The sequence below is a fragment of the Canis lupus genome, unplaced genomic scaffold, assembly GCF_011100685.1.
Source record: "Canis lupus familiaris isolate Mischka breed German Shepherd unplaced genomic scaffold, alternate assembly UU_Cfam_GSD_1.0 chrUn_S2197H2397, whole genome shotgun sequence".
NCBI lineage: Eukaryota > Metazoa > Chordata > Mammalia > Carnivora > Canidae > Canis > Canis lupus.
The window spans coordinates 1-51555 of NW_023331079.1; the positions used below are offsets into that span (position 1 = coordinate 1).

The 51555-nt window shown below is 41.5% G+C and overlaps 1 pseudogene; it reads left to right on the plus strand.

The window, feature by feature from the left end:
- Positions 1–8045: 8045 nt before the first annotated feature.
- Positions 8046–41636, plus strand: LOC119878994 (annotated as a pseudogene).
- Positions 41637–51555: the final 9919 nt, after the last annotated feature.

The following is a 51555-nucleotide window of genomic DNA, read 5'->3' on the forward strand; positions in this document are numbered from 1 at the left end:
ACACAGTTTTCCAGAGTGGCTGCACTAGTTCACATTCCCACCAACAGTGTATGAGGGTTCCCTTTTCTCTGCATCTCTCCAACATTTGTTGTTTCCTGCCTTGTTAATTTTCCCCATTCTCACTGGTGTGAGGTGGTATCACATTGTGGTTTTGATTTGTATTTCCCTGATGGCAAGTGATGCAGAGATTTTCTCATGTGCATGTTGGCCATGTCTATGTCTTCCTCTGTGAGATTTCTGTTCATGTCTTTTGCCCATTTCATGATTGGATTGTTTGTTTCTTTGGTGTTGAGTTTAATAAGTTCTTTATAGATCTTGGAAACTAGCCCTTTATCTGATATGTCATTTGCAAATGTCTTCTCCCATTCTGTAGGTTGTCTTTTAGTTTTGTTGACTGTATCCTTTGCTGTGCAAAAGCTTCTTATCTTGATGAAGTCCCAATAGTTCATATTTGCTTTTGTTTCTTTTGCCTTCGTGGATGTATCTTGCAAGAAGTTACTATGGCCGAGTTCAAAAAGGGTGTTGCCTGTGTTCTTCTCTAGGATTTTGATGGAATCTTGTCTCACATTTAGATCTTTCATCCATTTTGAGTTTATCTTTGTGTATGGTGAAAGAGAGTGGTCTAGTTTCATTCTTCTGCATGTGGATGTCCAATTTTCCCAGCACCATTTATTGAAGAGACTGTCTTTCTTCCAATGGATAGTCTTTCCTCCTTTATCGAATATTAGTTGACCATAAAGTTCAGGGTCCACTTCTGGATTCTCTATTCTGTTCTACTGATCTATGTGTCTGTTTTTGTGCCAGTACCACACTGTCTTGATGACCACAGCTTTGTAGTACAACCTGAAATCTGGCATTGTGATGCCCCCAGATATGGTTTTCTTTTTTAAAATTCCCCTGGCTATTCGGGGTCTTTTCTGATTCCACACAAATCTTAAAATAATTTGTTCTAACTCTCTGAAGAAAGTCCATGGTATTTTGATAGGGATTGCATTAAACGTGTATATTGCCCTGGGTAACATTGACATTTTCACAATATTAATTCTGCCAATCCATGAGCATGGAATATTTTTCCATCTCTTTGTGTCTTCCTCAATTTCTTTCAGAAGTGTTCTCTAGTTTTGAGGGTATAGATCCTTTACATCTTTGGTTAGGTTTATTCCTAGGTATCTTATGCTTTTGGGTGCAATTGTAAATGGGATTGACTCCTTAATTTCTCTTTCTTCAGTCTCATTGTTAGTGTATAGAAATGCCACTGACTTCTGGGCATTGATTTTGTATCCTGCCACGCTACCGAATTGCTGTATGAGTTCTAGCAATCTTGGGGTGGAGACTTTTGGGTTTTCTATGTAGAGTATCATGTCATTGGCGAAGAGGGAGAGTTTGACTTCTTCTTTGCCAATTTGAATGCCTTTAATGTCTTTTTGTTGTCTGATTGCTGAGGCTAGGACTTCCAGTACTATGTTGAATACCAGTGGTGAGAGTGGACATCCCTGTCTTGTTCCTGATCTTAGGGGAAAGGCTCCCAGTGCTTCCCCATTGAGAATGATATTTGCTGTGGGCTTTTCATAGATGGCTTTTAAGATGTCGAGGAATGTTCCCTCTATCCCTACACTCTGAAGAGTTTTGATCAGGAATGGATGCTGTATTTTGTCAAATGCTTTCTCTGCATCCAATGAGAGGATCATATGGTTCTAAAATCATGAATGAGAAAGGAGAGATCACTACCAACACCAAGGAAATACAAACGATTTTAAAAACATATTATGAACAGCTATACGCCAATAAATTAGGCAATCTAGAAGAAATGGACGCATTCCTGGAAAGCCACAAACTACCAAAACTGGAACAGGAAGAAATAGAAAACCTGAACAGGCCAATAACCAGGGCTGAAATTGAAGCAGTCATCAAAAACCTCCCAAGACACAAGAGTCCAGGGCCAGATGGCTTCCCAGGGGAATTCTATCAAACGTTTAAAGAAGAAATCATACCTATTCTCCTAAAGCTGTTTGGAAAGATAGAAAGAGATGGAGTACTTCCAAATTCGTTCTATGAGGCCAGCATCACCTTAATTCCAAAACCAGACAAAGACCCCACCAAAAAGGAGAATTACAGACCAATATCCCTGATGAACATGGATGCAAAAATTCTCAACAAGATACTGGCCAATAGGATCCAACAGTACATTAAGAAAATTATTCACCGTGACCAAGTAGGATTTATCCCTGGGACACAAGGCTGGTTCAACACCCGTAAAACAACAAGTCAATCATGATCTCATATCAGCAAGAGAAAAACCAAGAACCATATGTTTGTTTCTTTTTTCTCATGTTGTTTGGCTATTTCTCTTGTCACATTGCCCTACTTCCTTTGGTAATTAGTTTTAGAAAGAAATCACTCACATAATGAAAATGATCTAGAAACTCAGGTTAAAAAATTTTTCTAGCCAGTGTGGATATGTGTGATTCACAGTTGCTTTAAGCCTACAGAAATTTGTTTGCACAAATCAATAACAACTTTTAATAAACAGACTTTACTGTTCACTGCTAAAAATATTCCTGTCAGAAGGGCAAGACAGTCGAAGAGTAGGGTCCCCAAGTCACCTGTCCCCACCAAATTACCTAGCTAACTTTCAAATCATCCTGAAAACTTATGAATTCGGCCTGAGATTTAAAGAGAGTTGGAACGCTACAATGAGAAGAGTTCGCATTTCTATCAAGGCGGTTCCCACCTGGGCCTCACTTGGACCTGGTGACTGTGGTTCCCACCTGGGCCTCACCCAGACCTGGTGACTCTAGTCCCCAACTGGGCCTCACCTGAGCCTAGCGACTCTGGTCCCCATCTGGGCCTCATGTGGACCTGGCTACTGTAGTCCCCACCTTGGCTTCACCGGGACCTGGTGACTGTGGTCTCCACCTTCACCTCACCTGGACCTGGTGACTCTGGTCCCCACCTGGGCCTCACCTGGACATGGTAGCTGTGGACTTCATCTGGACCTGGTGACTGTGGTCCCCACTCAGGCCTCACTGTACCTGGTGACTGGGCTCCTCAGCTACCAATGACTAACATCCAGGATGGACCCTTAGTTGCTACTGACACCAGTACCATCCCCAAGGTCTCAGTTGTTCCTGGTGACTATGGTCCTTGTCTGGGCTGACCTGACTCATCCTTGGCTCTGATCCTCTCCTGGGCCTCCCCTGCCTTGCAGGTATGGTCTCCCTTGTCGTGGGTGTGTATTGTCTATGGTCCCTTCTGGGCCTCACCTGATGGTACTGGGCCACGATATTGGCCCTTCCCAAGGCCAGTAGGTTCTCCGAGTCCTCCTGCATGGTGCTGCAATCCAAACACATCCAAGAATGACGGCACATGAAAACCTTCCGAGGACACATGCGTCCGGGTGCTCCCCGTGGGCAGGTCCCCCTCCGTCTGACCGGAGCCGGAGACAACCCCATAGCCCTGAGGGGCACAGGCTTGGCTGGAACATCACACATGGGCCCTCACTGCCTGTCTGTCACTCGCCCACCTACAGTCCACCTTCCCAGCCACTGTCCCAGGACACGCCTTCACGCTGGGATCACAGAGCGCTCCCCACCCGGTATCCAGGAGCACACGGGCGGGGGACCCAGGAGGCTCTGGCGAACTGCCGATCTGATGCTCGGGGTGATGTCTCCAGCCCAGGGGATATCGAAGGTTTCTCTTAGATTCCACAAGCACAACGACTCGAGGGGAGAAAGCAACGGACTAGACTTCATCAAAATTAAAACCTGATGCCAGCAAGAGTGCGACCAAACTCCCCACCCTGAGGGCAATGATGCGTGAATAGCCTGAGGGGGGGTCTGGGGGGAGCACGAGGGACTCTGCCCGCACTCCAGTGCGTGAAGAGCAAGCCTGCTCACCGGTCAGGGGGACCCAGCAGGCCCTGACCGTCCTCCCCTCACCACAGAGTGGGGCGGGGGTGGGTGTCATCCCTGTCGGGGGTCCTTGCATCTAGGACGGGCTGGAAAGGTCACGTATTGTGTCTCCCTGCATAGCACAGGCCTTACAGGGGAGCGGGGGTCCCGGGGGAGCTGCCGAACTCCGACTGCAGCCTCCTTCCCTGGACAGGGCCTTAGGGGGGCCGCCCTCACCCCGTGGGGCTGTGGAAGGGCTGCAGGAGCTGCTCAAGGTCATCTCATTGGGGTCGGGGTGTTTTGGACCCCAGCCCAGGAGGCCAACGCCCCCACCCAGACACACAGACCCAGAGTGGTCCACGGGGAGCAGGCATCAGGGGCCACTCACCTGTGACCTGTCACTGTGTGAGTGCCTCCTCTTTATGCACCGTGTACTGGGGAGAGTGGGAGAGTTGGGGAACTGGGGAGAGTGGGAGTTCTGGGGTACTGGGGAGAGTTGGGGTACTGGGGAGAGTGGGAGTACTGGGGAGAGTGGGAGAGTTGGGGTACTGGGGTGAGTGTGAGTACTGGGGAGAGTGGGGATACTGGGGAGAGTGGGGGTACTGAGGAGAGTGGGAGTACTGAGGCTACTGGGGAGAGCAGGAGAGTCGGGTCGCTGTGAGCCAGATCCAAAGCACGAGTGCTTCCGAAGGTCTGCAGAAGCACAGTGAGCGCCAGGCAGCGGTGGAACCCGGGGGCTGCACATTTCCGCCCACAGTGGGGTCCCGCATCATCACTGTGGGCAGGCGGGGTCCAATCAGCACTTAGCCCTTCACCCTGAAGGCCGAGGGTCCTGGGGGAGGGTCCTGTCCCCACACCAGGTGGGAAGGGGATGCAGGCACCCTCCCACATCCTCAGTTCCCATCCTTGGGCCCTGCAGGCCTCCCACCATTCTAGGCAGACTGGGGGTCACAGATGTCCCCCCGACCCCCAGAGTTCACAGCATGGGGTCACACTTAACATTTGAGGGGCTCCTGGGTGGTTTCAGTCGGTTCCACGTCTACTCTTTAATTTGGCTCAGGTCAGGATCTCGAGGTTGTGGCATGGAGCCTCGCGTGGGGCTCGGGCTCCGTTGGGTGAGGAGTCCGCTCCAGGTTCCCCCTCTCCCTCTGCCCCTCCCTACCACACCCTCTCTCAAGTAAATTTTCTAAAAATTAACATGAAGACACGTGAGCATCTTTATCCCCTCTGCAGAGGTGCCTTCGTGTGTGTAACGACCGTGTAAATGCCTTTCACGGACCCACCGGGAGTCCTACCAGAAACCCCTTTTCCTTGATATTTACTGAAGTACAGTCAACACACAATGTGACAGTAGTTTCACGGCTACAACTAGTGACTTGACAATTCTGTGCCTTACTCAGCTTCCCCCACGAGAAGCGGCGTCACCATCTGTCCCCGTACAAAGTTGTCACAACAGTACTGACTATTCCCTAGGCTGTATTTTCTAAATTTCTGTGACTTATTTTATTTACGAACCAGACGTTTATAGCTGTTACTATTGTTCATCTATGTCGCCCGTGTCCTACCCACGGCCCCTCTGTCCATCAGTCAGCAGGATCCATCACATTAACCAGAGAAAGGACGTGGGGCAGCCCCGGGTGGTTCAGCGGTTTAGCGCCTGCCTTCAGCCCAGGGCGTGATCCTGGAGTCCTGGGATCGAATCCCACGTCGGGTTCCCTACATGGAGCCGCCTTCTCCCTCTGCCAGTGTCTCTGCCTTTCTCTCTCTGTGTCTCTGTGTCTCTCAAGGATATATAAATAAAATCTTAAAAAAAAGAAAAACGAGAGAAAGGACAAAAAGCATACAATCCTCTCAAGAGTTGCAGAAAAAACATTTGACAAAATACAGCATCAAAAGCATAGTGGGTTTTGAGGAAATGTCTATCAACAGAATAAAGGCCGCTAGGAAGCTGACATCATCTTCAAGGGTGAAAACCTGAAATCATCTCCCCTAAGAGTAGGAACAAGCCAAGGAGGTCCCCTCTCAGCACTGGAAGTCCTAATGTAGTCAACAGACAGGAAACAGCAAAGGTTTCACACCTGGAAGAGGGACGTCACACTGTCCCTACTTGCTGAAGACTCGGTACTAGAAACAGGAAACCCGAGAGCCCACACCAAAACCTGTTAGAACTAATGATTGAATTCAGTAAATTCACGGGACACCAACTGAACCTACAGAGCTCAGTAGCCTTGCTGTGTCCCGACAATGAGCACTCAGGAAGGAAATGAAGGACGTGACTCCCTTCTCAGGAGCATCACAGAGAATAAATAATGAGACTGAACCAAAGGAGCACAAGACTTGTGCACTGAGCCGTACCAGGCTCTGGGAGGTCGTCCTGGGCTCGTGGGGTGGGAGCCTCATCTTGTGAAAATGTCCGCAGTTCCTGAAGCCACCCTCGGTTTCAATGTCATTCCTATCAAAATCATGGTGGTAGATCCTAGAAATAGGAAAAAAAAAAAAAAAAACCTAACATCCGTCAGCCCCCACAAATGACCCCGGACAGCAAATCAGTATTGGAAAAGCAGGATAGAGTGGGACGCAGCACTTTCCTATTTCAAACGATGTCACAGAGACACAGGATAAAGCAGTGTGGTTCTCGGACCCCCGGCTGGCTCTGTCGGTTAAGCATCCGACTCCTGACCTCCCCTCCGGTCCTGATCTCGGGGTCCTGAGTTCTAGCCCTGGGTTGGGCCATGAACGAGGCGTGGCACCTACTTAGACCCACAGGGGGTGGTTCCAGCATAAGCTGAAGGAGCAGAACAGAGAGTCCAGAAGGAAATGTGCTCTGATACAACTGATATTTTTTAACTTAATTTAATTTAAACCCAATGATTTAACGTATAGTGTTTTCGTTATAACGAAAGTATAATTCTACTTTCAGAGGTAGAATTCAGGGATTCACCAGTTGGAGAGAACAGCAGTGCTCGTGATATCACCTGCCCTCCTTCGTGCCCATCCCCCGTTAACCCCTCCCCCCCTCCCCTCCAGCGATCTTCAGTTTGTTTCCTATGATTAAGAGTCTGTATTTCCTGCATCTGTTTTCATCTTATTTGTCTTTCCTTCCCTTCACAGTAGTTCATCTGCTTTGCTTCTTTAATTCCACCTATGAATGACACCACACGGTCATTCTCTTTCCTGACTGACTTATTTCACTTAACATGATCCCTCTAGTTCTATCCGCGTCATTGCAAATGGCAAGATTTCCTTCTCTTTGATAGCTCAGTACCATTCCTCTCTCTATGACCATCATCTATCTCCCATCCTCTTTATCCATCATCTGTCTGAAGGCACCGAGGCTCCTCCCACAGTGTGGCTACTGTGGACCCGGCTGCTGTAGACATTGGGGCGCAGGTGTCCCGGCATTTCATTGCATCTGTATCTTCGGAGTGAGCTCCAGGCCGTGCACCTGCCGGTCGCAGGGCAAGTCTATCGGTAACTTCCTGAGGAGCCTCCTGACTGTTTCCAGGGCGGCTGCACTAGCCCGCGGTCCAGCCCACAGTGGAAGAGGGTTGAGTGAGTCTTGGCGGACGTGGTAAAAGTTTGGTCCACATTTCATTTCGCATCCTGTGGGCTCCAATTCATTGTCCTTAAGTATTTCTGGGGAAGCCGGGTGTTGGGCTCCATTTCAGCGCGACGTTTCTGAAGCTCATAGGTCTCAGCTGGAGCCTGGAAGGAGGCAGGTCCGGCCCTGGGCACGGGGACGCCGCCTCCTGCACGGCCTCCTTCAGCTCCTGAGCATCCCGCAGGGGGCGCCCGAACCCAGGCCCGGGTCAAGGGCGCACATGCGCAGTAGGCCTCGTCCGCCAACAGTAACAGGAGCCCCTCTGCGCTCTGGAGGCCTGAGGAGGACGTGGGGCCGCGTCCACGCTGACAGGAGCCCCGGCCTCCTCAGTACCCGCGGGTAGGCTTCAGGACCATGTAGGGCTGCCTCCACGGTGACAGGAGCCCTGGCCTCCTCAGGACTCGCGGTGAGGCTTCCAGAGGATGTGGAGCCCCGTCCTCACTGACAGGAGCCTGGTCTCCTCAGGACCCGCGGTGAGACTTCAGGAAGATGTGGGGCCGCGTCCTCCCTGACAGGATCCCCGGCCTCCTTAGGACCCACGGTGAGTTTTCGGGATGACGTGGGGCTGTGTCCACGGGGACAGGAACCCCAGCCTCCTCAGGACCTGCAGTGAGTCTTCGGGATGACGTTGGGCAGCGTCTACGCTGACAGGAGCCCCGGCCTTCTCAGGACCCGCGGGGAGGCTTCTGGAGGATGTGACGCATAATCCACAGTGACAGGACCCCTCTCGTCCTCAGGACCCGCTGTCTATGACTCAGGAGCACATGGGGCCGCGTCCGCCATGACAGGAGCCCGGCTTCCTCAGGACCCGCTGGAGGACCCTGGAGGCGCTGTTCAGAGTCACATCCACCTCAGCAGGGCTACTCAGAACGACAAGGTAAGTGAATGGGGAGAATTGAGATAGGGTTAGGGTTTAGGGTGAGCAATAGGTGGTTAAGGTTAGGTTAGATGTTATGGGTTAGTGATCATGGTTATGCATACGAGTTACTGGTGAGGGTGAGGGATGGGGTAAGGGTCAAGAGGTAGGAGTTAAAGTAAGGTATTAGGGACTAGGAAATTGACTTAGGGTCTGGATTAGGGTAATGTTACTGATAGGTTATAGGGTTTAGGGTTAGGGAATAGAGGGAGGGAATACGGTTAGAGATAGAGTGGGGGATGGGGTTAGAGTTTAGGGTAAGGGGTGAAGGCAGGGTTAGGGTTATGGGTTAGGGTTTGGGCTAGGGGTTAGGGCTAGGTTTAGGGTACAGGTTAGGTGTTAGGGTACGGGTTAGGGATTAGGGTACAGGTTAGGGTTAGGGTTAGGGGTTAGGGTTAGGATACGGGTTAGGGTACGGGTTAGGGTACGGGTTAGTGGTTAGGGTTAGGGTTAGGGTTAGGGTACGGATTAGGGTTAGAGTTAGGGGTTAGGGTTAGGGTTAGGGTTAGGGTACGGGTTAGGGGTTAGGGTACGGGTTAGGGTACGGGTTAGGGGTTCGGGTTAGGGTTAGGGTACGGGTTAGGGTTAGGGTACGGGTTAGGGGTTAGGGTACGGGTTAGGGGTTCGGGTTAGGGTTTGGGTTAGGGTTAGGGGTTAGGGTTAGTGTTAGGGTTAGGGTTAGGGTGAGGGGTTTGGGTTAAGGTTAGGGGTTAGGGTTAGGTTTAGGGTTAGGGTTAGGGTTAAGTGTTAGGTTTAAGGGTTAGGGATAGGGTTAGGTTTAGGTTCAGGGGTTAGGGGTAGGGGTAGGGTTAAGGGTTAGTGTTAAGGGTTAGGGTTAGGGTTAGGGTTAAGAGTTAGGGGGTCGGGGGGATCCCTGGGTGGCGCAGCGGTTTGGTGCCTGCCTTTGGCCCAGGGCGCGATCCTGGAGACCCGGGATCGAATCCCACATCGGGCTCCCGGTGCATGGAGCCTGCTTCTCCCTCTGCCTGTGTCTCTGCCTCTCTCTCTCTCTCTCTGTGACTATCATAAATAAATAAAAATTAAAATTAAGAAAAATTTATAAAAAAAGAGTTAGGGGGTCGGGGTTAGGGTTAAGGTTAAGGTTAGGGGTTAGGTGTTAGGGTTAGTGTTAGTGTTAGGGTTAGGGTTAAGGTTAGGGGTTAAGGTTAGGGTAGGGTTTGGGTTAGTGTTAGGATTAGGGTTAGGGTTAGGGTTAAGGGTTAGTGTTAGGGCTTAGGGTTGCTGGTTAGGAGTTAGGGTTAGGGTTAATGTTAGGTTTAGGGTTAGGGTTAGGGTTAGAGTGAGTGTTTAGGGTTAGAGTTAGGGTTAGGAGTTAGGGTTAGGGTTAGGTTTAGGGTTAGGGTTAGGGTTAAGGGTTAGGTAAGGGTTAAGGTTAGGGTTAGGTTTAGGGTTAGGGTTTAGGGGTTAGGGTTAGTGTTAGTGTTATGGTTATGGTTAGGGGTTAAGGTTAGTGTTAGGGGTTAGGGTTTGGGTAGGGTTAGGGTTAGGGTTTAGGGGTTAGGGTTAGGGTAAGGCTTACGGTTAGGGTTAGGGTTAAGGGTTAGGGCTAGGATAGGTTTAGTGTTAGGGGTTAGGGGTTAGGGTTAGGGATTTGATTCGATTCGATTCTTTTCGATTTGATTCGATTATTTTTGATTCGATTCGATTATTTTTGATTCAAATCTATTCTATTCTTTTCATTTGGATTATTTTCTATTCGATTTGATTATTTTTGATTCAATTCGATTGGATTATTTTCGATTCGATTTGATGTGAATCGATTATTTTCGATTCAATTCAATTCGATGCGATTATTCTTGATTCAATTCGATTATTTTCAATTCGATTTGATTTGATTCGATTCGATCAATCTCGATACGATGCGATTATTTTTGATTCGATTAGTTTCTTTTCAATTCGATTCGATTATTTTCGATTCGATTCGGTTCGATTATTTTCGAATCAATTTGGTTCGATTCGATTCGATTATTTTTGATTCAATTGGTTCGATTAGATTCGATTATTTTAGATTCAATTCAGTTCGATTTGGTTCTATTATTTTCGATTTTATTCATTTCGATTCGATTAATTTCGATTTGATTCGATTGGATTCGTTTAGATTATTTTCGATTAGATTAGATTCTTTTCAATTTGATGCGATTATTTTCATTTCAATTCAATTCAATTATTTCCGATTGGATTCGATGCGAATCGATTATTTTGATTTGATTAGATTCGATTCGATTAGATTCTTTCGATTCGATTCAATTCTTTTCAATTCGATTCGAATCCTTTCAATTCGATTTGATTATTTTCAATTCGAATTGATTCTTTTCGATTCCAATCTTTTCAATTCGATTCAATATTTTTGATTCGAATCGACTCGATTCTTTTTGATTCGATTCTTTTAGATTCGATTCGATTATTTTTATTCAATTCGATTTGATTTGGTTATTTTCGATTCTATTCGTTTCCATTATTTTCGATTCGATTTGATGTGAATCGATTATTTTCAAATCGATTCGTTTTAATTTGATTCGATTTGATTCGATTCAATTCGATTTGATTATTTTCGATTCGATTCGATTATTTTCGATTCGATTTGATTCAATTCGATTATTTTTTATTTGATTCGATTCAATTCGATTATTTTCGATTTGATTCAATTCTTTTTGATGTGTTTCGATTCTTTTCGATGCGTTTCGATTATTTTTCATTCCAACCGATTCCATTCTTTTCGATTCGATTATTTTAGATTCATTTCGATTATTTTTTATTCGATTTGATTTTTGGATTCAATTCAATTTGATTATTTCGATTCGATACGATTTGATACGAATGGATATTTTCGATTCGATTCAATTCAATTCAATTATTTTTGATTCGATTCGGTTCGATTATTTTTGATTTGATTCGATTTGATTCGATATTTTCGATTCGATTTGATACTTTTCGATTTGATTCGATTGTTTTCGATTCCATTCTATTTGATTGCTTTCGATTCGATTGATTCGTGTGGATTATATTCGATACGATTCGATTCAATTTGATTTTTTATTTGATTCCATTCAATTCGATTATTTTCAATTCAATTCAATTCGATTATTTTCAATTGAATTCTATTCAATTATATTCGTTTCAATTCGATTGGATTCGATTTGATTATAATGAATTCTTTTCAATTCGATTCGATTACTTTTAATTCAATTTGATTATTTTTGATTCGGTTCTATTTTTTCGATTCGATTATTTTCGATTCAATTCATTTTCATTCAATTATTTTCTATTCGATTCGATAATTTTGGATTTGATTTGATTCGATTATTTTCGATTTGATTCGATTAGATTATTTTTGATTTGATTCAATTCAATTCGATTATTTTCGATTCAATTCGGTTCGATTCGATTTAATTATTTTCGATTCAATTTGATTCGATTTGGTTCCATTATTTTCGATTCGGTTCGAGTCGATTCGATTATTTTCAATTCGTTTCGATTATTTTCGATTCTATTCTATTCTATTCTATTCTATTCGAATCCATTATTTTCGATTCAATTCTATTTGATTCTTTTCGATTTGATTCGATTCCATTTGATTCGATTATTTTCGATTCAATTTGATTTGATTAGATTATTTTCAATTCGATTCGATTCGATTATTTTTTATTTGATTTGATTCGATTTGATTGGATATTTTCGATTCGATTTGATTCATTTCAATTGTTTTCGATTCAATTCGATTTGATTCGATTATTTTCGATTCGATTCGATTTGAATATTTTCGATTCGATTCGATTATTTTCGATTCGATTTGAATGGATTTGATTCGATTATTTTCGATTCGATTCGATTCGAATATTTTCGATTCGATTCGATTATTTTCGATTCGATTTGAATGGATTTGATTCGATTATTTTCGATTCGATTCTTTTCGATTCAATTCTTTTCGATTCAATTCGCTTATTATTGATTCGATTCGATTATTTTCCATTCAATTCGATTCTATTATTTTCGATTCGATTCGATGCGAATCGATTATTTTCTATTTGATTCGATTATTTTCAATTCGATTCGATTCGATTCAATTATTTTTGATTCGATTTGATTCGATTCATTTTCGATTCGATTCGATTCAATTCAAATTTCTATTCTATTCGATTCGATTCCATTATTTTCTTTTCAATTCAATTCGATTCTTTTCAATTATATTCGATTCCATTCGATTCGATTGTTTTTGATTCAATTCGATTCGATTCGATTCGATTCGATTATTTTCGTTTCAATTTGATTCGATTCGATTATTTTTGATTCAATTTGATTCGATTATTTTCGATTCTCTTTGATTCGATTCGATTATTTTCGATTCGAATCCTTTTGATTCTTTTCGATTCGATTATTTTCGATTCGGTTCTTTTATTTTCAATTCGATTTGATTATTTTCGTTTCAATTCAATTCGATTATTTTCGATTACATTCAATACGAATCGACTAATTTCGAGTCGATTCTTTTCAATTCGATTTCTTTTCGATTAGATTCGATTATTTTCTATTCGATTCTATTATTTTCAATTCAGTTCAATTCGATTCGATTCGATTATTTTCGATTCGATTTAATTCTTTTCGATTCGATTATTTTCGATTCGAATTGATTCGGTTCTTTTCGATTCCATTATTTTGGATTCGATTTGATTATTTTCGATTCGATTCGATTATTTTCAATTCTATTCAATTCGATTCGATTTGATTCTTTTCAAATCGATTCTATTCTTTCTATTCAATTATTGTCGATTCGATTCTATTATTTTTTATTCGATTCAATTATTTTTGATTCAAATCGATTCTATTATTTTCAATCGATACGATGCGAATCGATTATATTTGATTCGATTCGATTTGATTATTTTCTTTTTTTTTAAGATTTTATTTATTTATTCGCAAGAGACACAGAGACAGAGAGAGAGGCAGAGACACAGGCAGAGGGAGAAGCAGGCTCCATGCAGGGAGCCTGACGTGGGACTCGATCCCGGGTCTCCAGCATCGCACCCCGGGCTGAAGGCAGCGCTAAACCACTGAGCCACCCGGGCTGCCCTCAATTTGATTATTTTCAATTCGATTCGATTCGATTCGATTCGATTCAATTATTTGATTTGTTTCAATTATTTTCGATTTGATTTCAATATTTTCGATTATATTCGATTATTTTTGGTTCGAATTGATTCACTTATTTTCGATTCCATTCTTTTCTATTCGATTCGATCATTTTCGATTCGATTCGATTATTTTTGATTCAATTCGATTATTTTCAATTCAATTCAATTCGGTAATTTCCGATTCGATTCGATGCGAATCAATTATTTTCAATTCGATTCGATTCGATTCAATTATTTTCGATCGATTTGATTAGATTATTTTCGATTCGATAATTTTAAATTCTATTAGGTTCAATTCGATTCGATTCGAATATTTTCGATTCGATTCGTTTCGATTCGATCTTTTCGATCCGATTCGATTATTTTTGATTCGTTTAGATTATTTTCGATTCGATTCGATTCTTTTCGATTCTATTCATTTCCATTATTTTCGATTCGATTCGATGTGAATCGATTATTTTCGAATCTATTCGTTTCAATTCGATTCGATTCGATTCGATTCGATTATTTTCCATTCGATTCGATTATTTCCGATTCGATTCAATTTGAATAATTTTGATTCGATTTGATTATTTTCGATTCGATTAGATTCGATTATTTTCGATTCGATTGGAACGGATTCGATTCAATTATTTTCGATTCTATTCGATTATTTTCGATTCGAATCGATTCTTTTCGATTGGATTTGATTATTTTCCATTCGAATCGATTCGATTATTTTCTTTTTTTTAAATTTATTTATGATAGTCACACAGAGAGAGAGAGAGAGAGAGAGAGAGAGGCAGAGGCACAGGCAGAGGGAGAAGCAGGCTCCATGCACCGGGAGCCTGACTTGGGATTCGATCCCGGGTCTCCAGGATCGCGCCCTGGGCCAAAGGCAGGCGCTAAACCGCTGCGCCACCCAGGGATCCCGATTCGATTATTTTCGATTCGATTATTTTCGATTTGATTCGATTCGATTTGATTATTTTCACCTCGATGCGATTCGATTATTTTTTATTCGATTCGGTTCGATTCGATTCGATTATGTTCGATACAATTCGATTCGATTCAATTATTTTTGATTTGGTGTGATTTTTTTCGATTCGATTCGATTTGATTCGATTATTTTCTATTCGATTCGATTGGATTCGGTTAGATTATTTTCGATTCGATTCGATCATTTTCGATTCGGTTATTTTCGATTAGATTCGATTGTTTTCAATTTGATTATTTTATATTTGATTCGATTATTTTCGATTCGATTTTATTATTTTCAGTTCTATTCAATTCGATTACATTTGATTCTTTACGATTCGATTCGATTCTTTTCAAATCGATTCTGTTCTTTCAATTCGATTATTTTCGATTCGATTATTTTCGATTCGATTCAATTATTTTTGATTCAAATCGATTCTATTTTCAATTCGATATGATGCAAATCTATTATATTTGATTCTATTCGATTCAATTATTTTCGATTAGATTCGATTCGATTCAATTATTTTCGATTCAAATCTATTTGTTTCGTTTCGATTATTTTCGATTCGATTTCAATATTTTTGATTAGATTAGATTATTTTTGGTTCGAATCGATTTGCTTATTTTCGATTCCATTATTTTTTATTTGATTCGATTAATTTCGATTCGATTCGATTCGATAATTTGGGTTTGATTCGATTTGATTATTTTCGTTTCAATGCAATTCGATTATTTTTGATTCAATTCGGTTTGATTCGATTCGATTATTTTTGATACAATTCGATTCGATTCGATTTTTTTCGATTTGATTTGATTCGATTCAATTATTTTTGATTCGATTCGATTCAATTCGATTATTTTTGAGTCGATTCGATTCGATTCGATTATTTTCGATTCGAATAGATGATTTTCGATTAGATTTGTTTCTTTTCGATTCGATTATTTTCAATTCAAATAGATTCGATTCTTTTCGATTTGATTCTTTTTGATTTGATTCGATTATTTTGATTAGATCGAGTCTTTTCGATTCGATTCGATTATTTTCGATTAGAATATTTTCTATTCTATTCTATTCGATTCAATTCTATTCCATTATTTTCTATTCAATTCGTTTTGACTCTTTTTGATTCGATTATATCCCATTCGATCGTTTATTTTCGATTCAATTCGAGTCGATTCGATTATTTTCGTTTTGATTCGATTCGATCAATTATTTTCGTTTCAATTCGATTCGATTCGATTATTTTTGATTCGATTCGATTGGATTATATTTGATTAGATTTGATTCGATTCGATTATTTTCGATTCGATTATTTTCAATTCAATTCGATTCGATTTGATGCAAATCGATTATTTTCGATTTGATTAGTTTCGATTCTATTCGATTAGATTATTTTCGACTCGATTTGCGATTCGATTATTTTCGATTCGATTCGATTCGATAATTTTCGATTCTATTCCATTCGATTCATATATTTTCGATTCGATTCAATTCGATTCTATTATTTTTTATTCAAATCGAATCGTTTCTTTTCGATTCCATTATTTTCGATTCGATTCAATTATTTTCGATTTGATTCGATAATTCTGGATTTGATTCGATTTGATTATTTTCGATTTGAGTCGATTATTTTCTATTCGATTCGATTCATTTAAATTATTTTCTATTCGATTCGATTCGACTTGATTCTATTAGATTATTTTAAATTCGATTTGATTCGATTACTTTCGATTCGATTCATGTATTTTCGATTCGGTTAGATTCGATTCGATTATTTTCAATTCGATCGATTATTTTTGATTCCATTCGATTCGTTTCAATTCAATTCGTTTCGATTCGATTCGATTATTTTTAATTCGATTCCATTCGATGATTTTCGATTCGATTCGATTCGTTTCAATTATTTTCGATTAGATTCGATTTGATTCGATTTTCATTTCGATTCAATTCGATTATTTTCGATTCAATTTGATTCGATCCGATTCAATTATTTTCTATTCGATTTGATTCTTTTCGATTCAATTCGATCCTTTTCTATTTGAATCGATTCGCTTCTTTTCGATTCCATTAATTTCGATTCCATTCGTTTATTTCGATTCGATTCTATTCGATTCGTTTCGATTCTATTCGATTCCATTTGATTATTTTCGATTCCATTCTATTCAATTCGATTCGATTATTTTCGATTCAATTCGATTTGAATCTTTTCGATTCGATTCGATTCCATTCGATTCAATTCGATTCGATTAGATTCGATTATTTTCGATTCGATTCGATTCGATTTGATTTGATTCAATTCAATTATTTTCGAATCAATTCGATTCATTTCAATTATTTTGGATTCGATTTGATTCAATTCGATTTGATTATTTTCGATTCAATTCGATTCGATTATTTTCGATCGATTTGATTAGATTATTTTCGTTTCTATTTGATAATTTTAAATTCGATTCAGTTCAATTTGATTCAATTCGATTATTTTCGATTCGATTCGTTTTGATTCGATCTTTTCGATTCGATTCGATTCTTTTCGATTCGATTCGATTCGTTTCCATTATTTCGATTCGATTCGATGTGAATCGATTATTTTTGAATTGAATCATTTCAATTCGATTCCATTCGATTCGAATATTTTCGATTCGATTTGAGTCGAATAATTATGATTCGATTTGATTATTTTCGATTCGATTCGATTCGATTATTTTCGATTGGATTGGATTGGATTGGATTCGATTATTTTCGATTTGATTCGTTTATTTTCGATTCGATTCGATTCTTTTCGATTTGTTTTGATTATTTTCCATTCAAATCGATTCGATTCTTTTCAATTCGATTATTTTAGATTCGATTCGATTATTTTCGATTCGATTCAATATTTTCGATTCAATTCGATTATTTTCGATTTGATTCGATTTGATGTGAATCGATTACTTTTTATTTGATTCGATTCGATTTATTTTTGCTTCAATTTGTTTCAATTCGATTATTTTCGATTCGATTCGATTTATTTCAATTCGTTTAGATTCGATTCGATTAATTTCAATCCGATTAATTTTGATTCGATTAAATTAGATTATTTTCGATTCGATTCATTTCGATTCGATTCAATTCGATTATTTTCAATTCAATTCGTTTCGATTCAATTATTTTTGTTTTGATTCGTTTCGATTTAATTCGATTATTTTCTATTCGATTCGAGTCGATTCGATTATTTTCAATTTGATTCATTTCGATTCGATTATTTTTGATTCAATTCGTTTCGATTCGATTCAATTATTATCGATTAGATTCGTTTCAATTCGATTATATTTGATTCAATTCGATTCAATTATTTTCGATTTGATTCTTTTTGATCCGATTATTTTCTATTTGATTCGTTTCAATTCTATTCGATTCAACTCGTTTCGATTCAGTTCGATTCATTTAATTTCGATTCGATTTGATTTGAATATTTGAGGTTGATTCGTTCCAATTCGATTCGATTCGATTATTTTCAATTCCATTCGTTTCTATTTGATTCAATTAGATTATTTTCTATTCGATTCGATTATTTTCTATTCTATTCATTTTGATTCGATTCGATTAGATTATTTTCGATTCAATTCAATTCGATTCCTTTCGATTCGATTCTTTTGGATTCGATTCTTTTCAATACGTCGATTCGATTCTTTTCTATTTGATTCTTTTCGATTCGATTCAATTCTTTTCAATTCAATTCTTTTAGATTCGATTTGATTCTTTTTGATTCGATTCGATTCTTTCGATTCAATTCTTTTCGATTTGATTCTTTTCGATTCGATTCGATTCTTATCGATTGGATTCTTTTCGATTCGATTCGATTCGATTTTTTCAACTCAATTCGATTTTTTCGATTCGATTCAATTCTTTTCGATTCGATTCGATTCTTTTCTCTTCAATTCAATTCGATTCGATTCTTTTTGATTCGATTCGTTTTTTTCGATCGATTCGATTCTTTTCGATCAACCCCTTGATTCGATTCAATTCTTTTCTATTTGATTCGATTCGATTCTTTTTGATTCGATTTGTTTCGATTCTTTTCGATTCGATTTGATTTGATTCTTTTCGGTGGGATTCGATTCCATTCGGTTGGATTCAATTCAAATCGATTTGATTCTTTTCGATCTAGAAGATTCGATTATTTTTGTTTCTATTCGATTGGATTCTTTTCGATTCTCTTCATTTCTTTTCGATTCGATTATATTCGATTCTTTGTGATTCGACTTGATTCTATTCATTTCAATTCTTTTTTTTTAATTTTTATTTATTTATGATAGTCACACAGAGAGAGAGAGATAGGCAGAGACACAGGCAGAGGGAGAAGCAGGCTCCATGCACTGGGAGCCCAACGTGGGATTCGATCCCAGGTCTCCAGGATCGCGCCCTGTGCCAAAGGCAGGCGCTAAACCGCTGCGCCACCCAGGGATCGCCATTTCAATTCTTTTTGATTGGATTCTTTTCAATTCGATCCTTTCGATTCGATTCGTTTCGTTTGGATTATTTCTGATTCGATTTGATTCGAATCTTTTCGATTCGATTAGATTCTTTTCTATTTGATTCGGTTCGATTCTTTTCGATTCGATTCGATTCTTATTGATTCATTTCTTTTCGATTCAATTGGATTCAATTTTTTCAATTCGATTCGATTCTTTTCGATTCGATTCTACTTGATTCAATTCGATTCTTTTCGATTCGATTCTTTTCTATTCCATTCGATTCTTTTCGATACGTTTCAATTCTTTTCGATTCAATTTGATTCAATTTGATACGATTCTTTTTGATTCAATTCGATTCTTTTCAATTCGATTCGATTCTTTTCAATTTGAATTGATTCAATTATTTTCTATTCAATTCGTTTTGATTCTATTATTTTCGATTCAATTCAATTCGAATCGATTGGATTATTTCGATTCTCGTCGTTTTGAATCAATTCGAATCGATTATTTTCTATTTGATTCGATTCGATTATTTTCTATTCGATTCATTTCGATTCGATTATTTTCGATTCTTTTCATTTCGATTCGATTCGATTCTTTTTGTTTCGATTCGAATCGATTTTTTTCTATTCAATTCGTTTCGATTTGATTCTATTCGATTATTTTCGATTCGATTCGATTCGAATCGATTCGATTATTTCGATTCTCTTTGTTAAGAATCGATTCGAATCGATTCTTTTCTATTTGATTCGTTTCGATTATTTTTTTAAAAACATTTTATTTATTTATTCATGAGAGACACAGAATGAGAGAGAGAGAGAGAGGCAGAGACACAGGCAGAGGGAGAAACAGGCTCCAAGGAGGGAGCCTGACAGGAGACTCGATCCTGGGTCTCCAGGATCAGGACATGGGCTGAAAGCGGCACTAAACCGCTGAGCCACCCGGGCTGCCCAATTCGATTATTTTCTATTCGATTCGTTTCGATTTGATTATTTGAAATTCGATTCGTTTCGATTCGATTCGATTATTTTAGATTCGATTCGATTCGAATCGATTATTTTCGATTTGATTCATTTCCATTCGATTCGATTAGATTATTTTCTTTTTTTTTTAGTTTTTTAATTTTTTTTAATTTATTTTTTTATTGGTGTTCAATTTACTAACATACAGAATAACACCCAGTGCCCGTCACCCATGCACTCCCACCCCCCGCCCTCCTCCCCTTCCAACACCCCTAGTTCGTTTCCCAGAGTTAGCAGTCTTTACGTTCTGTCTCCCTTTCTGATATTTCCCACACATTTCTTCTCCCTTCCCTTATTTTCCCTTTCACTATTATTTATATTCCCCAAATGAATGAGAACATATAATGTTTGTCCTTCTCCGACTGACTTACTTCACTCAGCATAATACCCTCCAGTTCCATCCACGTTGAAGAAATGGTGGGTATTTGTCATTTCTAATGGCTGAGTAATATTCCATTGTATACATAAACCACATCTTCTTTATCCATTCATCTTTCGTTGGACACTGAGGCTCCTTCCACAGTTTGGCTATCGTGGCCATTGCTGCTATAAACATCGGGGTGCAGGTGTCCCGGCGTTTCATTGCATTTGTATCTTTGGGGTAAATCCCAACAGTGCAATTGCTGGGTCGTAGGGCAGGTATATTTTTAACTGTTTGAGGAACCTCCACACAGTTTTCCAGAGTGGCTGCACCAGTTCACAGTCCCACCAACAGTGTAAGAGGGTTCCCTTTTCTCCGCATCCTCTCCAACATTTGTTGTTTCCTGCCTTGTTAATTTTCCCCATTCTCACTGGTGTGAGGTGGTATCTCATTGTAGTTTTCATTTGTATTTCCCTGATGGCAAGTGATGCAGAGCATTTTCTCATATGCATGTTGGCCATGTCTATGTCTTCCTCTGTGAGATTTCTGTTCATGTCTTTTGCCCATTTCATGATTGGATTGTTTGTTTCTTTGGTGTTGAGTTTAATAAGTTCTTTATAGATCTTGGAAACTAGCCCTTTATCTGATATGTCATTTGCAAATGTCTTCTCCCATTCTGTAGGTTGTCTTTTAGTTTTGTTGACTGTATCCTTTGCTGTGCAAAAGCTTCTTATCTTGATGAAGTCCCAATAGTTCATATTTGCTTTTGTTTCTTTTGCCTTCGTGGATGTATCTTGCAAGAAGTTACTATGGCCGAGTTCAAAAAGGGTGTTGCCTGTGTTCTTCTCTAGGATTTTGATGGAATCTTGTCTCACATTTAGATCTTTCATCCATTTTGAGTTTATCTTTGTGTATGGTGAAAGAGAGTGGTCTAGTTTCATTCTTCTGCATGTGGATGTCCAATTTTCCCAGCACCATTTATTGAAGAGACTGTCTTTCTTCCAATGGATAGTCTTTCCTCCTTTATCGAATATTAGTTGACCATAAAGTTCAGGGTCCACTTCTGGATTCTCTATTCTGTTCTACTGATCTATGTGTCTGTTTTTGTGCCAGTACCACACTGTCTTGATGACCACAGCTTTGTAGTACAACCTGAAATCTGGCATTGTGATGCCCCCAGATATGGTTTTCTTTTTTAAAATTCCCCTGGCTATTCGGGGTCTTTTCTGATTCCACACAAATCTTAAAATAATTTGTTCTAACTCTCTGAAGAAAGTCCATGGTATTTTGATAGGGATTGCATTAAACGTGTATATTGCCCTGGGTAACATTGACATTTTCACAATATTAATTCTGCCAATCCATGAGCATGGAATATTTTTCCATCTCTTTGTGTCTTCCTCAATTTCTTTCAGAAGTGTTCTATAGTTTTGAGGGTATAGATCCTTTATATCTTTGGTGAGGTTTATTCCTAGGTATCTTATGCTTTTGGGTGCAATTGTAAATGGGATTGACTCCTTAATTTCTCTTTCTTCAGTCTCATTGTTAGTGTATAGAAATGCCACTGACTTCTGGGCATTGATTTTGTATCCTGCCACGCTACCGAATTGCTGTATGAGTTCCAGCAATCTTGGGGTGGAGACTTTTGGGTTTTCTACGTAGAGTATCATGTCATCGGCGAAGAGGGAGAGTTTGACTTCTTCTTTGCCAATTTGAATGCCTTTAATGTCTTTTTGTTGTCTGATTGCTGAGGCTAGGACTTCCAGTACTATGTTGAACAGCAGTGGTGAGAGTGGACATCCCTGTCTTGTTCCTGATCTTAGGGGAAAGGCTCCTAGTGCTTCCCCATTGAGAATGATATTTGCTGTGGGCTTTTCATAGATGGCTTTTAAGATGTCGAGGAATGTTCCCTCTATCCCTACACTCTGAAGAGTTTTGATCAGGAATGGATGCTGTATTTTGTCAAATGCTTTCTCTGCATCCAATGAGAGGATCATATGGTTCTTGGTTTTTCTCTTGCTGATATGATGAATCACATTGATTGTTTTACGGGTGTTGAACCAGCCTTGTGTCCCAGGGATAAATCCTACTTGGTCATGGTGAATAATTTTCTTAATATACTGTGGGATCCTATTGGCCAGTATCTTGTTGAGAATTTTTGCATCCATGTTCATCAGGGATATTGGTCTGTAATTCTCCTTTTTGGCGGGGTCTTTGTCTGGCTTTGGAATTAAGGTGATGCTGGCTTCATAGAACGAATTTGGAAGTACTCCATCTCTTTCTATCTTTCCAAACAGCTTTAGGAGAATAGGTATGGTTTCTTCTTTAAACGTTTGATAAAATTCCCCTGGGAAGCCATCTGGCCCTGGACTCTTGTGTCTTGGGAGGTTTTTGATGACTGCTTCAATTTCCTCCCTGGTTATTGGCCTGTTCAGGTTTTCTATTTCTTCCTGTCCAGTTTTGGTAGTTTGTGGCTTTCCAGGAATGCGTCCATTTCTTCTAGATTGCCTAATTTATTGGCGTATAGCTGTTCATAATATGTTTTTAAAATCGTTTGTATTTCCTTGGTTTGGTAGTGATCTCTCCTTTCTCATTCATGATTTTATTAATTTGAGTCTTCTCTCTCTTCTTTTTAATAAGGCTGGCTAATGGTTTATCTATCTTATTAATTCTTTCAAAGAACCAACTCCTGGTTCTGTTGATCTGTTCCACAGTTCTTCTGGTCTCGATTTCGTTGAGTTCTGCTCGAATCTTTATTAACTCCCTTCTTCTCTTGGGTGTAGGATCTATTTGCTGTTTTTTCTCTAGCTCCTTTAGGTGTAAGGTTAGCTTTTGTATTTGAGTTCTTTCCAGTTTTCGAATGGATGCTTGTATTGCGATGTATTTCCCCCTTAGGACTGCTTTTGCTGCATCCCAAAGATTTTGAACGGTTGTATCTTCATTCTCATTAGTTTCCATGAATCTTTTTAATTCTTCCTTAATTTCCTGGTTGACCCTTTTATCTTTTAGCAGGATGGTCCTTAACCTCCATGTGTTTGAGGTCCTTCCAAACTTCTTGTTGTGATTTAGTTCTAATTTCAAGGCATTATGGTCTGAGAATATGCAGGGGACCATCCCAATCTTTTGGTATCGGTTCAGACCCGATTTGTGACCCAATATGTGGTCTATTCTGGAGAAAGTTCCATGTGCGCTTGAGAAGAATGTGTATTCAGTTGAGTTTGGATGTAAAGTTCTGTAGATATCTGTGAAATCCATCTGGTCCAGTGTATCATTTAAAGCTCTCATTTCTTTGGAGATGTTTTGCTTAGAAGACCTATCGAGTATAGAAAGAGCTAGATTGAAGTCACCAAGTATAAGTGTATTATTATCTAAGTATTTCTTCACTTTGGTTAATAATTGATTTATATATTTGGCAGCTCCCACATTCGGAGCATATATATTGAGGATTGTTAAGTCCTCTTGTTGAATAGATCCTTTAAGTATGATATAGTGTCCCTCTTCATCTCTCACTACAGTCTTTAGGGTAAATTTTACTTTATCTTATATAAGGATGGCTACCCTTGCTTTCTTTTGAGGACCATTCTAATGGTAAATGGTTCTCCAACCTTTTATTTTCAGGCTGTAGGTGTCCTTCTGTCTAAAATGAGTCTCTTGTAGACAGCAAATAGATGGGTCCTGCTTTTTTATCCAGTCTGAAACCCTGCGCCTTTTGATGGGGTCATTAAGCCCGTTCACATTCAGAGTTACTATTGAGAGATATGAGTTTAGTGTCATCATGATATCTATTCAGTCTTTGTTTTTGTGGACTGTTCCACTGAACTTCTTCTTAAAGGGGAATTTTAAGAGTCCCCCTTAAAATTTCTTGCAGAGCTGGTTTGGAGGTCACATATTCTTTTAGTTGCTGCCTGTCTTGGAAGCTCTTTATCTCTCCTTCCATTTTGAATGAGAGCCTTGCTGGATAAAGTATTCTTGGTTGCATGTTCTTCTCATTTAGGACCCTGAATATATCCTGCCAGCCCTTTCTGGCCTGCCAGGTCTCTGTGGAGAGGTCTGCTGTTACCCTAATACTCCTCCCCATAAAAGTCAGGGATTTCTTGTCTCTTGCTGCTTTAAGGATCTTCTCCTTATCTTTGGAATTTGCAAGCTTCACAATTAAATGTCGAGGTGTTGAACGGTTTTTATTGATTTTAGGGGGGGGATCTCTCTATTTCCTGGATCTGAATGCCTGTTTCCCTTCCCAGATTAGGAAAGTTTTCAGCTAGAATTTGTTCAAATACATATTCTGGCCCTCTGTCCCTTTCGGCGCCCTCGGGAACCCCAATTAAACGTACGTTTTTCTTCCTCAGGCTGTCGTTTATTTCCCTTAATCTATCTTCATGGTCTTTTAATTGTTTGTCTCTTTTTTCCTCAGTTTCCCTCTTTGCTATCAACTTGTCTTCTATGTCACTCACTCTTTCTTCCACCTCGTTAACCCTCGTCGTTAGGACTTCTAGTTTGGATTGCATCTCATTCAATTGATTTTTAATTTCTGCCTGATTAGCTCTAAATTCTACTGTCATGAAGTCTCTTGAGTCCTTTATACTTTTTTCTAGAGCCACCAGTAGCTGTATAATAGTGTTTCTGAATTGGCTTTCTGACATTGAATTGTAATCCAGATTTTGTAACTCTGTGGGAGAGAGGACTGTTTCTGATTCTTTCTTTTGAGGTGAGGTTTTCCTTCTAGTCATTTTGCCCAGTGCAGAGTGGCCAAAAGCAAATTGTATTGGGAAAAAGAGAAAAAGAGAGGAGAGAAAGAAGGAAAGAAAAGAGAAAGAGAAAAAAAAAGGGAAGAAAAAGAGAAAAAAAAAACGAAAAAAAAAAGAAGAAAAAGAGAAAGAAAAAGAAAGGAGAAAAAAGGGGGTGGGGGAAGGAAACAAATCAAAAAGCAAAACAAACAAACAAACAAAAAGAACCACAGGGGAGTATCTTCTGATTCTGTGTTCTTTAAGTCCTTCGGCTTCTCCTGGAAGTTGTCCGTCTAGCTGGTGTTCTGGGGGAGGGGCCTGTTGTGCTGGTTTTCAGGTGTTAGCAGTTGGGGGAGCTGCTGTGCCCCTGCCTGGTGCAGGGCTCAGTGGGGGTTGTTTACCCCGTGAGGCCGCAGGAGGAACAGCCCCAGTGGCGGGGCAGCTCTGGAAACCTGGATTCAGCTCCGGCAGGAACTCCGTCTGCAGGGCCTGGAGGCTCCGGGGCGGGGCCGCTGCTCTGCTCAGCTGGGGCAGGAGCGTCCTTGCAGTCCTGGGCCCTCCCGGCCTCTGCCTGTCCCGGGGGAGGCGGGATCCTGGGCTGTGTCCCGGCGCCCTGTGCTCTGGAGCCTGCGCTGTTGGATTCGTGCTCCCGGGCAGCGCAGCCCCCTCCGCGGAGCCGCCCCCGAGCCCCCCCCGAGCTGCTCCGGGTCCCGCCGTGCGCGCTGCAGCCCTTGGGGAGCTCAGCGCACTCTCCTGGGCGCGCAGTTGCTCTGTTACTGTCCCAGGGAGCCCGAGGGCATCCTCGCCCTCCTGGGTCCTGCTCCAACTCCCCGCGAGCCCCTTTCCGCCCGGGAAGGTCGGTGCAGCTCCTGCTCCTCCGGGACGGGGCTCTCCTGTCCTGGGGACACTCGCCCCGGCCTCAGCCCGGCTCCTCGCGGGGCCCCTCCCCCTTGGAGGCCTTTGTTTCTTTATTTCTTTTTCCCCGTCTTCCTACCTTGATAGATGCGCGAACTCTTCTCCGATTAGATTATTTTCGATACGATTTGGTTCGAATTGATTAGATTATTTCGATTCTCTTCGTTTCGAATTGATTCGATTCGATTTTTTCTATTTGATTCGATTCGATTATTTTCTATTCGATTCGTTTCGATTCGATTATTTTCGATCTGATTCGTTTCGATTCGATTTGATTCGTTTATTTTTGATTCGATTCATTTCGAGTAATTTCCATTCGATTCGTTTCGATTCGATTTGATTCGATTAATTTCGATTTGATTCGATTTGACACTGAACCAGATGGATTTAACAGATATTTAGAGAACTTCCCATCCAAGTGCGCATGGTACTTTCTCCAGATTAGACAACATACTGGGTCACAAATCAGGTCTTAAAAGACACCCAAAGATTGGGATAGTCCCCTGCATATTTTCAGACCATAATGCTTTGAAATAAGAACTAAATCACAAGAAGAAGTTTAGAAGGATTTCAAACACATGGAGGTTATGGAACATCCTGCTAAAAGATGAAAGGGCCAAGTAGGAAATTAGAGAAGAATTATAAAGTTTCATGGGCACTAATGAGAATGAACATACAACAGTTCAAAATCCTTGGGATACAGCACAAGCAGTCCTGAGGGAGAAATACATTGCATTATGAATATCCATCCAAATACTGGAAAGGACTCAAATACGAAAGCAAACCTTGCACCTAAAGGAGCTGGAGAAAAAACAGCAAATAGATCCTACACACAGCAGAAGAAGAGAGTTAATAAAGATTGGAGCAGAACTCAATATAATAGAGACCAGAAGAAGTGTGGAACAGATGAACAAAGCCAGGAGTTGGTTCTTTGAAAGAATTAATAAGATAGATAAATCATGAGTCAGCCTTTTAAAAAAGAAGACATAATAGACTCAAATTAATAAAATCATGAATGAGAAAGGAGAGATAACTACCAACAACAAGGAAATACAAATGATTTTAAAACATATTATGAACAGCTAAACACCAATAAATTAGGCAATCTAGAAGAAATTGACTCATTTCTACAAAGCCACAAACAATCAAAACTGGAACTGGAAGAAATACAAAACCTGAACAGGCCAATAACCAGAAAAGAAATTGAAGCAGTCATCAAAAACCTCCAAAGACACAAAAGTCCAGGGCCAGATGGCTTCCCAGGGGAATTCTATCAAACGTTTAAAGAAGAAACCATTCTTATTCTACTAAATCTGTTCAGAAAGATAGAAAGAAGTGGAGTAATTTCAAATCCGTTCTATGAGGCCAGCATCACCTTAATTCCAAAACCAGACAAAGACCCCACCAAAAAGGAGAATTATAGACCAATATCCCTGATGAACATGCATGCAAAAATTCTCCACAAGATATTAGCCAATAGGGTACTAAAATTCATTAAGAAGATTATTCACCATGAATAATCATGTAGGATTATTCAAGTAGGATAAATCAAGTAGGATTTATCCCCGGGATGCAAGGCTGGTTCAACACTCATAAAATAATCAATGTCATTCATCACATAAGCAATAGAAAAACAAGAACCATATGATCCTCTCAATAGATACAGAGAAAGCATTTGACAAAATGCAACATCCATTCCTGATCAAAACTCTCCAGAGTGTAGGGATAGAGGGAACATTCCTCAACATCTTAAAAGCCCTCTACGAAAAGACCATAGCAAATATCATTCTCAATGGGGAAACACTGGAAGCCTTTCCCCTAAGATCAGGAACAAGACAGGGATGTCCACTCTCACCACAGCTATTCAACATCGTACCAGAAGTCCTAGCCTCAGCAGTCAGACAACAAAAATAAATAAATGTATTCAAATTGGCAAAGAAGAAATCAAACTCTCTCTCTTTGCCAATGACATGATACTCTGTAGAAAACCCAAAAGACTCCACCCCAAGATTGATAGAACTCATACAGCAATTTGGCCACATGGCAGGATACAAAATCAATGCCCAGAAGTCAGTGGCATTTCTATACACTAACAATGAGACTGAGGAAAGGGAAATTAAGGAGTCAATCCATTTACCATTGCATCCAAAAGCATAAGATACCTAGGAATAAACCTAATCAACAAGGTAAAGGATCTATACCCTAAAAACTACAGAAGACTTCTGAAGGAAATTGAGGAAGACACAGATGGAAAAATATTTCATGCTCATGGATTGGAAGAATTCATTTTGTGAACATATCAATGATAATCAGGGCAATTTACATGTTTAATGCAACACTGATCAAAATATGATGGACTTTCTTCAGAGACTTGGAACAGATTATTTTAAGATTTCTGTAGGATCAGAAAAGACCCTGAATAGTCAGGGGAATTAAAAAAAAAGAAAACCATAGCGGAGGGCATCACAATGCCAGATTTCAGGTTGTACTACAAAGCTATGGTCATCAAGACAGTGTGGTACTGGCACAAAAACAGACACATGGATCAATGGAACCGAATAGAGAATCCAGAAGTGGACCCTCAACTTTATGGTCAACGAATATTCGACAAAGGAGGAAAGACTATCCACTGGAAAAAGTCTCTCCAATAAATGATGCTGGAAAAATTGGACATCCAGATGCAAAAGAATGAGATTAGACCACTCTCCTGTACCATACACAAAGATACCTGAAAATGGATGAAAGATCTTAAGTGAGACAAGATTCCATCAAAGTCCTAGAGGAGAACACAAGCAACACCCTTTTTCAACCTGGCCACAGTAACGTCTTGCAAGATTCATACATGAAAGCAAGAGAAACCAAAGCAAGAATGAACTATTGTGTCTTCATCAAGATAAGAAGCTTTTGCACAGCAAAAGATTCTGTCAACAAAACCCAAGGACAACCTACAGAATGGGAGAAGATATTTGCAAATGACCTATCAGATAAAGGGCTAGTATCCAAGATCTATAAAGAACTTATTCAACTAAACAGCAAAGAAATAAACAATCCAATCATTAAATGGTGAAAAGACATGAACAGAAATCTCACAGAGGAAGACATAGACATGACCAACAAGCACATGAGGAAATGCTCAGCATCACTTGCCATCAGGGAAATACATATCAAAACCACAATGAGATACCACCTCAAACAAATGAGAATGGGGAAAATTAGCAAAGCAGGAAACCACAAATGTTGGAGAGGATGTGGAGAAAGGGGAACAATCCTACACTGCTGGTGGAATGTGAACTGGTGCAGCCACTGTGGATAACTGTGTGGAGGTTCCTCAAAGAGTTAAAAATAGATCTGCCCTATGACCCAGCAATTGCACTGCTTGGGTTTTACCCCAAATATACAGATGCAATGAAATGCTGAGACACCAACACCGATGTTTGTAGCAGCAAAGTCCACAACAGCCAAACAGTTGAAGGAGCCTCAGTGTCCATTGAAAGATGAATGGATAAAGAAGATGTGGTTTATGTATACAATAGAATATTACTCAGCCATTAGAAACAACAAATACCCACCATTTGCTTCGACATGGATTGGACTGTAGGGTATTATGCTGAGGGAAAAAAGTCAATCTGAGATGAGCAATCATTATATGGTCTCAATCATTTGGGGGAGTATAAAAAACAGTGAATGGGAATAAAGGGAAAAGGAGAGAAAATGAGTGAAAATATAAGTTGAGGATGACAGAATCTGAGAGACTCCTAACTCTGGGAAAGGAACAATGGGCAGTGGGAAGGGAGGTGTTGGGTCATTGGGGTGACTGGATGACAGGCGCTGAGGGGGGCACGTGAAGGGATGAGACCTGGGTGATATGGTATATGTTGGCAAATTGAACTCTTCTCATTTAGGACCCTGAATATATCCTTCCAGCCCTTTCTGGTCTTCCAGGGCTCTGTGAAGAGATCTGCTGTTAACCTAATACTTCTCCCCATAAGTGTTATCACTTGTCTCTTAGTGTTTTGAGGATCTTCTCTTTATCTTTGGAATTTGCAAGTTTCACCATGAAATGTCGGGGTGTTGAACGGCTTCTATTGATTTTGTGGGGGGGGGGATCTCTCTATCTCGAGGATGTGGATGCCTGTTTCCTTCCCCAAGTTAGGGAAGTTCTCAGCTAAGATTTGTTCAAATACACTTTCTGGTCCTCTGTTCCTTTCAGCAGCCTCTGGAACCCCCTTTCAACGTAGATTTTTCCTTCTGAGGCTGTCATTTATTTCCCTTAACCTTTCTTCATGGTCTTTTTATTTCTCTTTTTTCCTCAGCATCCTTCCTTGCCATCAACATGTCTTCTATGTCACTCATCATTCTTCTACCTCATTAACCTCATCGTTAGGAGCTCCAGTGTGGATTGCATCTCATTTAATTGATTTTAATTTTGGCTTGATTAGATCGAAATTCTGCAGTCATGAGTCTCTTGAATCCTTCATTCTTTTTTCCAGAGCCATCAGTAGCTTTATAATTGTGCTTCTGTATTGGCATTCTGACATCGAATTGTCACCCAAATTCTGTAACTCTGTGGGAGAGAGGACTGTTAGTGATTGTTTCTTTTGTGGTGACTTCTTCCTTCTAGTCATTTTGCTCAGTGCAGAGTGGCTAAAAACAAGTCGTACTGGAAAAAGGAAGGAAATAAAGAAAAAAGGGGGGAAACAAAAAACAAAAACAAACAAATCAACAAAAAACAAGAAAAATTTCAAAGCTTAAAAAAAAATATAACAAGGAGGGGTCTCCTCTGATTCTATATACTGTAAGTCCCTCAATTTCCCCCTGGAGCTTTCCAGCGCTGCTTGGTTAAGAATTTGCTCTTCCCCTTTCCTTCCAGCTGGTCTTGTGAGGGAGGGTCCTGCTCTGCTGATAGTCAGGTGTGAGCACCAGGGGAGCTGCCCCACCCCCTGCCGGGGGCTCGGCTCCCTGGGAGCTGTTTATTCTGTGAGGCCCATGTTCCCTGGCCGCCCCACTCCGACCCAGGCGCAAGGTGACTTGGGAGGAACAACAACACCGGCGGCGGCCAGCTCTCCAATCCAAAAGTCAGCTCCCACATTAAGTCCTGCAGTTCCCAGTCCACAAGAGCCTGGCAGCACCGGGTGTTGGTGGCACTGACCTGCACAGCTCAGGTGTGCCCGGTGGCAGGAGCGTCCTCGCTGTCCTGTGTCCTCCCGCCCCCGATTGCCCAAGGGGATCGCCAGATCCTGGGCTTTGTCACCCGGGGCCCTGGGCTCCCGGGCCTGCGCCGCTGAAATCGCTCTCCCCTCCTGCGGGACACGCATTCCCCTCCTTGCCGAGCTGCTGCCAGAGCCACCACCTGAGCTGCTCCCGGGATCCAATGGGTGTGCGCTCCAGACCTTTTCAGAGCTCCGCCCATGGTGTGTGGCGTGCTCTCCCCACTTCCTCTGTTAATGACCCCGGGACCCTGGGGGCTCCACTGCCCCTCTTGGGATCCTGCCCGAGTTCCCTGTGAGCGCTTTCCATCTGGAAATGTTGGTAAAGTTCCTGATTCTCCCGGTCTGGGCTTTCCTGTCCTGGAGTGTCTACTGCCTGGCCTTAGCGCGGCTCTTCGTGGGGGTTCTCCCCTCCCACTCTGGAGTCTTGTTATTTATTTTTTCGTCTTCCTATCTTGATAGAAGCACAAACTCTTCTCACTGTAACCTTCCAGCTGTTCTCTCTTTAAATCCCAGGCCGAATTCGTAGGTTTTCAGGATGATTTGAAAGTTATCTAAGTAAGTTGTTGGGGATAGGGGATTTCGGAATCCTACTCTTCTGCCATCTTGCCAACAGTCTTGGCTCTTATTATCTTGATTTCCTATTTTCCCATTCTATTTACACAAATATGTTATTTTATCTTATTTCTATTTTACTTGTTAAAAATTTGAATTCAATTTGCCAGCATATACTAAACCATTAGTTTCAGATGTAGTGATCCATAAATTATCATTTGTGTGTAACACCCAGTGCTCATCACACCAGTGCCCTCCTTGATGCCCCTTACCCAGGTCCTGATCCCCCATCCACCTCCCCTCTAGCGACCCTCAATTTATTTCACAGAGTTAAGAGTCTGTCATGGTTTTTCTCTCTCTCTGATGACTTCCCATTCAGTTTTCCCTCCCTTCCCCTATGATTCTATGCAATGTTTCTTATGTTTCACATATGCATGAAACCATATGATAATTGTCTTTCACTGACTTATTTCACTCTCTGACTAATACCCTCCAGTTCCATCCATGTCGATAGAAGTGGTAAAGATTCGTCCTTTCTAAAGGCTCAGTAATATCCCATTGTAACTATAGCCCACATCTTCTTTATCCATTCATCTGGCGATGGATATGTGGACTCGTTCCACATTTTGACCATTGTGGACATTGCTGCTGTGAACATTGGGTGCAGGGTGACCCTTCTTTTCACTACCTCTGTATCTTTGTGGTAAATACGGCGTAGCACATTTGCTAGGTCATAGGGTAGCTCTGTTTTTAAGTTCTTGAGGATCCTGCTCCCTTTTCCAGAGTGGCCGCTCCACTTTGCATTCTCACCAACAGTGCAAGATGGTACACCCTTTTCTCCACAACCTGGCCAAAGTTTGTTGTTTTTCTGTCTTGTTCATTTTAGCCTTCTCCAGATGTGAGGTGGTATCTCATTGTGAGTTTTGTTTTGTTTTGTAATTTCCTGATAATGAGTGATGTGGGAAGCATTTTTTTCATGTGTGTCTGTTGGCCACGTGTTGTCTTCTTTGGAGAAATGTCTGTTCATCTCTTCTGCCCATTTCTTCACTGGATTACTGGTTTTGGGGTCTTGAGTTCCATAAGTGTTTTACAGATCTTGGATATTAGCCTTTTATCTCCTATGTCATTTGCAAATGCCTTCTCCCATTTTGTAGGTTGCTTCTTAGTTTTATGGACTGTTTACTTTGCTTTTTATCTTGATGAAGTCCCAATAGTTCAGTTTTGCTTTTGTTTCCCTTGCCTTTACAGAATGTCTTGCATAAGTTGTTATGGCCAAGGTCAAAAGAGGTTGTTGCCTGTGTTTTCCTCTAGGATTGTGATGGATTGCTATTCATACCTTTAGGTCTTATCATCCATTTTGAGTTTATCTTTGTGTGTGGTGTAAAGAGAATGGTCCAGTTGCATTCTTCTGCATGTGGCTGTCCAATTTGTTGAAGAGACCATCCTTTTTTCCAGCGGATATTCTTTTCTGCTTTGTCGAAGATTAGTTGACCATAGAGTTGAGGGTCCATTTCTGGGTTCCCTATTCCATTCCTTGATCAATGTGTCTGTTTTTGTGCCAGTACAATAACATTTTGATGATGACAGCTTTGTCTATAACATGCAGAAAAAAACCTTAGACAAAATACAGCCTGAAGTCAGACATTGTGATATAACCTGCTTTTGATTTCTTTTTTGAACATTCCTATGGCAAATTGGGGTCTCCTCTGGTTCCATGCAAAACTTAGAAATATTGTTTTCTGAACTGTGAAAAATGTCAAGGGTATTTTGATAGGGACTACTTCAAAAGTGTACATTGCCCTGGGTTGCATGGACATTTTCACAATATTGATACTTCAAATCCATGAATATGGAATGTTAATGAATCTCTTTGCTCTTCCACAATTTCTTTTTAGGTGTTCTATAGTTTTTAGTTACAGATCCTTTACCTCTGTCATTACTTTAATTCCTAGGTATTTATGGTTTCTGGTGCAATTGTAAATAGGATCAGCCCTTAATTTCTCTTTCATCTATATCATTTTTGTGTCTAGAAATAAAGCAGATGTCTCTACATTGATTTTTTATCCTGCCACTTGCTGAAATACAATATGAGTCCTAGCAAAGTTGCAAACTCTTGTGTTTTCCAAATAAAGTATCATGTCATCTGAGGAAAGTGAGATGTTGACTTCTTCCTTGCCAGTTTGAATGCCTTTATAATTGTTTGCACTTATTTGGAGTTGGTTGTGATCTGCCAATTTCATTTATGATTTTATTTGTTGGGATTCTTTATCTTTTCTTTGAGAAGTCCTTTGAGAGCTTTCTCAATCTCATGAATTCTTCCTAAGTATGAGGCAGCTTGCCCTAGTGCTGAGATATGCTGTGAGTCTAGGGGTCCAATGGCACATGGTGAGCCTGCTATCCAGGGGCCTGCTTGGCCTAGCCATGTCTGGGTTGTGTAACCACAAGTCCAAAATCACAAGGTGAGCCCACTTACCAGTGGCCTAAGTGAGTAAAGCTGAGCTGTGATGTTGGTCTCCAGGTCCAAGCAACATGCTGATCCCACTGTGCAGGTGCCTCATTTCCCCAATGATGAGGCTGGGATGCAGGGCTCATTATTTGAGGCATTCTGCAACCCAGTGTTCCCTGGACCCCCTTGCCTTCTTTTGGGCTCAGCTGGAGACTGGTGGTATGAGGGTTCCTGGTCCCTTCAGTGTTTGGGTGACCCACATGCCCTGGGGCACCTGGGATCAGCGGGTTCCCAATCTGAGGGCTCCTGGTAGGTGCTCTGTTCTGGGGACTGCATGTCTCATGCCCTGCTGTGTTCGAGGATTTGTCCTTTGCAGGCTCCTGGTCAGCCAGGGATCTGGACGATCCAGTTTCTCCACTACTGAGCTGGGGCAGGCAGCTCGTTGTCCTTGAGGGCCCGTGTTCCAATGACCCCCACCGTGTCCAGTGATGTGGTGACTCCTTGTCCCAGGACTTACTTGTTTCATAATACCCCTTCTCTGCCAGGTGCATGGAGGCACTTCAGACATTGTACACATGGGACATGGACTGGAAGATTAGGGCATTCATGAGCCCTGTGCTGATCTGGGTGGGTTGGAGAGCTCAAGAGAAGCAGTTAGTGCCCTGGGCTCCTCAGGACATAGACTCACAGCTTCCGGTGCTGATCCCGGTGTTGTCCCCAGAGGTGTGGGAGGCTTTTCTCATCTGCCTGAGTATCCATGGTACCGATTCCAGTGTCCCACTCCCACCACATGGGAATATGTCCGTGAGCAGCCAGGACAAACTCACAGTGGGAAAAGGGAACAGGAGTTGCCTGCAGTGGGTTCGAGGACTCTCAGGACCACAGAGGGGGATGAAGGGAGGTGCAAACATGCAGGTGGAGCCCAAAGTTTTGACAAGAGGCCTGGGGCAGGTGATGGGACAGGGGGCTTGCCATGGGCAGGGCCAGAAAACAGGGAAGCAAACTAGAGGGAGAGCAGGGAGATCTGTGGATGAAGTACCATCTCTGTCATCATGGGGGCCTGTGTGATTGCCATGCTTTTATATCAGCCCAGGTGCATCAGAGTGCCCTTCTGTATGTCACCACCATGCCGCGGCCAATCAGGCAGGCTCTCAGTGTGTCCTGATTCAGGTGGCCAATCACCATGCAGCTTAGGTGGCCAATGTCAGATGGCTTTCTCAGTGACTCTCCTGATATCGTTGCCTAGAAACCACGTTAAAACGGAAAACAGAGGAGGTGGGGGCAAGATGGTGGAAGAGTAGGGTCCCCAAGTCACCTATCCCTACCCAATTACCTACATAACTTTTTATCATCTTGAAAACCTAGGAATTTGGCCTGAGAATTAAGTAGAGAACAGCTGTAATGCTACAGTGAGAGAAGAGTTCACGCTTCTATGAAATACAACTTCTTTTTGGCCACTCTGCACTGAGCAAAATGACTAGAAGGAAAAACTCTCCTCAAAAGAAAGAATCAGAAATAGCCCTCTCTCCCAAAGACTTACAAAATTTGTATTACAACTCAGTGTTAGAAAGCTGAATCACAAGCATAATTATAAAGCTACTGGTGGATCTAGAAAAAACCCTAAAGGATTCAAGACACTTCATGACTGCAGAATTTAGATCTAATCAGGCCAAAATTAAAAATCAATTAAATGAGATGCAATCCAAACTAGAGGTCAGAACGATGAGAGTTAACGTGGTAGAATGAGTGAGTGACATAGAAGACAAGTTGATGTCAAGGAGGGAAACTGAGGAAACAAAGAGAAGAGAAAAATGACTAAAAGATCATGAGGATAGGCTAATGGAAATAAATGACAACCTCAGAAGGAAAATCTACGTTTATCTGGGGTCCCAAGGGTGCCGAAGACACAGGCCCAGAATATGTATTTGAACAAATCAGAGCTGAAAACTTCCCTAATTTGTGGCAGGAAACAGGCATTCAGATCAGGAAATGGATAGATCCCCCCATGAAATCAATAAAAACCACTCTACTCCTGGACATTTAATAGTGAAACTTGCAAATTCCAAAGATAAAGAGAAAATCCTTAAAGAAGCAAGAGAAAAGTAATCTCTAAATTTTATGGGGAGAAGGATTAGCATAACAGCAGACCCTTCCACAGAGACCTGGCAGGCCAGAGAGGGCTGGCAGGATATAGTCAGGGTCTTAAATGAGAAGAACATGCAGCCAAGAATACTTTATCCAGCAAGGCTCTCATTCATAATAGAAGGAGAGATAAAGAGTTTCCAAGGTAGGCAGAAACTGAAAGGATATGTGATCATGAAGCCAGCTCTGCAAGAAATACTAAGGGGGAATCTGTAATAGAGGAAGTCCAAGGTAACAATCCACAAAAACAGGGACGGAATAGGAATCATGATGACACTGAATACATATCTTTCAATAGGAACTTTGGATATGAATGGGTTTAGTGACCCCAGCAAAAGGTGCAGCTGCTGATTCAGACCGTGACATAAGGGAGGAACAATAACACTGGCGGTGGCCAGCTCTTCAGCCCTAGAGTCAGCTCCCGCAGTAACTCCTGCAGACCCCAGTCCGTGGGAGCCTGGATGCTGCGGGCATGGGGGGAACTGACCTGCACAGCTCGGGGGTGCCCGCGGCAGGAGCGTCCTCGCGGTCCTGTGTCCTCCTGGCCCCCATGTCCCAAGGGGATCGCGGATCCTTGCTGTGTCCCCCAACACCCTGGGGTCCGGGGCCTGCGCCTCTGGAATTGCTCTCCCAGGGCCATGCATTCCCCTCCTAGCCGCCGCTGCCAGAGCCGCCACCTGCGCTGCTCCGGGGCCCACTGGGTACGCACTCCAGCCATTGCTGGAGCTCCGTCCATGGTCTGTGGCTGCTCTCTCCATTTCCTATGTTAGTGACCCCGGGAACCTGGGGGCTCCACTGCCCATCCTGGGATCCTGCCTGAGTTCCCTGTGAGTGCCTTTCCATCCGGGAATGTTGGTCAAGTTCCTGATTCTCCCGGTCTGGGCTTTCCCGTCCTGGAGTCTCTCCTGCCTGGCCTTAGCCTGGCTCCTTGTGGAGGCTCTCTCCCATTGGAGTGTACTCATTTATTTTTCCGTGTTTCTACCTTGATAGAAGCGCAAACGCTTCTCACTTTAGCCTTCCAGCTATTCTCTGTTTAAATCAGAGGACGAATTCATCGGGTTTCAGGATGATTTGAAAGTTATCTAGGTAAGTTGATGAGGACAGGTGATTTCGGGATCCTACTCTTCCCCCATTTTGTCGACAGCCATGTCTCTCATTATTTTGACTTCCTATTTTCCCATTGAATTTACACAAATATTTTATTTATCTTACTTTCATTTTACTCTTTAAAAATTTGAACTCAATCACCCATTAGAAACGACAAATACCCATCGTTTGCTTTGACGTGGTTGTAACTGGAGGGTATTATGCCGAGTGAAATAAGTCAATCGGAGAAGGACAAATATTATATGGTCTCCTTCATTTGGGGAATATAAAACATAGTGAAAGGAAATAAAGCAGAAATGAGATAAAATCAGTCTGAAAAATCAGAAAGGGAAACAGAATGAGAGACTCCAAACTCTGGGAAATGAACTAGAGGTGGTAGAAAGGGAGGTGGGCATGGCTTGGGGGTCACTGGGTGACAGGCACTGAGAAGGGCACTTGATGGGATGAGCACTGGGTGTTATTCTATATGTTGGCAAATTGAACACCAATAAAAAATAAATTTAAGAAAAATTAAAAATAAAAGATTCAGCTGTAGTGCTATCTAGGTGGCAATTCCTTGCAGGGTAGGACAAGGTTCCCCAGAGGGCTATATATCTTCTAAATCAGCTTCTAATGTATGATGCTGTTTCTCACATAGCTCACATTTACAGGTGCAGGAATCGAGGACTGGAACTGGGAGTTGTACTACTCACTATAACCCGTCATGATCTACTTGCAAAATGTTTCTTTCTTTCCCACGATTTATTATTCTGCTGGCCTAGAGGTCTCAGGTTCAAAGAGAGACACAAAAACAATCCCACTGATCTGGAAATTGAAACTGGTGCCTGGCCACTTTGAGCTCTTCAGGCCCCTGAATCAATAGGCAAGGAAGGAAGTTACTATGCTGGCTGGGTGATTAATCCCAAATACTGGTAGAAATTGGATGAACTCCATAATGGAGGTTAAGAAGAGCATGTGTGAAAATCAGAGGATCAGTAAAGACATCTTTTAATATTACCTTCATGTTTTCATTTTCATTTCCTTCCATGTATTTTTTAATTTACACTTTAATTTCTGATTAACCCATTCATTATAAGCAGTAGGATATTCTTTAACCCCCATGTATTAGTGGTATTTCCAGTTTTTTTTCTTGTGGTTGACCTTAAGTTTCATGGCATTGTGGTTGGAAACTATGCATGGTATAGTCTTCATCTTTTTGTACTTGTTCAGGTCTGATTTGTGACCTGGTATGTGATCTATTCTGGAGAATGTTTCATATGCACTCAAAAAGACTGTCTTCTGCTGCTTTAGGATGAAATGTTCTGAATATATTTGTTAAGTACAAAAAAAAGAAAAAAAAAAAATAGAAACGACAAAGAGATACTACTTGCTTCGATGTGGATGGAACTGGAGGGTATAATGCTGAGGGAAAATAGTCAATCAGAGATAGGCAATCATTATATGGTCTCATTCATTTGGCATAATAAAAAATAGTGAAAGGGAATAAAGGGAAACAGAGAAAATGAGTGAAAATATCAGTTGATGATGACAGAATATGAGAGACTCCTAACTCTGAGCAATGAAAAAGGGGTACTGGTAAGGGAGTTTCCTGGATGGTTGGGGTGACTGGATGACATGCGCTGAGGGGGGCACTTGACGTGATGACCATGGGAGATATGCTATATGTTGGCAATTGAACTTTTTCATTTAGGACCCTGAATATATCATGCCAGCCCGTTCTGGCCACCCAGGTCGCTGGGGAGAGGTCTGCTGTTAACCTACTACTTCTCCTCATAAAGTTTAGGGATCCTTTGTATCTTGTTGCTTTGAGGATCTTCTCTATCTTTGGAATTTGGAAGTTTCATGATGAAATATCAGGGTGTTGAATGGTTTTTATTGCTTTTAGGGGAGGATCACTCTAGCTCCAGGATCTTCATGCCTGATTCCTTCCTCAAGTTAGGGAAGTTCTCTGCTATGATTTGTTCTCATACGCTTTCTGGTCCTCTGTTCCTTTCGACACCCTCTGGAACCCCCTTTAAATGTAGATTTTTCCTTCTTAAGCTGTCATTTACTTCCCTTAACCTTTCCTCATGGTCTTTTGTTTTTCTCTTTTCCTCTGCTTCCTTCCTTGCCATCAACCTGTCTTCTATGTTACTCACTCGTTCTTCCACCTCATCAACCCTGGTCTGTAGGACCTCTAGTTTGGATTTTTAAGTGATTTAAGTGATTTTTAATTTCGGCCTGATTAGATCTAAATTTTGCAGTCATGAAGTCTCTTGAGTCCTTTATGCTTTTTTCTAGAGCCACCAGTAGCTTTATAATAATAGTGCTTCTGAATTGGCTTTCTGACATTGAATTGTAATCCAAATTTTGTAACTCTGTGGGAGGGAGGAGTGTTTCTGGTTCTTTCTTTTGAGGTAAGGTTTTCCTTCTAGTCATTTTGCTCAGTGCAGAGTTGCCAAAAACAATTTCTATTGGGGAAAAGAGAAAAAGAGAGAAGAGAAGGAAGGAAAGAAAAAAACTTAAAAAAGAAGAGAAAAAAGAGAAAAAAGAGAAGAAAAGAGAAAAACAAAAATATGGGGGGGGGAGGAACAAACAGAAATCAAAAAACAAAAAAACAAAAAAATAAGGGGAGTACACTCTGATTCTGTATACTGTAAATTCCTCGACTTCCACTGGAACTTTCCAGCACTGGTTGATCAATAATTTTTTTTTCCTGTCTGTCTAGCTGGTCTTCTGGGGTAGGGGCTTGCTGTTCTGATTTTCAGGTGTTAGCACTTTGGGGAGCTGCTCAGCCCCCTGCCTGGTTCAGGGCTCAGTGAAAGATGTTTAACCTGTTTATACAGTGAGGGCACTATGAGGCTTATTGGGGTTTTTTTATCCTGTGAGACCCCAGTAGGAACAACAACAGTGGCGGCGGCCAGCTCTAGAGCCTGGAATCAGCTCCTGCAGTAACTACGAGCTCTCAGTCTGCAGGGGCCTGGATGCTCTGGGGGAGGGGCCGCTGATCTGCTCAACTTGGGGCAGGAGTGTCCTTGCTGTCCTGTCCCTCCTGGCCTCTGCCTGTCCCCGGGGGAGCGCCGGATCCTGGACTGTGTCCGCAGGCACCCTGTGCTCCTGGCCTGCGCTGTTGGATTCGCGCTCCCAGCTGCGCAGCCCCTTCTGCGTGGAGCCTCTGCTGTAGCCGCATCTGAGCTGCTCCTGGGGGCTGTGGAGACCCCCGCTGCTCAAGCTGCCTCCGAGCTGCTCCCTTGGACGAGCAGCCCCCTGCCCCAGGTGCCTCCGCCTGAGCCGCCTCTGAGTTGTTCGCGGGTCCAGCCAGGCACGCTGCAGCCCTTTAGGGAGCTCAGCCGTGGGGTGTGGTGTGCTCTCCCTGGGGCGCAGGTGGTCTGTTAGTGTCCCTGGGAGTCTGAGGTCATCCCTGCCCTCCTGGGATCCTGCTCTAACTCCCTGAGAGCGCCTTCTGTCCGGAAGAATGGTGAAACTCCTGCTTCTCCAGGCTGGGCTCTCCTGTCCTGGGGACACTTTTCCAGAGTGGCTGCACCAGTTTGCACTCTCACCAACAATGCAAGAGGGTTCCCCTTTCTCCACATCCTCGCCAACATTTCTTGTTGGTGGCAGACTATGTCCGGAGCAAGGACTTTTGGGACTGCCTCATGAGTACGCATTTCTGGGGCCCTGTAGCCAACTGGGGTCTTCCCATTGCTGCCATCAATGACATGAAAAAGTCTCCAGAGATTATCAGTGGGCGGATGACATTTGCCCTCTGTTGTTACTCCTTGACATTCATGAGATTTGCCTACAAGGTCCAGCCTTGAACTGGCTTCTGTTTGCATGCCATGCCACAAATGAAGTAGCCCAGCTCATTCAGGGAGGACGCCTTATCAAACATGAGATGAGTAAAAAGGCATCAGCATAACAGTGGAAAATGGGCAACCAGGTGTTTGAAGGGACAGCGTCTGCGCTGCTGCTGAGTCACAGATTCCATCCTCAGAATAGTCTTGCTAAGGAAAATAAGCTGAATGCTATTTTTACTAACCAATTTTTCTAGAAATAGCTGAGAGTCCCTAAGCCAACTCTCTGCTGCCTTACACATACCAAGTATTTTACTTCTCTTCATAAAGAGTAGCTCAAAATATGCAATCAATTTAATAATTCCCAATGATGGTTTTATCTGCAGTAATATGTATATTACTTGCTAGAATTTACTTAATAAAAAATTGGATAAAAATTGTAATTATTAGCACTTAAATACTCAGAATCTTTAACTCTTTAATGACCATGAGACCACCGACAGCTGGCCATACTTACACTGTCATCGCCAGTTTTTTTTAACCATTTAACTTTCTTTACTGAAAACCAATATTCAAGAAAGATGAACCCTCAATGCATCCTCTTATACTGACCAACGTAACTAAGTACAAATGAAGTCAATGGTGTACTCCGTTAGCATGCTGTGCTGTGTGTCAAGAAAACAAGCCCTCCCCCGCCCGAGCCTGGCCCCTGGCAAACACAGATAAATGATTGTGCACTGCGCTACGATACCGTTAGGTGAGAGCTTTGGTTCATGCAGTCGGCTGCCAGAGGTCGCACTGAAACCCGGAGCCCCAGCACCCACAGTCACCGGCGGCCAGCGCGTGGCGTCAGCCGTGCTCCTTCCACAACACCAGATGAATACTGTGGTCGGGCATGCTGATGGCGAAGACCAGGCCCTTGCATTGTGCCCATCCAGTCCATTGAGCCAGGACGCTTCGCCGCCAGGAAGCTCGAGCCTCTCTTTGATTCCAGTACTCTGGCAGGGGCCAGCGGCCTTGTTCATTTTAGCCATTCTGACAGATGTGAGATGGTATCTCATTGTGGGTTTTGTTTAGTTTTGTATTTTCCTGATAATGAGTGATGTGGAGCATTTTTTATCATGTGTCTGTTCTCCACGTGTAGGATTTTTTGGAGAAATGTCTGTTCATGTCTTCCACCCATTCCTTCGCTGGATACTTGTTTTGAGTGTAGACTTCCATAGTTCTTTATAGATCTTAGATACTAGCCTTTTGTCTCATATGTCATTTGCAAATGCCTTCTCCCATTTTGTAGGTTGCTTCTTAGTTTTATGGACTTTTTCCTTTGCTTTTGAACTTGATGAAGTCCAGTAGTTCAGTTTTTCTCTTGTTTCCCTTGCTTTTATAGACATGTCTTGCATAAGTCGCTATGGCCAAGATCAAAGAAGTTGTTGCCTGTGTTTTTCTCTAGGATTGTGATGGATTGCTATTTAACCTTTAGGTCTTTCATCCATTTTGAGTTTATCTTTGTGTGTGGTGTAAGAGAATGGTTCAGTTGAGTTTTCTGCATGTGGCTGTCCAATTTGTTGAAGAGACTGTACTTTTTCCAGCGGATATTCTTTTCTGCTTTGTCGAAGATTAGTTGACCATAGAGTTGAGGGTCCATTTCTGAGTTCTCTATCCATTCCTTGATCAATGTGTCTGTTTTTGTGCAGTATGATAACATTTTGATGATGACAGCTTTGTCTATGACATACAGAAAAAACCTTAGACAAAATACAGCCTGAAATCCAGACATTGTGATATAACCTGCTTTTGATTTCTTTTTCAACATTCCTATGGCTAATTGGGGTCTTTTCCAGTTCCATGCAAATCCTAGAGTTATTTATTTATGTTCTGTGAAAAATGTCAAGGGTATTTTGATAGGGACTACTTTGAAAGGGTACATTGCTTGGGTATCATGGACATTTTCACAATATTGATTCTTCAAATCTTTGAACATGCAGTGTTAATATATGTCTTTGCTCTTCCACAATTTCTTTCATAGGTATTCTGTAGTTTTTAGTTACAGATCCTTTACCTCTTTCATTATGTTTATTCCTAGGTATTTTATGTTTTATGGTGCAATTTTAAGTAGGATCAACCCTAAATTTCCCTTTTTTCAGTATCAGTTTGTAGTAGACAATCAGTTATAACTGATTTCTCTGCATTGATTTTTCATCCTGCCACATTGCTGAATTACAGTATGAGTCCTAGCAAAGTTGCAAACTCTTGGGATTTCCACATAAAGTATCATGTCATCTGAGAAAAGTGCGATTGTGACTTCACTCAGGCTCACATTGTGGCCTGGTTCAGGTGGCCAATCACCATGCAGTTCAGGTGGCCAATGTCAGACGGCTTTCTTAGTGACCCTCTTGATATCGTTGCCTGGAATCCATGCTTAAACGGAAAACAGAGGAGGTGGAGGCAAGATGGTGGAAGAGTAGGGTCCCCAAATTACCTGTCCATTCCCAATTACCCAATAAATTTCAAATCATCCTGAATACCTAGGAATTCAGCCTGAGATTTAAGGAGAGAGCAGCTGGAATGCTACAGTGAGAGAAGAGTTCACGCTTCTATCAAGTATAACATTTTTGGCCACTCTGCACTGAGCAAAATGACTAGAAGAAAAACCTTACATCAAAGGAAAGAATCAGAAACAGTCCCTCTCCCACAGAGTTACAAAATTTGGGTTACAATTCAATGTCAGAAAGCCAATTCAGAAGCACAAGTATAAAGCTACTGGTGGCTCTAGAAAAAAGCAAAAAGGATTCAAGAGACTTCGTGACTGCAGAATTTAGATCTAATCAGGCCGAAATTAAAAATCACTTAAATGAGTTGCAATCCATACTAGAGGTCCTAACGATGAGGGTTAATGAGGTAAAAGAACGAGTGAGTACATAGAAGACAAGGCAAGGAGGGAAACTGAGGAAAAAAGACACAAACGACTAAAAGATCATGAGGATATCTTAAGGGAAATAAATGACAGCCTCAGAAGGAAAAAAATCTATGTTTACCTGGGGTTCCCGAGGGTGCCAAAAGGGACAGAGGTCCAGAATACGATTTCAACAAATCAGAGCTGAAAGCATCCCTAATTTGGGGAGGGAAACAGGCATTCAGATCCAGAAATAGAGAAACCCCTTAAAATCAATAAAAACGACTCAACACCTCGACGTTTAATAGTGAAACTTGCAAATTCCAAAGATAAAGAGAAGATCTTTAAAGCAGCAAGAGACAAGAAACTTGTAACTTTTATGGGGAGAAGTATTAGCACAACAGCAGACCTCTCCACAGAGACCTGGGGCTATGAACGGCTGGCAGGATATATTCAGGGTACTAAATGAGAAGAACATGCAGCCAAGAATACTGTATCCAGCAAGGCTCTCATTCAGAACAGAAGGAGAGATAAAGAGCTTCCAAGATAGGCAGAAACCGAAAGAATATGTGATCATGAAGCCAGCTCTGCAAGAAACACTAAGGAGGAGTATGTAATAGAGGAAGTCCAGGGGAACAATCCACAACAGGGACTGAACAGGTATCATTGATGACACTAAATACATATCTTTAAGTTGTAGCTCTGCACGTGAATGGGCCTAACGACCTCAGCAAAAGGTGCAGCTGCAGTTACAGACTGGATAAAAGAGGAAAACCCACCTATGTGCTGTATACAAGAGACTCATTTTACACATAAGGACACCTACAGCCTGAAAATAAAAGGTTGGAGAACTGCGTACCATTCCAATGGTCCTCAAAAGAAACAGGCGTAGCCATTCTTAGATCAGATAAACTAAAGTTTATCCCAAACCCTGTAATAAGAGATGAAGAGGACACTATATCATACTTAAAGGATCTATCCAACAAGATGACCTAACAATCATCAATATGCATGCCCCGAATGCGGGAGCTGCCAAGTATAGCAATTAATAACCAAAGTTAAGACATGCTTAGATAATAATACACATATACGTGGTGACTTGAAAGTAGCACTTTCTACAATCGACAGGATTTCTAAGCACAACATCTCCAAAGAAACAAGAGCTTTAAATGATACACTGGACCAGATGGATTTCGCAGATATGACAGAACTTTCTATGCAAACACAATTGTATACACATTCTTCTCAAGTGCACATGGAACTTTCTCCAGATTAGACAACATACTGGGACACTAATCAGGTCTTAACCGACACCCAAAGTTTGGGATCGTCCCCTGCATATTTTCAGACCATAATGCTTTGAAATTAGAACTAAATCACAAGAAGTAGTTTAGAAGGATTTTAATCACATGAAGGTTAAGAAACATCCTGCTAAAAGATGAAAAGGTCAAGCAAGAAATTAGAGAGGAATTATAAAGTTTCATGGAAAATAATGAGAATGAATATACAACCGTTCAAAATCTTTGGGATACACAACAAGCAGTCCTGAGGGAGAAATACATCACAATACAAGTATCCATCCAAAAACTGGAAAGAACTGAAATACAAAAGCGAACCTTGCACCTAAAGGAGCTGGAGAAAAAACAGCAAATAGATCCTATACCCAGCAAGAAGAGTATAATATAGATTCGAGCAGAACTCAATAAAGTAGAGTCCAGAATAACTGTGGAATGGATCAACAAAGTCAGGAGTTGGTTCTTTGAAAGAATTAATGATATAGATAAACCATTAGCTAACCTTATTAAAAAGAAGAGAGAGAGGACTCACTAAAATCATGAATGAGAAAGGAGAGATCACACCAACACCACAAATGATGTTAAAAACTTATGAGCAAAAAAAAAAAAAAAAAAAGTCTGGAAAACCACAACTACCAAAACTGCAACAGGAAGATGTGGTTTATGTATGCAATGGATAGTACTCAGCCATTAGAAACAACAAATACCCACCATGTGCTTCAATGTGGATGGAACCAGAGGGTATTTTGCTGAGTGAAATAAGTCAATCAGAGAAGGACAAACATTATATGGTCTCATTCATTTGGGGAATATAAAAAATAGTGGAAGGGAATAAAGGGGAAATGAGAAAAAATAAGTGGGAAATATCAGAAAGGGAGAATAAGAAAGACTCCTAACTCCAGGAAACGAACTAGGGGTGGTGGAAGGGGACATGTGCAGGGGGTGGGGGTGACTGGGTGACGGGCACTGAGGTGGGCACTGATGGAATAGGCACTGGGTGCTATTCTATATTTGGCAAATTGAAATAATGAATGAGAAAGGGGAGATCACTATCAACATCAAGGAAATACAAACAATTTAAAAACATATTATGAACAATTATACACCAATAAATTAGACAATCTATTAGAAATGGACATTTCTGGAAAGCCACAAACTATCAAAACTGGAACAGGAAGAAATAAAAAACCTGAAGAGGCCAATAACCAGAAAAGAAATTGAAGGAGTCATAAAAAAACCCCAAGACACAAAAGTCCAGGGCCAGATGGCTTCCCAGGGGAATTCTATCAAACGTTTAAGAAGATACCTATTCTACTAAAGCTGTTTGGAAAGATATAAAGAGATGGAGTACTTCCAACTTCGTTCTATGAGTCCAGCATCACCTTAATTCCAAAACCAGACAAAGACCCCACCAAAAAGAATGACAGACCAATATCCCTAATGAACGAGGATGCAAAAATTCTCCACAAGATATTAGCCAATAGGATACTAAAATACATTAAGAAGACTATTCACCATGACAAGTAGGATTTTTCCCCGGGACACAAGGCTGGTTCAACACTTGTAAAACAATCAATGTGATTCATCATATCAGCAAGGAAAAACCAAGAACCATATGATCCTCTCAAATGCAGAGAAAGCATTTGACAAAATACAGCATCCATTCCTGATCAAAACTCTTCAGAGTGTAGGGATAGAGGGAACATTCCTCAACATCTTAAAAGTCATCTTTGAAAAGCCCACAGCAAATATCATTCTCAATGGGGAAGCACTGGGAGCCTTTCCCCTAAGATCAGGAACAAGACAGGGATGTCCACTCTCACCACAGCTATTCAACAGAGTACTAGAAGTCCTAGCCTCAGCAATCAGACAACAAAAAGAAATAAAAGGCATTCAGATTGGCAAAGAAGAAGTCACACTCTCCCTCTTCACCAATGACATGATACTCTAGATGGAAAACCCAAAAGACTCCACCCCAAGATTGGTAGAACTCATACAGCAGTGTGGCAGGATACAAAATCAATGCCCAGAATTTGGTGGGGACAGGTAATTTTGGGATTCTACTCTTCTGCCATCTTGCAGACAGCCTTGTCTCTCAGTCTTTTGATTACCTTATTCCCTTTCTATTTACGCAAATATTTTATTTTATATTATTTTTTTTTACTTTTTAAAAATTTGAATTCAATCTGCCAGCATATCATACACCAATAGTTTCAGATGTAGGATCATTTTGTCCCTACTGAGCTGGGCAGGCAGCTCCTGGTCTGAGGGCCCGTGTTCCAATGCCCCCACCATGTCCAGTGATGTGGTGGCTCCTTCTCCCAGGACTTACTTGTTTCATGAAATCCCCTCTCTGCCGGGTGCCTGGAGGCACTGCAGACATTGTACACATGGGGGTGGACTGGAGGAAGACACTGCAGTCATTGTACACATGGGGGTGGACCAGAGGTGTAGGGCACTCATGTCTCCTGTGCTGAGCTGCGTTGGAGAACTCCAGAGAAGCAGGGAGTACCTGGGCTCCCGCAGGACATGGACTCGCAGCTTTCCTGTGTTGAGCCCTGGTTGACCCCAGAGGTGTCGGAGAGGTTTTTCCCCTCTGTCTGAGTATCCAGGGTACCGATTCACAGTGTCCCGCTCCCAGAGGCTACATGGGAATATGTCCGTGAGCAGCCAGGCCAACCTCACAGTGGGATATGGGACCAGGAGTCGCCTGCTGTGGGTTCGTGGACTCTCTGGACCACAGAGGGGTAAGGGGGAGGTGCAAACATCCAGGTGGAGCCCAAAGAGTTGGAGAGAGGCCTGGGGCATGAGGGGTAAACAGGGGGCTTGCCATGGGCAGGGGCAGAAACAGGGCAGAGAACCTTAGGGAGAGTAGCGAGATCTGTGCCTGAAGTGCCATCTCTGTTGTCATAGGGGAGTGCGTGGTTGCCATGCTTTTATAACAGCCAAGGTGCATCAGAGTGCCCTTCTGTGATGTCACCACATGCCCGTCCAATCAGGCAGGCTCCTTGGGTGGCCTGGTTCAGGTGGCCAATCACCATGCAGCTCAGGTGGCCGATGTCAGATAGCTTTCTCAGTGACCCAGCTGATATCACTGCCTAGAAACCATGTTTAAATGGAAAACAGAGAAGGAGGGGACAAGATGGCCAAAGAGTAGTGTCCCCAGTCACCTGTCCACACCAAATTACCTAGATAACTTTCTTTTTTTATATAATTATTTTATATTGGTGTTCAATTTGCCAACATATAGAATAACCTCCAGTGCTCATCCCATCCAGTGCTCCCCTCAGTGCCCGTCACCCCCACACCCACCCACCCCCCCTTCAACCACCCCTAGTTCGTTTCCCAATTAGGAAATCTCATGTTATGTCTCCCTTTCTGATAATTCCACTCATTTTTCTCTATTCCCCTTTATTCCCTTTCACTACTTTCACTATTTTTTATATTCCCCAAATGAATGAGCCCATATAATGTTTGTCCTTCTCCAATTGTCTTATTTCATGCAGCATAATACCCTCCAGTTCCATCCAAGTTGAAGGAAATGGTGGGTATTTTTTTTTCATATGGCTAAGTAATATTCCATTGTATACATAAACCACATCTTCTTTATCCATTCATCTTTCATTGGATCAAGGCTCCTTCCACAGTTTGGCTATTGTGGACACTGTGCTATAAACATCGGGTGCAGGTGTCCCGGCGTTTCACTGCATCTGTATCTTTGGGGTAAATACTCAGCAGTGCAATTGCTGGGTCGTAGGGCATGTCTATTTTTTACTCTTTGGGAACCTCCACACAGTTTTCCAGAGTGGCTGCACCAGTTCACATTCCCACCAACAGTGCATGAGGGTTCCCCTTTCTCCACATCCTCTCCAACATTTGTTGTTTCCTACTGTGTTAATTTTCCCCATTCTCACTGGTGTGAGGTGGTATCTCAATGTCAAATTGATTTGGATTTCCCTGACCCCAAGTGATGCAGAGCATTTTCTCATGCTTCTTGGCATGTCTATGTCTTCCTCTGTGAGATTTCTGTTCATGTCTTTTGCCCATTTAACGTTTAGATTGTTTGTTTCCTTGCTGTTGATTATGATAAGTTCCTTATAGATCTTGGAAACTAACCCTTTATCTGATATGTCATTTGCAAATATCTTCTCCCATTCTGAAGGTTGTCTTTTAGCTGTGTTGACTGTATCTTATGCTGTGCAAAAGCCTTTATTTTGAGGCAGTCCCAATAGTTCATTTTTGCTTTTGTTTCTCTTGCCTTTGTGGATGTATCTTGCAAGAAGTTACTGTGGCTACAAAAAGGGTGTTGCCTGTGTTCTCCTCTAGGATTTGGATGGATCTTGTCTCACATTTAGATCTTTCATCCATTTTGAGTTTCTCTTTGTGTATGGTGCAAGAGAGTGCTCTAGTTTCATCCTTCTGCATGTGGATGTCCAATTTTCTCAGCATCATTCATTGAAGGACTGTCTTTTCCAGGGGACAGTCTTTCCTCCTTTGTCAAATATTAGTTGAACATAAAGTTGAGGGTCCAATTCTGGATTCTCTATTCTGTTCCGTTGATCTATGTGTCTGTATTTGCCAGTACCACATGGTCTTGATGACCACAACTTGGGAGTACAACCTGAAATCTGGCATTGTGATGCCCCCAGATATGGTTTTCTTTTTTAAAATTCCCCTGGCTATTCGGGGTCTTTTCTGATTCCACACAAATCTTAAAATAATTTGTTATAACTCTCTGAAGAAAGTCCATGGTATTTTGATAGAGATTGCATTAAACGTGTAAATTGCCCTGGGTAACATTGGCATTTTCACAATATTAATTCTGCCAATCCATGAGCATGGAATATTTTTCCATCTCTTTGTGTCTTCCTCAATTTCTTTCAGAAGTGTTCTATAGTTTTTAAGGTATAGATCCTTTACCTCTTTGGTTAGGTTTATTCCTAGGTATCTTATGCTTTTGGGTGCAATTGTAAATGGGATTGAATCCTTAATTTTCTTTCTTCAGTCTCATTGTTAGTGTAGAGAAATGCCACTGATTTCTGGGCATTGATTTTGTATCCTGCCACGCTACCAAATTGTGTATGACTTCTAGCAATCTTGGGGTGGAGGTTTTTGGGTTTTCTATGTAGAGTATCATGTCATCGGCGAAGAGGGAGAGTTTGACTTCTTCTTGCCAATTTGAATGCCTTTAATGTCTTTTTGTTGTCTTTTGCTGAGGCTAGGACTTCCAGTACTATGTTGAATACAGTGGTGAGAGTGGACATCCCTGTCTTGTTCCTTATCTTAGGGGAATGCTTCCCCATTGAGAATGATATTTGCTGTGGGCTTTTCAAAGATGACTTTTAAGATGTTGAGGAATGTTCCCTCTATCCCTATGCTCTGAAGAGTTTTGATAAGGAATGGATGCTGTATTTTGTCAAATGCTCTCTCTGCATCTAATGAGAGGATCATATGGTTCTTGGTTTTTCTCTTGCTGATATGATGAATCACATTGATTGTTTTACGAGTGTTGAACCAGTCTTGCATCCCGGGGATAAATCCTACTTGGTCATGGTGAATAGTTTTCTTAATGCATTGTTGGATCCTATTGGTAGTATCTTCTTGAGAATTTTTGCATCCATGTTCATCAGAGATATTGGTCTATAATTCTCCTTTTTGGTGGGGTCTTTCTCTGGTTTTGGAATTAAGGTGATGCTGGCCTCATAGAACGAAGTTGGAAGTACTCCAACTCTTTATCTTTCCAAACAGCTGTAGTAGAATAGGTATGATTTCTTCTTTAAACGTTTGATAGAATTCCCTGGGAAGCCATCTGGCCCTGGACTTTTGTCTTGGGAGGTTTTTGATGACTGCTTCAATTTCCTCCTGTTATTGGCCTGTTCAGGTTTTCTATTTCTTCCTGTCCAGTTTTGGTAGTTTGTGGCTTTCCAGAATGCTTCCATTTCTTCTAGATTGCCAAATTTATTGGTGTATAGCTGTTCATAATATGTTTTTAAATTCGTTTGTATTTCCTTGGTGTTGGTAGTGATCTCTCCTTTCTCATTCATGATTTTATTAATTTGAATCTCCTCTCTTCTTTTTAATAAGGCTGGCTAATGGTTTATCTATCTTATTAATTCTTTCAAAGAACCAACTTCTGATTTGTT